Below are 72089 nucleotides of genomic sequence, written 5' to 3' on the forward strand. Positions count from 1 at the left end.
TTTAACGTTTTCTAGCACCGCTATATCTTTCTTTCTTTCTTGAAATAAAGAGACCAGATCTCTTGAATATTCATTGTGCATACCCTGAAAGCCTGACTTGCTAGGGTTCCCCCAGGACAGGTTTAGGTCTCACTGGGTTACAGACTAGAGAACTGCACAGGAATGAGGCAGACAGGAATCCTACAAAATCCATGGAGATCCTGCGGGGTTCCCCCCAGGGTTGCAGGGATCCCACGGGAATGGAGGCACCTCTCGAGGGGCTCTCACAGCTGTGTTACCTTGCTTGTCCAAGCAGTCCCTCTTTATTTCTGCCTTCCAGCCACATTTGCTTCTTCACAAAACCACGAGCAGTGTTTCCTGCATGCTGCCCACAGCTGACCCGGAAGCCTTCCCTCTGACCTCAGAGCTGACCTCAGAATTGAACCCAGTTCCCCAGGATCACAGTCTGCTACAAAGGCTACACCTCTACACAAAAAAAGTTAATACCAACCTCCTCACAACTTTTCCAGGACAGAAAGACAGGCTTGTGTGGGAGTTGAACCTAGGTAGGGTTACCAGATGTCTGAGTTTCCATAGACATATTCTCCTTTTAGCGGTCTATTGGGGTGACCCAAAGAAGCACACCTTGGAGTACAGGGGAGGAGAGAAAGGAAAATTGGCAGCACAGGGGTGAAAGGAACTTCAGGAAGGAAAGCTGTTGGCATAGGGGGAGGGAAGCTGGTGGCACGGGGAGAGGGGGAAGGGGGGAGGGAAGAGGTAAGAGGAAGGAAAGTTGGTGGCCAAGGGGGCTGGAAAGGGCGAAAGGAACTTCAGGAAGAAAAGGTGGTGGCACAGGGAGAGGGAAGAGGTAAAGGGAAGGAAAGTTGGTGGCACAGGGGAAGGAGAGAAAGATGCATGGTGAGGGGAGAGGATGAAATTGTACATAATGGAGGGGAGGAGAGGAGAAATGGTGTATGGATGGGAATAGAGAGATTTGACATGGGGCACAAGGAAGGGAGAGAGAGAGGTGTTGGACATGGGAGTAGATGAGAGGGAGAGAAAGATATACAGGAGGTGTAAAGGGAGCAGGAGGGAGAGGGAGATGGATCCAGGAGCTGAATGGAGTGATGGAGAGATGCCTGGAAATGGGAGTGAGGGAAGAGAGTGGGAGAGTGCAGCAGGGAAGAGAGAGGGAGATGTCAGGCTACAAGGGTGGGCAGGAGATGCTGGGCTGTAAGGGTGGAGGAAGATGCTGAGAAGGGTAAAATCCTGAGGGGGAGGAGAGGGTGGCAAGGAAAGGTGTGAGAGGATAGATATAACAGAGGGTTGAAATATGGTAATGGAAGTACATCGAAGATGAAAGGGAATGGAGGGCTGAAGAAGGAATGAGATGGGGAACGGGAGAAAAGATGGAAATTTGATAGGTAGCTGAAAAGTGGAAAAGAGGAGAAGGTAAGAGAGGATAGAGGGTACAGTCGGTGAAAGACAGGAATAAGAGGAAGGGAAATGAGAAGTGTGGTGTGAGAGACAAGAGTTAGAAAGCTGTAGGTAGATAGTAAAAAGAGGGAAATTGAAGACTATAGAGTAAAAATGAATGAAGAGAGGCAGAAAAATAAACTGAAGAACATTGAGATGGAAAAAAACAATGTTAGAGATGGATGTAGTAGAGGAGATGAAGAAGACATATAACAAGAGAAAAATAACAAATGAACACAAAACCCTGGTACGAGAGTTAAGAAAAGACAGAGGAAAGCAGAGACTGAGACCAACATGATTAGAAAAGTAGAAAAAAGGATTGTATTTAAAATTTTGAATAAAGTACAAAACTCATATCATATATCATAGGGAAGAGGGTGGGGGCAGGGCAAGAAAGGATGGGGCACCATGGAGGGCATGACGCACAGGGTGCAATTATAGCTTGCTAGGGCCCTGACTGCACACAGCAGGCAACCATAAGAACATATGAATTGCTGCTGCTGGGTCAGACCAGTGGTCCATTGTGCTCAGCAGTCCACTCAAGAGGTAGCCCTTAGGTCAAAGACCAGTACCCTAACTGAGACTAGCCTTACTTGCTCTGGTTCAGCAGAAACTTGTCTAATTTTGTCTTGAATCCCTGGAGGGTATTTTTCCCTACAACAGACTCCGGATTCCGGAAGATCGTTCCAATTTTCCACCACTCTCTGGGTGAAGAAGAACTTCCTTACGTTTGTACGGAATCTATCCCCTTTTAACTTTAGAGAGTGCCCTCTCGTTCTCTCTACCTTGGAGAGGGTGAACAACCTGTCTTTATCTACTAAGGCTATTTCCTTCATTATCTTGAATGTTTCAATCAAGTCCTCTCTCAGTCTCCTCTTTCCAAGGGAGAAGAGGCCCAGTTTCTCTAATCTCTCACTGTACGGCAACTCTTCCAACCCCTTTCGAATAGTACTGCTTAGGAGAGGAGCAAGGCTATGGGTGGAACTGGGGGCAGGGACAGGCCTGGGGTGAGGCCATGTGTCCTCTCTTTTTTGTCTTCACAAATATGGCAACCCTAAACCTAGGACCTCTCAGTACCCTAAGCAAGAATCATATCCCTAGACCAACAAGCCACTGCAGATCAATAAGCTACTGCTGATCAGTCTGAGCAAGGAATTGTATTTGAAAGTCTGATGCTTGCTCAGACATTGAGGGACGATCCTTGGGCTCAGCCTAACCAGTGTTAAGCAGTGAAAACTGGTGAAATCCAGCTTCTTTTGGTAAAAAGCCAGGTCCTCATTCTATCCATCTTTAAATAAAACCCATCAGATCAACTGGTTTTTATGACGCTTGGCTCCTACAGTTCAATGCAGGATCATATGATGCAAGATAATAACAGTTTATTTATAAATTAAAAACAAAGTGAATACATAAAATTGGATTTTTATAACATAAATCACTAAAGGTAACATCAACTTTCTGCAAAAACTCTATACAAAAGCAGTGACCCCAGACCACCCCCACCCCCTCATGCTCTGACCTCCCTGCTCAGATATACCACAAGAAGCATTTTGTGCAAAGGAAGGATTGTACTATTTGTTACATCTGTAAAGGGGAAATGCATAGGGTGGGCCTGGGATTTTGACAGTCACATAAGCCCTTAGAGAAGCCTAATACAAACAGGTTGGTGGCTGGCCCATATTCTTACAAGTGAGACAGACAAGATGGTCTTTCTTAGGCTACCTCAGCCTTTCGATGGCTCAACTCAGATCTTCTTAGTAAAACTAAAAGACTTAAAGCCATTTTGTGTGGATTGAAAAAATATGTTTAGGACCTAGAGGCCTGATTGAACTGAGAAGCGTGTTTAATTGCGCCAACTGTCCTTCAGATGTTAGCCTTTTGCCTCCCGTTTTGCTCTTCTCTATTATCCCTTTTACCCCTTGAAGACTAATACCTGTCCTTGATTTTTTTTTTTCTACAGTTTTGCTTCCTTGTCTTATCTTCTTTGGTTTTGTCCTTTTTGTATGTTTAAACCCCACCCTTTTATGTAGAATAATTTTTGTACATCACTTAGATATTATTATATGACTTTGAGGTATATCAAGAATAAAATGGCTTTGACCTTAATTGAAAAAAATAAAGGCTTGTATTTAGCCAACCAATGGTATTTCAAAGCTTCTTGGAGTGGCAAGAGGTAAAGAATTTGAGTGATGAGTGAAGGAAGGATATTTTGTAATCTAGTGCAGTCCTACGCTCTCCATCCCATAAACTGAACCCTAACTTTAAATTCTAAGGGGTCCTTTTACTAAGCTGCAGTAATCTTACTGCAGGTGAGAAACCACTAGTGTGGATTGCACTCAAGATCTACACATGCTTTCAGGATCTACACATGCTTCCCATATGCTAAAAAATAGATTTTATTTTTTAACGCTGGGGCATGTTGGGGGAGGGGTGAAGACTAGGCATGCAATGTACTACATCACCACACGCTAACTGACCAGCATGTGGTCAGCACATGAGCCTTTACACCAGAAAATAGGTTGCAGTAAGGGCTCACACAAAGTGGCCACGCACTAATAGAAAATAGGGCCATTTTACCACCATGCTTAAAGTGGCCTCAGTGTGTGGGAAAGCCTCGCACTGGGGGACAGCACTGGTCACGTTTTAGCACAGCTTAGTAAAAGGGCCCCTAAGTCTTGTCTCCAACCTTATACCTGATGAAGGAGGTTTTCTGAAGTCTCCCAGTCAGCGGAGAGTGTGCATGCAGTGGTTAGAGCTACGGTCTTAGCACCCTGAGGTTGTGGGTTCAAACCCCATGCTGCTCCCTGTGACCCTGGGCAAGTCACTTAATCCTCCACTTGCCCAGGTAGATAGATTGTGACCCCACTCAGACAGATAGGGAAAATACTTGAAGTACCTGCATATAAACTGCTTTGGATGTGGTTGTATAACTACACTATACAAGTCCCTTTCCTTGATGTCATAATGCCTCATTCTACCAATGCCTAAGAGACAACCTTATCAGTGATGTCACAATGGCTTCATTGCTCTACACTTTTTCTCCATTCCAATATTGTATTGAAGAAGAAAGTGGTCTAGTGGTTAGAGCTACAGCCTCAGCACCCTATGCTGCTCCCTGTGACCCTGGGCAAGTCACTTAATCCTCCATTGCCCCAGGTACATCAGATAGATTGTGAGCCCATCAGAACAGATAGTGAGAGGGTATGTGGCAATGCTGAGTGCTACTGCCCGGGGCATCAACCTCCCTTGCTACTCCACTGCCTGTATGTAAACCACTTTGAGTGTGGTTGTAAAACTACATAAAGGTGGTATACAAGTCTCAATCGGGAAGGCATCTGTGCGGATGCAACACGGTGACATCATGCGCAGGCATGCGATGTCATCGCGTCACACCAGCGCATCCTGACAAGCGAACAGGTTGAGGGGACGGGGCTGGGAATGAAACGGTGCAATGGGGCGGAATGGGGCGGGTGGAATGGGGTGGGGCCAGGTAGAACTGGGCAGGGCTGGGGGCGGGGCCATGGGTGAAGATTTTCTTTATGGAAAATCTGGTAACCATAGGGGAGGGGGCATATCTTTTCCACAGATGTCTTTGTGCTATTGTCCACTGAAATCCACTCCCCTTCCCCCCTCCCAAAAAAATAAAAGTGGATGTGGCCTCCTGAATAGTTTTGTCCATGGAAGTTTAAAAAAAAAAAAATAGGAAAAGTACTTTCTGTTTTTAAATTAGATGCTTGGTCTGTGGACTTTGCAATGAGGGAGGGAGTTTAACCCTTTAATTGGCAGATGGTGAAATGGCTGCTTTACCTAACTTGATGTTGAACAGGCAGTTGGAGATGCACATCTCCCATAAGAGCCATAGAAACACATATTGCTTCTGAGCTAGAGAATGACACAGGGACAAATTTGTCCCCCTCCCCACAGGAACTCAATTTCCCTGTCCCGTCCCCGTGAGTTTTGTCGCTGTCCCTGTCCCGTTCCTTTAAGCTCGGCCTTAATCGCACAAGCCTCGAACGCTTATGATTTTAAAGTGTTTGAGGCTTGTGCAGATGAGCACGGAGCTTGCAAGAACGGCACAGCGACAGGAAAAGCACTCACGGGGACGGGGAAAAATTTGTCCCCGAGTCATTCTCTATTCTGAGCAGCAATGCCAAATAAAGGGCTAAAAATTGCCTCTTTTATCCCCCACTTTTACAAAACCTTAGCACGGCTGCAGTAACAGCTCCAACACTCATGGCCGGCACTAAAATCCATGCTACGGTTTTGTAAAAGGGTTGGGGGCAATGATTCATGAGGCTAAACTCGTGTTCCAGATTATGCCTATGGCTCCCTCCTCCAATGCACAAGATTGGTATAAAAACTGGGCCTGTCCCCTGTAGAGAGGGAGAAAGACCCAGCAATGACAAGCAACCAGTTTTCTTTTCTTATGTTCCACTTTAGGCTTTTCTGGTTTTTGAAGTGAAATGGACTGGTACGCAACAGACTTTTCAGGGGGGAGGAATGCTTTTAAAATACCCTTTGCCTTCTGCAATTACAAAGAGCTTTGCAAAGGTGTGCAGCGACTGGCTGGAGATACATTCGTCACAACAGAGGACAAGTGCTACATTCCTCTCCTCTGAATGCCGAAGGGCAAGCGGTGCAAATGAAGGTATAGAATTTGTTGATGACTCTTTACTCTTCGCCAGCAGGGTGGTTCACAGAAGGCTGCTGTGCAGTGACATTTTAAAGCATTAGCAATCATACACAGCACATTCTGTGCCAAGGAGGTAAAATGTGTTTCTTTTGGAAAGCTCTTCATCCTGACCCATTACATCAGTGCAGAGCATGTGTCACCCCTGTTACAAGGATTCTGCCCCCCTCCCCCCCTTTATTGTTAGCCTCGCTGGCTGCTGGGCCTGGCAGTAGCCATCTGAAAGCTCCAGGTCCTCAGGGGCAGGCTGAGCTTGTTCTGGTTTTAACTTCAGCTGGTTAGGGACTTGTGACTCCATTGTTAGAGGATTTGGAAATGCAACTCTCTCCCTGCCCAGAGGCAATGCCTCAGTCTCATGCTGTGTAGAGCTGTCCATTAACTGCCTGCAGCTTGGCTATGAGGGCAGTTCGAATCTTGCAGCAGGCTACATGGGGGAGGGGAGGAGGTAATATTTTGGAGGGGCATTGGTGGTTAAGACTGATGCAAGGATATTAACCCTTTAATTGGCAGATGGTGAAACAGCTGCTCTACTTAACTTGATGTTGAGCAGGAGCAACAGTCCCCAAGTAACAGGCATCGGGATATACAATTTTCAATCATTCGACCATAAATATTCCCAAATAAAGCTTATAAAGCCTATAGAACCTCAATAACACCACTCAAAGCTCAGAAACTTCATTGCTTTAAGCTTTACGTGCTAAATCGTTGTCGGTTCACCCTCCTCCTAGAACTTTCCTATATATTTTAGTGTAAATCCATATCAAAAAAGAATTAATTTTAAATTAATCCACTTAGCTTTGTGGTTATACAATCAGGGCATTCAACTTCATGCTGTCAGGGAGTCTTGGTCAACATGTTTCGCTAACATTTAGGATCACTGACTTCTTCTCTCTTGCCCCTTGCTCAAGCTTAAAGCAACGAAGTTTCTGAGCCTTGAGTGGTGTTGCTTTATTTGGGGATATTTATGGTTGAATGATCTCCCAAAAGAGCCATAGAAAACACATGTTGCTTCTGAGCAACAATTCCAAATAAAGGGTTAAGAATTCTAAGTCACAGGTTGCCGATCGTTTTGGTTGCACAGACCTTTCTTAACCTCCATGAAGTTCAGGGACCCCAGTTCATTCCCACCACTTTTTTCTGGTCCTCTCTGCTACACCTGTTGCACTTCCTGTCTCCACCAGTCCCTCTTTCTCCTTCCACACCTCCCAACCACACCCCTACACCAGTCTTTCTCTCTCTTGTTCTTCCCACCAGTTTCTATTTCTCTCTTTCAGCCAACCCCAGCTCATCAGTCTCCCTCTAGCTGGTCTTCCCTATTAATTTTTTAATTTAATTTAATTCTTATATACCGCTAATAACCGTGAGGTTTCTAAGCGGTTTACAAAAATGATGCATTAAAGATACCATAAATAAAAACTAAATAAATAAGATAGGTACTTGGAAATTAGTATATCTTCCTCTTCTGCAGATGCTACATTGCTGTTCCCAGGCTATGCGGGGCTGGTGTTGATCACATCCTCGCTGCTGGTCACTCGCCCATGATGGTTTCTGCTTCTGCTCTGCTTAGCCACCTCCACAGTACTGGTGCTGCTATGGCTATGGCTGATTCTGCTCAATGCACTACATACAGCAGCCTATGTATTCTGCTCACATGGATTACAGAAGAATGGTAAAGGGATTGGGACTTACGTACCGCCTTTTTGTAGTTTTACAAACACACTCAGTGGTTTACATACAGGTGCTTCAAGCATTTTCCCAGCAGACTCACAATCTATCTAATGTACCTAGGGCAGTGGAGGATTAAGTAGCATGGGGTTTGAACCCACAACCTCAGGGTGCTGAGGCTGTAGCTCTAACCACTATGTCACACTTTCCTCCTCTCATGAACCCCAGGACTTGGCAGACCACAGGCTGTGTACCTTCAGCTTTGTTATTGCCCCCCCCCATTAGATTTAAGGGCTCCCCCTGAGATTTTGATTATTATTACTACAATTCTTGATATACTGCAACATATCCACTATGTGGCATCTATGAGGTTTATAACCAGATAATCCCCCCCCCCCCCATTTTACAAAACCACAAAAGCAGTTTTTAGTGCAGGCCGGTGCGCTGAATGCTCTGCGCTGCTCCTGCCACTCATAGAATTCCTGTGAGCGTCAGGAGCACCAGCCTGCGCTACATACCACTTTTGCGGTTTTGTAAAAGGAGGGGGTTTATGAGGTACTCTGTTCCCCCCCCCTATCTGTCCTGGCGGGCTCATAGTCTAGCTATGATAACTGGGACACTGAATGGTCACGTGAATGTCCAGATTCATAAGGAGCGGCTCTCGGAAAATGTATTATTAAACATAACATTTTTAAAATTAAACAATCATTACCTACATAATGAGGGAATTTTCCGAAAGTCATTTATATCTAGGTAAATGGGCTGTTTGTAAACTGGGAAACCAAACAGTAGAGGTGGCCAAAAACAGAGTCCGAGGTTGAAGATTTTATTAATGACTGACCCGACATGGCCGTGTTTCGGCACAATGCCCGCGTCAGGGGTTGTTGCCTGTATATTCACAATACTAAAATGTCAGTAGAAATGTTGGAAATGTTTCAGTACTTTGAACAGTGCTGTGCTCCAAAGATGGCTGCTCTAGCACAGAACTTGAATACTCAGCCATCTTTGGGCCGAAACATGGCTGTGTTGGGTCACTCATAAATAAAAACTTCACATTCGAACTCATGAGTTCGCCTGTTTCTGGTCACCTCTGCTCTTTGCTTTTCCTTGCAATTCTATGGAGATTTTCCTTGTTTTTTTTTGTTTTTTTTTCCTGTGGTTTGTAAATTGCCAACTCTCTCTGTGGGTGAAAATACACACTGATGGTTCTTGGGGTTTGTATGGCTATTGGGATTCATCAACTTGCATTAATTACAGCTGCTGCTTTGCACTTCCAAGAAGCTGCTGCACTAGTAGGGTTACCATATGGCTCCAGAAAAAGGAGGATGGATTGAGACATCTGAGTTTTACTTCCATTGCTTTCAATGGAAATATAGCCCAGATGTTTCAATCTGTCCTCCTTACTTCCATTGCTTTCACTAGAAGTAAAACCCAGATGTCTCAATCCATCCTCTTTTTCCTGCAGCCATATGGTAACCCTATGCGCTAGGTGACTGCCTAGTTTGCCTAATGGTTAAACTGGCCCTGCTGCTGGGGAAACTGAACTTCAGTCTTTGAAAACTGGTACATGCCATGCAGAAAAGGGCCCACCAGATTCTTCCGTGTGTTTTGTGACCTTTTTCTTATAGCATGCTAGGATCTGTAGTCCTTATATCCCAAAACAACATAATTACAAACCTAGCAAAGCAGTGGGTTGACCAAAAGTTTCAAAGTGATAATAGCCCTTTTAGTCTGTAGCATCAAACAAATAAAAAACCAAAACAAAGAGGCTGGTGGCTCTTAATACACTAGCCCAGTGGTTCCCAAACGTGGCACCCCAGCCAGTCAGGTTTTGAAGGTATCCACAATAAATATTCATAAGAGAGATTTGTATGCAGTGGAGGCAGTGCATGCAAATTTCTCTCGTGAATATTCATCACAAAGACTAGGGGGATACTCGATGAAGTTACTTTTTTAAACCAATAGGAAGAAATATTTTTTCACTCAGAAAATAGTTAAGCTCTGGAACGCGTTGCCAGAGGTTGTGGTGAAAGCGTTTAACGTAGCTGGTTTTAAGAAAGGTTTCGACAATTTCCTGGAGGAAAAGTTCATAATCTGTTGTTATTCAGACAGTCATGGGGTAAGCCCTGGAATGTTGCTACTATTTGAGCTTTTGATAGGTACTAATGACTTGGATTGACCACCATGAAGATGGGCTACTAGGCTATATGGACCCTTGGTCTGATGATCCAGTATGACTATTCTTTTGTTCTTATGTGGATATCCAAAATCTTGACTGATGGGGAGGTTTCTCCGGGACCAGGTTTAGGAACCACTGCGCTAATTGATTTATAGAGGCATGAGCTTTGAAGGACAAGATGCAACTAATGAAATGGACTCTTGACCCCAAAAGCTCATACTTCAGATAGAGGCTCTTTCACTAAGCTGCAATAGGTGCTAGCCCGTGCGTAAATGGGGTATCTCAGGACATGCTCAGGCACCCGGAAGTAATTGCCAAATGTGTGCGTGCCAACCACATGCTAATTTTTTTTTTTTTTTGGAGGGAGTGTTAAGGGGCAGAGAGTAGGTGTTTCTACACTAAACCAGTACTGCATCTACATTAGTACATTCTAACTGGTTACTGGTTAGCATAGGCAAACTATTTGAGCCTTTACTGCCTACATAATGGAGGGGGGGGATGAGCGTTCACACGTTCATTTTTTTAAAGGCCACACACTAATGGCAACATTAATGCATGTCCCCCAAAAAGCAACAGGGCAGGCGTTCTGCAAGATCCAAAGTAATAGCAACAGGGAGCAGATCACCCAGACAAGGATGTGCAAAAAAAAACCCTTTATTTTGTGGATGACACACAACACACAAAAGACCCGACACATGCTGTATTTCGCCCAGGCAGGGGGCTGTGTCAGGGGCTCAAGGGAAAGCAAGTGGTATATAAAAACAGCATCACCAAGCGGTGGCGTCGCGAGGGCGCCCCTCCCCCCTCCTCTCCACATGCTCCTCCCCCACCCCCTCCTGCCTTGCGTGCCGCTTCCCTTCCCTGTGCCTCTGTACTATTCCTGGTGCAAGCAGCAACCCCCAAAGCTGCTGTCGTGCTAGTGTCGGCTCTTCCTCCGACGTCACTTCCAAGGTGCGGGTCCAGGAAGTGACATCAGAGGAAGAGCCGACGCTGGCGCGACTGCAGGTTGGTGTTGATGCTCGTGCTAGGAAAGTTACACAGGTAAGGGGGGGGAGGGAAGTGGTGCACACGTGAGCAGTGGGGGATAGGGAAGGAGCAGGGGGGCGGAGGGGAAGACGGGAGCCTGGGCCCTTACCAAGATTGCGCCTGCCCCGCCTCCCCCTTACTATGCCACTGTCACCAACGAGATTCTAGCAGTATTTGGGCGAGGGTGTCACTTTATATATTGCTTTATGAAATGCTCGATTATTAATGTTTATGTATTTTTTTACTCATGGCTTTGTATATGTTATATTTATAGACTCCTAAAGCAGGACGTCTTATCAGTCATGCCTACTCAAACCATCCGTTTTGAGGTGATTTAAGGATTTGTGCTATTATTCTGGTTCCCTATATGTTGTATAACTAGCAGACAAAAAAACCTACTACCCTGTGAACTGTCACTGCATACAAAAAGTTAGGGCTCCTTTTATCAAGCCGCGTGCTAAACCGCCGGCTGCGCTAGCCGCTAACGCCTCCCTAGAGCAGGCGGTAGTTTTCAGGCCAGTGCGGGGGTTAACGCGTGATGAAAAGTCATTTGCATTAACCATGCTAGCGCGGCTTGATAAAAGGAGCCCTTAGTCAAACGAGCCTCAGACGCACTGACTGAATCTATAATTTCAAGTCAGGTACTTTTAGCCAATAAGGCAACGTCCTTAATCATCGGTTCCTCTTGCATGTCGGGTGGGAAGTTCAGTAAAAAACTGAGACAGAATCTGAGAAAAACCTGAACCACACCTGACTGTAGAGCAATAAATCTAATTAATAGTGTACAGTCGCACAGCAGTGTGCCACAAAGTTAAACAAAAAAATGCACATAACATAAAAAACAAAAACCACAAAAAAAGCCAAGTGTACTTAGCTGAGAGTAAAAATAGCAGTAGTAGTGGTTCCTCCAGGCCAGGCCAGTCCAGGTTTTTCTCGGACTTTGTCTGAGTTTTTTTTACTGAACTTCCCACCTGACATATAAGAGGAGCCAATGATTAAGCCAATGATTAAGCCAATGTTGCCTTATTGGCTAAAAGTACCTGACTTGAAATTGTATATTCCGTCAGCATGTCTGAGGCTCGTTTGACTAACTTTTTGTATGCAGCGACAGTTCACAGTATAGCGATTTTTTTGTCTGCTAGTTATATACCTAAAAAGTAAAAATTTGACAATACCTTTACAATTTGCTGTCCCTATGTGTTGTCTCATATATGTTCTATTCTGATATGTTTTTAATATATATCTTTTATAGAATAAATAATCCTCTGTTTTACATGATTGCTACTATTCATTTAGCTCTGTCATATTGATCTCATATGCATTACTCAGATTTTACATTATTTCACACATTAACTATGTTATGTCTTATTTACAGTTTATTTAAGTTGTGGTTTAATTCGATACCTTCCAAATTAGGGTACGTGACCAAGCTCCATTAACTCTATCTTAATTCACCCTGATTTGTTCTGCCACTAAGGTGTATTTTCGCATCATCTTTCCTCATTCACTTTCCCTTTGGAACAGCACACCATTATCACTATAAAATAATTCATGAAGAATTTTGCATATTCACACATATACAAATTACTTATCATCATATAACATTAATTATGGCTTATGTCTACTTTTTCACACATTCCTGTTGATTTTGTCCATCTACTTAATTTGTTCACCTTTATCATTATTTATTATTTAATATGCATATGTTTCAGCCCTTTGGCTATTTTCATCTTTTATCTATTAGGACCCCTGATGAAGGCATGTTAACCGAAACACGGACCGTGTCGGGTCCCCTGGTTTGTAGAAAGGGGGTGACACTAACCGCAACAAAAATAAGTTTAGTCTACCAGTCGTGATTTGGACATCTCCACTTCTTGTTTTGTGACTTTGAACTTGTGTAGTTGGTTCTCCTGTTGTATACCTTAGCATTTCACAGCAAGCAATACTTTTATATACCTCCTTTGAACCCCTGACGCAGCCCTTGTGTGGGCGAAACAGAGCCTTTGTTGGGGGTTTTTGTGTGTTGTATGCTTTCTACAGACTAATTTTTTTTTCACATCCTCCTCTGGCTGATCTGTTCCCTGTCGTCACAACATTAACACATTGCTATTAATACAAAAAACAAAATAGAAAACTGGCCATGTTACAATTGCAGTAAAAATAATCTTGGCATGCGGGAAAACCCCAAATAAAGCCACTTTTTACCACAGCTTAGTAAAAGGACCCCCTAAATTGGTTAGTCCATAGATGACACCAGTCTCTTGTCATATTTCCCTGTTGACTAGTCATAGATACAGTAATCTTTAAATGAACACAAAACATTTCATCATACCAGAAGTTTCCCACTGATCTGGTTAAAGCCTTGGTTGTGTCTTCTGAATTGCCTGCAACTGGATTGGGTTTCTTATACATGTCCAAACTAGGAGTCGTCTGTGTTATGACGAGGAGCCGAACGAGGTTTCTGGCAGGATGCGCCTGTCTCTTTCCAGCATTGAGTACTGAGTGCATACTGCATGCCACAGCATCTCATTTTGGGCTTTGCGGCTGTGAGCTGAAGGGGCCTAGCTGCTTCAGTGCTTGCCTCTTGCATGAGATACCAAACGCCGAAAACAGATTCCAGGCTTGTGTTCCGCATTCCTGGGCCACTTGAGTGCCTTTGCTGGACTGTCAGACTCTGGATAAGATGTATCAGACACTCCTGAGCTTTGCTCTCTTTGATTAACGTAGGTTCCAGCTTTTACAGCATAACTTTATTCAGATATAGAGACATGAAATCAATTTCACAGCTGCCAAATCACCCAATTCCAGTAAGGATATTTTAGTCCAATCCTAGATTCTGGCGGCCTTCAGTAATGCTGATTTCGAGGAGTAGAATCAGGGAGTACATGTATCACACTGTATTGGGGAGGTAAGGAGAAAACCAGGACTAGTCTAAAATGTTCTTCTGGAACTGTAGGCCTTGGTTAAGAATGAGAATCAGCATTCTCTGTCTCCTGTAATAATGTAGGTGTGATGTGGAAGCTGATCCAGCTCTGGTTTGCCTCTATTGCAGTCCCTGCTTCTCTAGGAAAGGCAGGGATTTAAGAGTCCATAAATTCAACAGGGTAAAACCAGAAGTGGAACAGCCTGTTAAACTTGACCTGGGTCAGGTTGCTACCATATAGAGAAGTAGCCTATAGTTATTTAAGGATAGTGCTGATATTCACTCTTGGAGGAGACGTCTCCTGCCCTTTTGTCTGTAAGAGGATCCTTTGTTTTCTGTACAGCAGTCAGGGGATGAAATGGAATGGAGAAAATTCCCCCCCAAACCAACCAGACAAAAAAAAAAATAATTCTAATCTTTGCCATGCAATTATTGATCCCCACAATGTTCAGTATCCTGAGCTAGGGGCTTATATTGCTTTGAAGAAATGGGTTGGGACTCGAGTTCAATTTTCTTAACACCAGAACCAATCCACTCACCAAGTTTCGGGCCCAGCCTATGACCTCTGTGGATCACCAGAAAGTCACTCGTGCAGGAATGATAGAGTCAACCAGTCCTTCACTGCAGAGTAAATTTTTTAATGATAGTTCCAGTTAGTTTCTCATGATGGAGAAAAGAAAGCACTCATTTCTGTGAAGAATTACTTTTAAGGGTGTTCACAAGAGAATCCTGGTCCCTGAGCTAATGAGGCTGAGATGCCAACAAGATGGGCCATTGAATTCTTTTTTTTTTTTTTTTCTGTGTACAAATTAGATATTTCTTTTTGAGCACCCCCACACTAATTATCTTGTTTTTCTTATTGAGCCGGCACATTTTTTTTATTCGTGGCTCATTTATCTTGTCTGCCGCTGTGATTTCTTTCCAAGAATGTTTTACAGTAGATGGCAGTTTAATCTTTCAGGCTGAGTAGAATTTCTTACTTGCAGATCTAGAGAGGGTCAAAGCCCCTGTAGCATAACTCACATGGACACTGTATGCTGACAGTGTGCGCTGGAAGGTCAAGCTGTAACTTGAAAGGGAGGGGGGGCTCATTTCTTTAGAAGGACTATAGTCTTTCCCTGTATATGTAGTCGGTGCTGATTATTGCTCAGCTGAATGACTATTTCCCAAATATAATCTACCACTGGAATCCAGAATTTTTAATTTAAATGTGATTTTGTTCACTGCCATAGCCCTTACAGAGTTCCCTCTGGCCAGGCGAGTGGGATGCTTTCTGTATTTCTACCTCATTTCTGATTTCACCCACATTTTCCTGTATTCATTATCCTATCTGCTACAGCTTCAATGAATTCTCATCGGCCTTCTGCCAGCCGAGGATTACAATAAATTATATGCAACAGAATTTGGAGTCTTAACTTTCAGGCCAATGTAATAATGTGCATTTCCATGTAAATATCATTTAAATGAAGGGATTAGCTGTTACTCCTTAATGTAAGGGAGGTGAGGTAAAGCTTAGACGGCTTAATTCGTGTTTTTTTTCTACATCTGAAATGTGACTCCTGGGTCAGAGGTGGTGCTAAATCAGGTTCTGATGTTAGTTGTGATGCTGTACCAGAGATTAACTTACAGAATGACACGGTGGCAGAATTTGCCACCGTCCCCCTCCCCATCGATAACCGCCATGTCATTCTTTACCCCCTCTTCTACGAAACTGCGATAGCAATTTTTAGCACGGTGAGCCACACTGAATGGCCCGCGCTGCTCCTGACACTCATAGAGTTCCTATGAGCATCGGGAGCAGCACAGGCCATTCAGCATGGCTCTCTGCATTACAAACTGCTTACGCAGTTTATTAGACGAGGGGGCTAGTGTCTATCTCAACCTCAGTCCGTCTACACCAGCATTCTTCAATGCAAGGCTTGAGGGTCAGTGGCTGTGCCCATCCATACTCTGATTCTTATGTGAGCCAAGTACAGGATAATGAAACCATTGTGACATCACTGATGAGGCTGGCTCTTAGGCATTGGTGGAATGAGGCATTATGACATCACAATATCTGGATGCCAGAGACTGTCATTCTTTAGTGTCTATCTCAACCTCAGTCCTTCTACACCAGCATTCTTCAATGCAAGGCTTGACTGGTAGTGGCTGCAGTGGTGTAGAAAGGGAGGAGCGGTCTGCTCCAGGCACCATATTGGTGAGGGCACAGGCATCCGTCTTCCTCTCACCCTCCCCCACCCGCTCCTTCCCCGCCCTATTCCCACTGCTTCCCTTCCCTCGTACCTCTGTAACGTTCCTGGCGCGAACAGCAATTCTGGACCTGTATCACGCCAGTGTTGGCTCTTCCTCTGATGTCACTTTCTGGACCAGCGCCTAGGAAGTGACTTTAGAGGAAGAGCTGACACTGGCGTGACAGCAGCTTGGCAATTGCTGCTCATGCCAGGAACGTTACAGAGGAATGGGGCAAGGGAAGCGGGTGCGCGGGCGGCAGGAGAGGGCAGGGAAGGAGCGTATGGAGGCGGGGGGGGGGAAGAAGAGAGCATGGAGGGTGCGCCACCACCCTGGGTGCCTCTCACCCTTGCTATGCCACTGAGTAGCTGTGCCCATTCATACTCTGATTCTTCCTTCTCTCCTTAAAGAATGAGGATGGTTTCCTGTGGTTATCCACGGGGACGGTAACAAATTCTGTCACCGTGTCAGTTGGGTGCAGGGATCCTGGTTTATTGGGCACGAAAGGTGAATATTGCACCCAGGAGCCCCAGATTCAGGGGCCGTGCTGACACGGCACTAATATTAGCCCTAGAAATGTGAATGAACTCTAATCCACATCTGACCCACAAGTTAAATTTCTGGTCTTGAAACCCCCCCACCAGGTTAAGCACTAGATAGGGGGACTCTGCCCCCAATACTAACCCCAACAACTCACAAACTGGAATAGTGAATGGTGGGAATAGTTAAGTGAATGGAGAGTAGGTTAGTGGGTATGTAAGAAGCAGTTAAGTAATTGGGGAGTGGGTTACTGGATGGACGGGTGGGTTCCCAGGACAGATTCTCTGTGCTTTGGGGGATCCCAGCCTGGACTAGGGAGCTTCCAATTTTTTTTTTTGAGGTGTGAATTATAATTACTACATTTACGCCGAGTTTTACTAAATCACAGAAGAGCTTCTTACCATGGGCTGGCGAGGTAAATGCTCTGACTCTCATAGGAATTGAATGAGCGTCGGAGCATTTTCCTCGCTGGCCTGCGGTAAGAAGCTCTTCCGCAGTTTAGTAAAAGGAGCCCTTAACCACTCAAGTTAAGCACAGTAGTAAGACTAGGGACATTATTACCAATTTAATATTACATTCTGATGTAAAAAAAAAAGTGCACTGAGCTAATAGCACACATTTTTATTAGCATGCATTTGCATACTATTGGCTTATTGCCTCCTGAGTTAAATTAAAAAAAAATCTTTTTTGATGAGTGCATGCTAAATTTCAGTGCATGTTGTTTTCTTTTACTATTTTATTACATTGGCCTTAATAAATCAGCTCAATTAATTCAGAAGGCCTTGGAGACCAAAGGCTTGGCAAAGAGCTAATTCTGGGTAGCCTCATCCTCGAATTTACAGCATCCAGGTAGCCTCATCCAAGAATTTACAGCATTAAATAAGGCCACTCGGGCTCATTTTCTTTTTCCTTTTTAAGATGCCTTGGAAGAAACTAGGGAGCTCTGAGTTTCATAGTCAATATTTCAGGGCTGCCGCCAGGACTTATTGACTTGTCAAATTACAATGGAACCAAGGGTTGCAGATTCCCACAGCTGAATGGCCTAAAGGTAAGAGCTAATATTTGCCAATTTATTTCTTTGCCAGAAGAGGCAGAGCAACACAGACCTTGTGGCTGCTGGTGTGTCTTGGGTGCAGGAAAAGGGGAGGGCAAGACACTTGGAGGTAACCTCATACCACATGGAGCAGGCAGTTGGTACCACAAGCACTGAAACACAGCACCACACATTTCCATAGAGGTACATTGGCCATCACATATCACAAGTCGTAAAGGTACACCAACGCAATACGACAATACGGCTGGGCCACTATTGGAAATGGACAGAAACAGAAATGCTCTCAAATTTCTGTGGCTATAATGTCTTCAAAGGGAACATCTATGTCTGGCAGATCAAGGTCTAGGCTGAACTCTTGGGCACCTCCTTCTTCATCATTTCCTGGAGATAGTTGTCGAAGAGATTTCTCTAAAGCCTGGTTCCTCTTGTACATTTGAAGATAATTCTGCTGTAGTTGCTTCTGATAGCGAATCACCTTCTCTTTCTCTTCCTTCCAAGTTTGCCGTTCATTCTGGAATACAGTAGTCATTTGCTCGTTGTTCTGCCTCTCTTCTTCCAACTCACATTTCAGCTCCTCCACCTCCTTCTGCAAAGCTTCGTTCCTGCTTTCCATACCACGTGAACTTTCCTTCTCATGGCTACTTTGGTCCCTGTGATGTGTTGTCGCAGCCCTGAATTCCAGGACCTCCTGCTCCAGATGCTTCACCTTCTCTCTCAGCAGCTCCGATTCATTCTTCTTGCGCTGCAGCTCATTTTCACATACCTCCAGATCTACATCCTTGGTGTGGAGCAAGTTCTCTATCTCCCGGGAGTGTTGCTCCTGTACCTCTAGTTTAACCTTGGCATCTTTCAGCTGAGCCTTCAAACTCAGTATCTCACTTGTCTTAAGGGACAGTTCCGACTGGGATTCCTTCAGCTGCTGTTTCAAGAGAGAGATCTCTCCAGACTTCTGGCACACCTGAAAAAGAGGAGATCACTTAGCAGTTCTTAATTTCAAAGCTTGTAGGCATTGAACCCTAGGACAAAGATCCTAATACCTCCTGGACTGGTTAGTCTCTGTGTCCCTAAGTTATCACCTCGAGGACTGGATGACTCAGGAGAAACATATGGTGTAGAAATTGGCACCTTTGGTCCTTAGAAACAATTTAAAAAAATCTTTGATGGAAAATTCCTGTGTGTGTAACATAATATGGAACTTTTCTAGTGTGAATTTTATATTTTGTTCGTCTGGTGAAAATATCCATTGATGAAGTTGCTTGTGTTATTACCCCTTCTGATATCTGGAAATATAATGGGATGCATTAATAAGGTTTTGTCAGATACAGCTGGTATGAGGTGAAGTTGACTTACCTCCCACTGTGTCTCCTCCAAAGCAGGTGCAAAATTAGTCTTCTCCTTTTCATAGGATTTTAGCCTAGACTCCAGCAGGTCTTGTTCTTTTAGCAATGTCTGCAGGTCCTCATGCAGCTGTTTCTTGTCCTGCTGCAGCTGGAAGACCTGAAGCTGCAAGATATGCTGGTTCCGCTGGGCTTTCTGAGAGTTCTGCCTCAACCTGGTGCTGCACTTCTGCTTCAGCATATCCATCTCCTCTATGCACCGTCGTTGCTTCTCCTCATAGACCTGGCAGGTAGCTACTTCCTTAGCCTCCATGTTGCTGTGTAACTCCTGTAGCTCCTCTTCCTTCTCCATCAGTCTCTGTTCCAGCTCCTGGACGGTGTTCTCATCGGTGGCAATGGGAGTGCGGATGCAGGAAATCTTTTCTGACACGTGATGGACTTTACTGGGCACGCTGATGATCTTATTGGAGTTCCCACCATCGGAAATGGACATGGCTTTCAGACTCAGCATGTTGCTGTCCTGTATCATTGCACACTGGGTGATATTGTGAGCAGAGCCCCCAAATCTATTGATGTGCCCCATGGGTGTAACCAGGGGGTCAAGCTGATAGCTGCTGGTTGTGCTACGTGTTGGAAGACTGGACATGGAGTTCCTACCAGAATCAGAGAGGGCTCCCCCCGAGTAACCTGAAGATTTGCTCTCTGGCTCCTTTGGTTTCTCCAAGGAGTGTGCATGTTGAGATGAACGGCTGCCATTTTCCGGGGAAGAATGAAGGTTGCTGCCAGAGCTTCGAGACTGCATAGGTTTGAGAGCTGTTGGCCTTAGGACATTTTTCTCAGCATCCTAGGGAGGAAACAGAGACTGGTCAGTAGTCAGAAAGAATTAAGCCTCACTCATTTTGTTACCTGCATGGTTGAGTAAAGGGTATCCAACCAACAATGGTCAAATAAGTCCTTCTTTCAAATCTGAGCCTATGCTTGGGTTTCAAATAAATAATGAAACGAGCATTTTTAATACACAATTTCAGCTCAGCTCTTCTCCACCTTCCCCTCCCTTTACTTCTTGCTTACATGGTTATAGCAGTCCTCCACATTAAGTAGAATAAACAGAAGGTCTGACTTTCAGTACTGCATGCATGTTCTGCTCCATGCTTCTTCCTACATCCAGCACAGGTCCCATTAAGACTTACTTTGCCGAGGCATGGAAAGGGAGATTCTGCTCTGTAATTCTAGGAACTGAAAATGCAAACCACACAATGCTGACAAAAAAAAGGGAGTAAAGATAATGCAGAACTCCAGTACAGTAACTCCCCTAATACAAAAGATATTTCTTGCAACATTTCTCCTAGGGTACTGCATTTGACTGAGGCAGATGGAGCAGCAGCGCATCCCAGCACCGATGCGATGGGTTTGTTGACCATCTGCTGTGTTTCCTCATTACATGATGCCAAAACAAAAGCTACATTTTTCAGCTGCATCACAAAATGCCTACCAGGGCTTCATGTGTGCCTTCATGCAGGAACAGTTCTGAGATTTCCCCCATGATTATGCTGCAGACTAAATGTTCTCACCAATGAGTGATACTATCGGGTAAGACCATGACCAGCTGCAACAGCCCCACTGTTCAGTCTGGGCTGCTTGCTGCATATTGTTCTACTTCCTTGCATTGGATGTAATTTAGCGATAACATAAATAGGTAGATGATGTACCATGCAACCACAAATCAACAAAACATACAAAAATCATTCGCGGTCATGAGAAACTTGAGGCAAGTTTGAAAATTCTTCGACAGAACACAATTCCAGTTCTTGGTCCAGTCCCTAGTCCTAGGTCTTTTAGAATCTAGACTACTGCAACATACTCTATCTCCCCTGCCCCGCAACCATGATAAAACAACTACCAACAGTTCAAAACACAGCGCTAAGACTTATCTACTCACTGAGGAAACACGACCACATCACGGCGGCATACCTCGACTCACACTGGCTCCCAATACAAGCATGAATACAATTCAAATTCTACTGCCTACTTTTTAAAACCATAAACGGAGACAGCCCAGCCTACCTAAACAACTACCTAATCCAAACTACCTCAACCAGCCACAGGAGAACCCTCAAACCGTTCACGCATCCCCCAATCAGAGACGTCAAACGAAAAAAACTGTATGATGGCCTTCTAGCCACACAAGCAGCAAATTTAGACTACCAACTCTCCAATTTACTGATAACAGACCCAGACTACAAATCATTCAGAAAAGAAATAAAAACCATGCTATTCAAGAAATTCTTGAAGACAAACTAACACTGCAAGACTCATCCCAATTCTCTGAAGCAACTCGCTCTTCTCTTCAATTCCTCTGGAAATGGCCAGATAACTTATTTTGTAATCCCCCTTGAACCACAAGGTATTGGCGAATTAGAAATCACTAATGTAATGTAATGTAATGTATCTAGATAGAAATATTTGAACTGATAATAGGAGGTCAAGCTAGGTAATGAGTGGGGGGCAAGACAAAGCAACATTTCTGCATGATAGCATATCCCTCTTCCCCCCACTTTTAAATTAGCAATATTTGTAAGACATAGGGCCTTCTATGCAGGAAAAAAACCCATCACTTCTCTAGCCAGTTTCAACTACTCAGTAAGGCTGCTATTATATTTCATAGCATCATTCAACAAATTATTCTATGTGGGAGTGAAGTCTGGATTTTCTACAGATTTGGACAGAATCTCAGTATAATCCTTGAAGCTGGTACTCGTTATCTACTTTTGCACACCAAATTTACATTGCAGCTTGATTTCAAATTCAGATGAGCTACATTCTATTTTTTATGTTGGTTTTCTTATGAAGGCTTTTATCTATGCTGGCTCTTTATGATGCAAACAGTTATTCCTCCTAAGACCAATAAGTATACTGGGAGAACATAACCGAAGATATTAATATATCAAAATTTATTAAATTTGAATACAGTATAATCTCGTTATAACGGACTCACTTATAACAGTACCTCGACTATAGCAGAAGATGTCCGTTGGTCCCAGCCGAGCGCCTTTATAAACATGCAGAAAATCATTGCATATAGCGCACTCGCATATAACAGACTTTCGGATATAACGGACAACTAATTTGTTCCCCAGAGCTGCTTTTAGCTGTAGTTTTATTTGGCTATAACGGACATGCAGGTTCCGCCTACAAGGCGCGTGGTGTGCCGGTGATATAGTATCAAAATGCAGCGCAGAAGAAAATGACAGAGTATTTTTCTTTCCAGTACAGGACGACATAATGCTTTAGAACATCTTTTAGTGTTCTGGTTTTGCAATCATTTCGTGCCATACCAATGTTTTGCTGAGTTTTGTTTTTTGATGTTGTTGATATGCTTGTGCAGTGACTGTTGTTCATTGATTGTATGTTGTTTCAAGTTGACCTAAATAAAGTTTTTAAAAAATACAACTCTGGATATAACGGACTCTGGATATAACAGACCGTTTTCCCAGGTCCCTTGAAGTCCATTATAACGAGATTATACTATATAAATATGTGATAGATCCTCAGTTGACACAACTCAAAAGTCAGGACAAGCCTACAATATTGAGCTGAGAGAAGTGTAACCCAACAGGGTTATTCAAATGTGTAGCATCCCTGGACCCATAGTGATTTTTGTGAAAAAATGTGCAAAAACACACAAACAAAATAATTATATGTCAATTGTGATCTCTGCAGTATTGTGTGAAATAAAAATTGCTACAATTTCAAAATCAATGAGGTTCAACTTTCAAGAATATGTCCACCTTCAATGTTGAAATAAGCACATAAAATATACCAGGCTTTTAAGAACTAATCCCCTCTTCCAAACTGTGCTAGCAGTTTTTAGCGTAGAGAGCCGCGCTGAATGGCCCGTGCTGCTCCCAACACTCATAGGAACTCTATGAGCGGCGGGAGCAGCGCGGGCCATTCAGCACGGCTCCCTGCGCTAGAAAACAGTTAATACAGTTAATACAGAATACAGCCATAAAATTAATTTACAATGCGAAAAAATATGATCACGTTTCCCCACTATTCAAAGATGCTCATTGGCTACCAATTAGCCATAGGATAACGTTTAAAATAATGCTTCTCATTTTTAAAACTTTATCATCTAACGAACCACAATTTATTTCCAGATCACTCATTCCACACAAAACCCAACGTACACTTTGTTCATTAGATCTAAATTTACTTTCCGTCCCATCTTTGAAAATTATAGGGACTAGGAGATCGGACATGTTTACAGTGATGGGACCACAATGGTGGAATGCCTTTCCTCAGTTCATTAGAATAGAAAAAGACCTCGCAACATTTAAAAATTTTTTAAAAACTTATTTATTTAATGATGCTTTTAACTCCTGAAAACAACTTACGTTAGGGTCACTTTTTTAATTGTGCTTTGGCCTCATAACCCCTTACCTTTTGTAACTTTTTAATTTTTTCCTCCCACTTCAAGTACGTATTATACTTAAATTATTGTTAGAATATTAGTATCTCTGTTTCTTTACTTGAAAATGTACATCGCTTAGTAATGCTAATAGGCGATTCATCAAATATTTAATAAACTTGAAACTTGAAAACTGCTAGTGCAGTTTAATAGAAGAGGCCTTAAATGGAACAGAGAAGTACTTATCTCCCAATAAAGTCACTGATAGTCCATTGTTCTTGCCATAATATTGCCATATTTTTAACCATTTATTTTGGTTCTACCTTTTATTTATGCATTTTGGTTGTTTATGCTTCTACTGCCTCATTTTATGCTTTATTTATATATTTGGTCTAATATGCTTTATATATACAATTTTATGGTTTTATATGTTATACTTTTTTTAAGGATACATTTATGTTTATGTTTCATGGTTTTAATATAATTTTTGTATATGTTGCAACTCTTCCCACAGTGTCCCCTGAGGAAGGCATCTTCTACACGCCAAAACTGGGATCCTTGTCGGGACCTATTGTTTCCAATAAAGACTTTTTTTGGGTTGAAAAGACATCCACCTTGTCTTGCATGACCAGATGTGGGGTTGTCAGGACAGGTTTGGGAATTCCCTTGTTAAGTGTACCATAGGCTGTGTTTTGAACACCAGATCAACAAGAGGCAAACAAAATATTTGGACCTCAAGAAACATTTTTGAAAGGCCCCTTTCTCCAGCTTCTCTGGGTTCCTTACTACATTGGAGTCTGGGCACTAGAAGTCTCCTAAGCGCCCACCTCCCAGAGTCACGGAACATATAAATGGGTAATAATCCCAGGTAAAGGGCCCAGAAATAGACACACATATGACTCCCTAATGTCCACAGCAGAGTTCCCATCCACACAGTCATGCATGGCCATATGATTTGTACTCACCACCTCCAACTGGTTGGAGAAATGCATCAGCTTTGGCGGATTGGTGCAGTTGGAAAACTCGGCACTTACGGTGCCCTGACTCCCCAGGTCTCCGCTAGACAACGAGGAGTAGTCGGGCCTCTGGGGCTCTCGAGACTTTTGGCTGACCTTGATATAAAAGAAGTCTTCATTCTTGCCCATTTTGGAACTGGACTTCCCGTGGCCAGACTCCTGTGAGAAGCCAAATTTTAGCAGCCCGTCCGAGTACCTGTTCAGCTTCTTCAAATGGGATGACTTTCGAAATTTGTATTGAGAAGTCCGGCAGTGTTTGCTGCTGAAATTATGCCCAGAGATAAGGCTGCTGACACTTCCCATAATGGCTCAGCACCAGAAGCATGTGCTGGTTTCACTAACAAGGAGCTCTTGGAAGGACCTTAGTACTCTTACAGTCATAATAAGTCCCCAGTCATCTTCAGTACCTTCAAGCCTAAGTAAAAGAGAGTAAACAACAGTGAGAACTTGGCTTTTGTTCATGATAAACTACAAAACATTTCTGAATACTAGAGTTAGATCTTAGATAGGGGAGCCTGGCAGTTACCAAGGGTGCCCTCAGAGGAAGGGTGCTGCCAGCCTCTCCCAGCAGCAGCATTAGCGGTTGTAATGTGTAAGGGCCACTGCAAGGACCCCCATTGAGAAGCACCAACAGGTGAAGCAGTGTGGAAGTCATGCGGGTCAACCTTTAACTGGTTGAATGCCCTGTGCCTGTCATATGGCATTCAACCAATCAGAACTCAGCTTACATGGCTCTTTTACTCATATGCTTGTTACAGCTAGAAAAGAAGAACCAGAGGGGCAAAATCTGTGTGCCTGAGTTTCTGTGCCTGTTTGCTCGGAGCTGCTACTTCTGGCCAACAGTTCCTGTCTTCTGCCATTTTCATTTACATTGGGCAGACCAAGATGGAAAAAGAAGGCAGTGCCGTGGCGCTGAATAGGAGGACTTATTTCAGGCTGACAGCACTGTGGCTAGAGCTGCTCCTGATAATAAGGGAGAAGAAAAGATGTTTTTAAATCTATAACTGATCTGTATAGTTATTAGGAAATGGAGAGAGAAAGGTGAGATAATGCCAGGAGGGTGGGGAGACAGGTCAGATTTAAATTGTGAATACTCATATTTAACTGGAGGAAGGGAAGTTCCAACTCAGCTACCAAAAGTCATTGAAGAGGGATTCCCACCCATGCCCTCTCTTCACAGACCCTCTCCTCCCAGTAGCTGCCTTCATCTTTTGGTTTGTTGAGTGGCTTTGGCCCAAGAGCAGCAAAGCCCGTGGGCCCTAAGGCGATTCGTCATCTGTTCTCACACATTTTAAGCCGCATTAACACCTAACACAACTTAGTAAAATTGCCTCTAAGCCTCTTAATCATTCATACCATAAAAACTGTTCTAGGCTCTATCAGAGTGTGGCAATTTGCTAAAAATAAAAAATAAACAAAAATCAAGTTAGGGTTGGGATAGAGGGAAGAAGGAATTCTACCTTTCACTTCAAATAAAAAGCATGGCAGAAAATCAGTATTGGACTCAGACAAACCTTGCACAGGCATGATGGCTAGCAGTTAAGTTACCAAGTCACCCAGTTCTAGGAAATTTTTGGCCAATCTTGTATTTTTGACAACCTCGTCTTAATCAGAGGCAGTGGTCACCTTTTAGGCTGAAAAGGCCCCCAAGTCTCTGGCCTTCAAGTTCTCTAATAATTGCTGATATTATAGTGAACAAAATATTGGTTAGATCAAGGCGTCAGTGTCCCACTCCATTCTGCCACCTATAATCCTGCATCTTTGAATTCAATTGGTAGAATCAGACACTGTTAACACCACTACCCTGCTGTGGGATGTAAATTCAAAAACAAAACTGGTCAAGTTTCCCTTCTAGTATCGGGGAATTTGGCAGCTCTGTGGCAGGTTTTCAGAAAGGTTTCTGTTTTGCATATTTCTGTTGATCCTGAAGCCTTTGGAGCAACAGCTGACAGGAAAGCACAGTAAGCTGACCACCAGCGATCAAAGAATTATGGAAGAGAGTATGAGGACAGAAAAGACACAGCTTCCAGCTCAATCAGACCACTGGCTTTATTCTATGAAATGAGAGGAAAGGAAATGGGAATGGGGACTTGTATACCGCTTTTTTGTGGCTTTGACATTCAAAGCGGTGGGCACTGGAGCAGGGTTACCAGATTTTCTGGAACTGAAATCCTGATTCATGGCCTTGCCCGCAGGCCGGCCCAGTTCCGCCCCTCCCCCTCCCCCTGTTCACGTGTAGGGAGGGCATCTGCATGTACGCTGGTGTGACGCGATGATGTCACACGCATGCACACATGTGTGTGATATCACCACATTGGGATTACGTGACTTGCCCAGGATCACAAGGAACAGCACTGGGATTTGATCTCACAACCTCTGGGTGAAGAGGCAGCAGCTCTACCAGTGAAAATACTTCACAACAAATACACATGAGCATGTTCATTGAAATGTGATAAAATTTTATACCTACTGCACCCTAAGTGGAAAAAGTTAAAGTGTGCCATGTGCAAAGCCTGGGTGATAAATGTCGGGGATGAGGCAAGCATCTGCTCTGCATTTTCCACTGGGGGCAGACATTTACTGCATGGTAAATGCATTGGCAGATGCACCAATGCACCCATGCTATCAGTCGATGAGGCTGAGGCTGTGCAGAGGAGCGAAGGAGAGACTGGGCAGCATAACTGTGCAGCTCTGGAGCCAGACTACCCTGCATTAAACTGCTTCAGCCCAACAGGTACCAACATTAAATATGTAATAAAAAAATAAAAAAAAGAGCAGAAGGGGAGAGCATTGCTGTACCGGGCATCTTCTTTCTGTTCATCAAATTCTGCCTTAAATCTACCTCTTTGGGATAGCATTTTGTTGATATGCCAACCCCACCTGACTAGGGAGAGGGAGGGAGAAGGGGTATTGGTTTTATGCCTGATCTGACAGATATCTGACTTTGTTTTGAATTTTCTGTAAAACTAAGGTTACCAGATTTTCCAGAACGGTTTACATGCATTTATTCAGGTACTCAAGCAGTTTTCCCTCTCTGTCCTGGCGGGCTCACAATCTATCTAAAGTACCTGGGGCAATGGAGGGATTAAGTGACTTGCTCAGGGTCACAAGGAGCAGCGTGGGTTTGAACCCACAACCACAAGGTCCTGAAGCTTTAGCTTTAACCACTGCACCACACTCTCCCCTTAATGCTGCTATTCTTTGGAATTCCGGAATCTTGTTTACTCTTTGAGATTCTGGAATGTTGCTACTCCTTGGGTTTTGGCCGGGTCCTAGGGACCTGGATTGGCCACCGTGAGAACGGGCTTGATAGACCATTGGTCTGACCCAGTAAGGCTATTCTTATGTTACAGTCAGGGAGCAGGTTCTGATCAGGGTGTTCCTAGCTACTGTACAGTCTTAACATCCTTTTTTTAAAAAACAAAACCCTTCTTTATCTTCCTCCTCGGAGATTGCTGGGGCCGACCGGGTGCCATTAAGTACACGCCACAGAACGCTTTAACAGAAACACATGGGGTTTTTTTTAAGCTGCTTTAATTAAAGGCCATCATTAATCGGCGTTGACAGCAATGGTGGCATCTCACATGATTACAGGGTTGGTGAGTGACGGTGCTGCTGGGTGCTGGCAGGTTGAGGCCTCGCACAGATAAAAAGACCAGCACTAGAAGATCAGACATAGTGGTAAAAACAGAAAAACAGTACTACTAATTGAAGTGTCTGTACAAAGCAGCTATTAAGTACTACATACAGAGAGACAGAAGATCATCAGTCTAAAAAGAATGCATTTAGCTCATAACCCCCTCATCCTAAGCACCCTGAGAAACTCCCTAAGCCCCTACTTGTCCTGTTTTCTGTTAATTTACTTTGTAGGCGCTACTGAGCAGGGACCGTCTCTTAGGGTTACGTCTGGATTTACCCGGATATGTCCTCTTTTTAGAGGGCATGTCTGGTTGGCTTTTCATAACCCGGCCCTTTCTCCGGGTTTTGAAAAGAAGATTGCGTCGGGAGGGGCATTTGCTCATGGGCGGATGCCCTCCCGATCGAGATGAATAGGCTGAGAGGGGGGGGGGGCTAGCGGCGAGGCTGGGACGTGGGTGTAATGGGGCCGGGATGGGTAGAACTGGGGGGTGACGGATTTTACATATGTAAAATCTGGTAACCCTACCGTCTCTTAAATATGCGTATGTCTATCAGCGCAATAGAAATGTTAAAGAGATGAAATCATAGATCAGGAAAATATAACAGAAGTACAGAAATAGAGCAGCCAGAAATGTCCATTTTATATTGTTTCTGGGAATGTTTGTTTTATTCATTGTCGTCTGGCCGTTTTATGGTCGTGGGAGTGAAACTATTGAGTGCAGAGTCTCTCTGACTGACTCTGCACATGTGCACTGCTTTGTGTATGTGAAATGAGCGTCTTCTGCGCATTAGTATGCACGGCAAACAATAAAACACAAAGTTTCATGATTTTTTTTTTCTTCTGCTTTTCATTTGATAACATGGGATATCCCCATATTTTTCCAAACAAATACGCAGCCCTACAAAGAATTTCTGCCTTGATATGCCTGTGTATATTATACCTTGTGACCTTCAAACGGAAGCTGTTTGGCATAGTTCAAATAGTACGACAAGTGAGGAAAGAATGCAGAGTTTCGAGATTATTAAAAGGCCGATATCCCGCCTAATCAGGCTTCAAGGCAGTTTACATAATTAAAACAAAGGGGAATACATAAAATGTAAAAATAAATGAACGGACCACAGTTAATCATGAAATACAAATCAAAACAGAGACTGAAACAGAAACAAGGGAAATAGGGGAAGTGCTACATTATTCGGATAGAAAAGAAGAGAGAGAGAGAGAGAAAAAAAATGGGGAAGGACATTAGGTTGTGAAAGTTTAAAAGCCGACGTTAATGCCATTCTGAAAACCATGTAAGACCAGGAGTGTCCAACCTTTTGGCTTCCCTGGGCCGCATTGGCCGAAAAAAATGTTTCTGGGGACGCACAAACGCGCAAACGCTGCAGCAAGACAGAGGAGGGAGCCGGCAAGACGGTAAACACCCGGGGGCAGCAGAAGAAAACACTGCATCGTCCTCGACCGGGGCCACACAAAATACTTCACGGGGCCGCAGGTTGGACACCCTTAAAAGGCCGATCATAGGTCAAAGGCATCTTTGAACAGGAATGGTTTTTAGTTCCGATTTGAAGGTGTTTAATGAAGTAATTTCTCTTATGTGGTTTGGAGCTGAGTTCCACAGCATAGGGGCGGTAACGGAGGAACTGTTATTTCGCATGGTGTTACTGTGTCTTGAGGAAGGGACCGAAAGCATGACTGATGGAATTAATTCCAAACATTCTTCCTGTAAATATGCATGCATGTGTTGGGAGGCGTTGTGTGTTTGTGTGCACATGTTTATGTCTCTTTGTGCATGTCTGTTTATATGGGTGTATGCTTGTTTGCGTGGGTGTATGTGTGCATGCGTGTGCGTCTTCTGTGCGCGTGTCTGATCAGGAGAGGACATGAGAGGGGAAGGCAGTTTGAAAGATGGAAGCTCTGCCCCTGGCAACGGATGTAACTTGACAATGCACATAGCAACCAACAACAATACTGTATGATTTGTGAAGCCCTTTCAACAATAGAATTAATGACAAATAACATGAAATAAAAAAGGGATAGAGGCTTTTTTTTTTCTCCACGAGGATCATTTGCATCCTTTGTGTATCTGTGGGGTCTGCATGTGTTCATGTGAGTGCTCGTGGATTTACCAGGACATGTCCTCTTTTTAGAGGACTGTCCAGGCATCCGGATGGCTTTTTAAAACCCGGCACTTTGGAAAAGCTTACAGCTCAGGACCGCGTCAGGAGGACATCTGCACATGCGTGGATGTAACTTAGTGACATCACATCTGTGCATGCGCAGATGCCCTCCCGACATGGATCCGAGCATGAGAAGAGCCCGGGGCTGGGGTGGAATGGGGCGTGACTTGGGCGGAACAGGATGGGGATGGGTGGAACTAGGCGGGCCTAGGGACAGGGCCATGAGTCCAGATTTTATGATCATAAAATTTGGTAACCCTTTAATATCTATGTGGGAGTGTGTGGTGCATGGGTTAGAGCTACAGCCTTAGCACCCTGAGGTTGTGGGTTCAAATCCCTCACTGTTCCTTGTGACCCTGGGCAAGTCACTTAATCCCCTCATTGCTCCAGGTTCACTATAGTTTGAGCTGACTGGGACAGATAGGAAAATATGATACACTGCCTGAATGTAAACCACTTAGGGGAGCACTAGCAGTGGGTAGACTAGGAGTAGTAGGGGTTAAGGGAAATTGCAGAGGAGTAGTTTTTGAGAGCAGGGCAGTATGGGAGTAGTTTTTTTTGAGATGGTGCACTCTGTGAAGTGGTGGGGCAATTAGGGGTAGTGTTTTGGAGGGGAGCAGTTTGCAGTGGGTAGTTTGAGGAAAGGGCAGCCTTAGGGGTTGTATGGCAGTTAAGGTAATATTTAGGGATGTGCACTTTGTGAAGTGGTGTGGCAGCCAGGATAGTTTGGGGTTGTGGTATGGTATGTTGTGTGGGGGCAGGTCCAGGTGAGTAGTTTCTGGACTGTGGAGTCAGTCTGGGGATGAAGCATTTGTGAGGGAGCAGTTTGGGGTTTTGAAAAGTGGGAAATGCCACCTTTTAAACTGTCTTGCCCTGTTGCTAACTGCTACATTTCATTTACATTTGTTATAGAAGCTGGAACTCCTTTTCCCACAGAAATGCACTGAAGCTTTTTTTTTTTTTTTTTGGGGGGGGGGGGGAGATAATTTCTCTGGAGCCTCTGGTCCAATTTGGCCCATTTTTCCCTCATGACAAGTTTTATCCCATTCCATTTTATTTTGGGAGTTATTTTGCCCCTGGACAAATCATTTACAATCAGTTAATAAAATAAAAAAAAATCTTTCCAACTACTGTTAGGTTGGAAAGAATAAAAAGCGCCAGTAGTAAATGGGAGAAGCTGAGATTTGCTAAAATTTAGCAGATAAACTTATTTGAATGTGTACATATGTCTCTTCATTTGACGCGCAAAACACAGGGGAAACAAATCCACAGGGAACAGAATAGTAGAAAAAAGTGGAATTGTCCAATAAGAAAAGGTGCACACAATAAAAGTGTCTTTTAACTCATCTGGTTAATCTGGTTATTCTTTATTCTTCCAAAAATACTCGACCCGACATGTACATGTTTCGGCCCTACGGCCTGCGTCAGGAGTCTACAAATCATGTATAAAATCATATGAACACATATAAAAACATATAAACAATATGATGATAAAATATATATATAATAATAAAAACATTATGAAGAAACAGCAAATTACATGTAAAAGTTTAAAAATATAAATGCAAAGCAACATATTCTTTAATGAACAGAACATAAAGGATAAAAATGAATAATAACCAATATCATATAAATCTATCATATAAATATCACATAAATTTAAAAACAAATATAATATAGATATCACAACAAAACAATATAGATATTCTATATATTATATTATCAATAGGGATCAATATATTATTACTGGGAAAATTATATATAATCAATAAACAAAAAGCAATCAGTATATTATCAATAAGAATCAATATATTATTATCAATAGAGCAAAAAGAATCTGTATATTACCAATAGGAATCAATATATTATTACTAGAAAAAATATATATAATCAATGAATAGAAAGCAATCAGTATATATAATCACTAAAAGCAAAATATAGTATAAAATTTGAGAAAATATTAGGGAAATGTTAAACCAATGAAACCAATGTATACTTAAAAATAAATCATTCACATTAAAAAGAACAAATGCCAATATTAAAAAGTGAATATTAAAATGACTAAAACAAACTAAATAAGATGAATAAGATGTAAGAACACTGCAATACCTTGGAGATCTTTGGGTATATATTTGGCTGCAACATTAGAGATGAGCCAGCCTGTTTAAAATACAATTTTTTCCAATGAGGCCTGACATTGAAAAGAATTTGACACCCTAGGCTAGATCAGTGCAGAGAAGAAGGAATTCCCTTTCTTTCCCCCAGTAAGGGGACAAATTCTATAAGGAACTGTATAGATTTATGTGGCAAGAATATGCATTAAGCATACGTTCATGAAATATATGTTAACACATACACAAGTAAAGGATCCATTTTGACTACACTCTTATTTTGTAAGCACGTGCCAGTGTTCGATGGCATGTACTTAGCAGATGAGTCTTCACATGGGTGGAGTTTGGGCAGGATGCTTATCACTTATACTGGGCTGCATAAATAGCAGTCGTATCTTTAAGTGGTTCAGCTTATGCAGTCAAGGGAAAAAAAAATCCTCTATTTGGTAGTTAGACCCTGCCCAGTGCATCCCAGAATACACTGGGTAGGCCAGGGCTCTGCCATTTTGATGACGCCCCAGAGGGAGAAGGAAAAGATTCTTTCTCCCTCCTGGCCTTTTTTAAAGGGATGTCGGGGTGTGGGGTGGGCTCCTAAGCTACCATAAGAACATAAGAATAGCCTTACTAGATCAGACCAATGGTCCATCTAGCCCAGTATCCTTCCTGTCTTCATGGAGGCCAATCCAAGTCACAAGTACCTGGGAAACTCAGAGAATGACCTGGAGACAGAATTTGTCCCCGTAGTTAACTGCGGGAAACCATCCATCCCCATGTCATTCTTTAAGGAGAGAGGGAAGAATCAGAGTATGAATGGGCACAACCACTAGTCCTCAAGCCTTGCATTGAAGAATGCTGATGTAGAAGGGCTGAGGTTGAGATTGACACTAAAGAATGACATAGGATGGTTTCCCACGATTATCTAAGGGAACAGTAACAAATTCCTTGGGTCCTGCCTTGGGCGGGGTTGTTGGGTCCTGCTTCAGGACAGGGTCTGATCCTGCCTCAGGGCGGGGTGTCTGGTCCTGCCTTGGAAGGGGGGTGTCTATTCATGCCTCAGAGGGGTGGTGGTGGCAGGGTTGGGGTTGGGCCTGCCTGCCTGCCTGGGAGAGGGTCCCACTGGACCACCAGGGCTAGGGCTTTGGGGAAAGCAAGTTCAGGGCAGGGTGGTTGGGTTGCTTGGACAGGTGGGGTGCTATTAGACACCAAACTGACAAAAAAAATCCCACTCTTCAAAGCATAGGGTATAAACAGGGGAGGAAAGGGATCTCAGAAACCTGCTTGGTGGCAGGGAATAAACCTCAGATAAGTCTGACAAGGTTCCACATTTCATTCATTGATCCTGAAAAACTTCCTCCTTCCTATTTTATTTCTTTTCAACTTATAGTAATTTAAATTCTTTTATTAATGATTTGTCTTAAAATCTTCTCCATTAAATCTTCATTAAAACCATATTCATATGAATGGTATTCAGTATATCTTCAAGATATTTATCTTAAATGTTGCAGGCAGCCACAGCCCAACGGGACCCATTTCGCCACCTTCTTGGTTCTGAGGGGATTTTTTTCTCCCCAGTAACTGTAAATAATGTGTTGCATGTGTCTGGCACATGGAAACAATTATATTATGTTCAAAACTCAAGTGAGAGAAGACTAAAACTGAACTTGTTTTGTCCAGTCCTCTGAGGACGACAAGAAATGTGTTTGGTCTTGACAGCTGCTGCCTGTTACTCTATTATTTTTTAAATTCCATTGAAAGCCTGGGATGCAGCGAGCCAATGGAGAAATTATGGAGCATGAGTCAGGAAAGGAACAAACCAACTACACGTCCCACTTCTTGCACAAAATAACCTTGTGCATTGTTTCTGCATGGCTGCTGGTTCCATTTTCAGGTATTGTTCAGCAGAGGAGAAGGAAAGGGAGGGAGGGGAGAAAGACCAAGAGGAAAATAAGCAAGGTAAGGAGAGAGAGAGAATCTAAAGAGGAGAAAAGCAAGTCAGGGAAAAGAGATGGAGAAAAAGAGGAAGCAAAGGAAGGAAAGAGAACACATTCTATGCCAAAGGACCACATACTGCATTAATAATAGAAAGCAGGTACTGACTTATCCAAAGCAGTGCACATTGCAGTGATAACAGTAAAAGGTATTTACCAAAGGATCACACATTAGGTGCTGCCTCTTTTACAAAGCTGCAGCAGCACCTCTCCCATGGCAAATGCACCAAAGTCCATTCAATTCCAATGGGCTTCGGTGCATTTGTCACAGAAGAATCGCTACCACTGCTTTGAAAAAGAGCCCTTAATAAAGCAGTGCACACTGCAGTGATAACACTTAGATGCTAATTTTCCATTAATAATAGAAAACACTTAGATGCTAATTTTCTATTAATAATAGAAAACAGGTACTGACTTATCCAAAGGAGTGCACATTGCACTAGAAATGACAAGCTGTTGCTGATCTACCAGTGGGGTGTACAACAGATTGATAATATTGGGAAGGTGCCAGTTTACCAAAGGAGCACATACTGCATCGATAGCAGTAGAAAGGTAGCAAAACTGTGCTTAGCGCCGAAATAGGGTACGTAGAATGTTCAGTGGGTACTAACGCTGGGGACAACATGTGTGCAAGTAACGTTTAAATGTATTCAGCACTATGCAAATGATGTCCTTACCTATTCCCACCCAATGCTCAGAAACAGTGCAGAAATCAAACCCTGCCCAGGAGTACGGCTCGGAGCTGGCATTAGGGTGTCTGAGGAGAGATTTCTCCTGAGATTCTTAGGATCGACCTGTGAAGGACCCAGCTCTAAGGGGGTGGGGGTGCCTCAGATCGCCAGAGCACACATCCATAATGAAGGCATAACGCATACTCGAATATTTACGTCCTGTTCGCTGTTCTATCTGTTGAAATCCACTTGTCAGAACAGGTTCTCTGCTCCTCATGAGGATGGCTGCTGGAGGCCTCACTTCTCTTCAAGAAGTCTCTCAGTGCCCTCTTCCTCAGCTTGCATGCGTGCGGAGACAGGCGGGCACAATGCAAGCAACACTGGTCCTCGTGCACCGGACCCAAGCAGCGGATGCACAATTCATGAGGATCCAGTGTACTCATCCTTTTTCTGCATCCCAGACATTTCCTTGATGTTTCTGGCATCTTCATGATGGTAAGTAGAAAAATTGTAATAGTAAGTAGAAAAGTTGTAATGGAGAGCTGTAGAAAGTCCAACCGATGGGAACGGGCGGAGACTAAAGACTGTGGATTAGGGGTAGCAGGGGGAAATGGGTAGTACTCAGGCATGCCCAGTGGGGCCCGGGCACTGCACGTGCTCAGAGAGAGAGAGAAAAAAAAATCTCTCTGAGCTATTGGAGAGCTTATCCGCAAATTGGGAGCTGTTGGGACATCACCCATATGTGGCTGACTCATCCTGCTTGTCCTAGGATAATTTGCATACAATTAGCATTGGGAAATTATTTTGCTGCACTGTTCCATACAGTGCTGGAGTTTTGAACATTAAGAAGGGACTGATTTGCCATAGCACATGCACTACACTGATAACATTGAAAGGTTGATATATAATACCTTCTCCCATAGAACATAAAGTCAGAGCACACATACTCATTTGTATATGCAGCTGACCCAGATTGATGTCCTTGGAAATGTGCTAGAATGTCTAGCTACCAGATCTGTTAGTGTGGGAATTTGAGAATCCACTTGGGAACTCAGAGGTCAGGAGCAGAACTATGGGGAAACTTCTGATATGGTCATTCAACCATACAGTAAAGAGAGAAAAGCGTGGGCAAGTCTCTGGAATACTGCTGGTTCACACGTACATGGGTTCTGGCAGGTGGCAAGAAGCAGGGAAGAATTCCATGCCAGCCCCAGGTTGAGAGAAAAGCAGGAGGGAAGCATTTCTTTTGAGATGGAAATTATGGAGTTCATAAGTGCTATTAAACATTGAACAATCTTTCCCGGTGATGCTCCTCAATGCATGCATATTGCATACCATCTGTATTTACCAAATCATTGCACACTGTAGTGATAAGATGCCAATTTACCAAAGGAATGTGCACTGCAGTAACACTGAAGCGCTTATTAATCAAGGAGCACACATTACATTAATAATAGCAAACAGGTGTTGATTTATCAAAGGAGTGCACACTGCATCGATACAGTGAGAAGGTGCTAATTTACCAAAAGAGCACACACTGCATTAATAATGCCAAACAGGTGCCGATCCACCAATGGAGTGCACAATGCATTGATAACAGCAAGACAGTGTTAATTCACCAAAGGAGCATAGAACCTTTAATTCAAACAAGAACTCAATAAGGGCAATTCTATAACTTGGAGCCCCATTTATTCACCACTTTTGAGCATAGATGTGCAGAATACCAGCACTTTCATGGGTAAATGTACAAAGGGAGAGTGTGAGGTAGTGGTTAAAGCTACAGCCTCAACACCCTGAGGTTGTGGGTACAAACCCATGCTGTTGCTTGGGACCCTGGACAAGTCACTGAATCCCCCCACCCCCATTGGCCCAGGTACATTAGATAGATAGTGAGTCTGCCGGGACAGACAGGGAAAAATGCCCAAGTACCTGAATAAATTCATGTAAACTGTTCTGAGCTCCCTTGTGCATGTGTAATTAGCATAACACATAAATACAGGTAAGGTTTCCAGGAAGCTTTTCAAAACCCGGAAATGGCCGGGGAAATCTGGACGTCTGGTAACCCTACTCCCAGGGGAGGAGCGTGAAAGGGCCAAGGTGGGAGCTGCCATTTTTGAGCTCAGCTTAAAGACTGCCCTGGCTAGTATAATTGCAGGCTCCTAAATTGTAGCTGAGACAATGTTGGGTTATGCTAGTATCTCATAATAGAATCTAGATGCTCGGAGATCATTATAGAACATTTGAGGTGCGTAAAAGGAGGCACCCACTTATAGAATGACCCCCAATATGCTTTAAACCAGGGGTGTCCAACCTGCGGCCCAAGGACCGCATGCGGCCCCGTGAAGTATTTTGTGTAGCCCCAGTCGAGGGCGATGCAGTGTTTTCCTCTGCTGCCCCCGGGTGTTTACCGTCTTGCCGGCTCCCTCCTCTATCTTGCTGCAGCATTTGCACATTTGGGTGGCTCCAGAAACATTTTTTATGGCCAATGTGGCCCAGGGAAGCCAAAAGGTTGGACACCCATAGTAACATAGTAACATAGTAGATGACGGCAGATAAAGACCCGAATGGTCCATCCAGTTTTAAGCAGAGGCAGACATGGCTTGCATGGCCGGTATTTGGGAAGTCAGGAGCACTGTTCCCTCTAAGCTGCACCACCTACACTCTTTTCAGTGGAGGGTGCTGTTTTAGTATCACATTTTCAACAGAGAGAAATAAGCAAGTTTTTCAGGACTCTAGGGAACCTGAATGTCCCTAGTGATTGAAAACACAATATTGAAGGACTGTCTCCCGCTGTCAGCAATGTGATTGGAGGACTCCTGCTCAGCTTAGAAGGAACGGCAGTCAGGAAACAAATTTTATATATTCATATATATATATTTATATATTATGTATTGTTCTCCCAGGGGAGCTCAGAACGGTTTACATGAATTTATTCAGGTACTCAAGCATTTTTCCCTGTCTGTCCTTATAGGCTCACAATCTATCTAATGTACCTGGGGCAATTGGAGGGGGGTAGGAATTAAGTGACTTGCCAGGGTCACAAGGAGCAGCGTGAGTTTGAACCTATACCCTCAGGGTGCTGAAGCTGTAGATTTAACCACTGTGATTTGCAACTCTGATACCATCCTAAATAACAAACAAAACGCAATGTGGCTTATGCCATCCCAACCCAGAATGGTTTGTTGCCGCCCAGCTCATCACTACCTCCACCCTGTTGCTGCCCAAACCATTGGAACACCTATTCTGTTACTGCTTAACTCAATATTCCCATTTCATCAGTATCCTGTCCTACCGTATTTCCCCGAAAATAAGATCTACCCCAAAAATAAGCCCTAGCATGATTTTCGGGGTTGGTCTGAAAATAAGCCCCGAAAATAAGCCCTGGCAGCAGTGTTCCCCGCACCCCCCCCACCCCCGCCGACCCTTCCATCTCTCTCGCCGACTGCGAGACCGAAACACTGTACCTTGTAACAAGCGGCAGCATCGCAACAATATAGAAAGGTTGTTTTGCGGCCTTCTCCTGCTCGGATGTTCCTCTACTGGATCATTGATTATGTCATCAGCAAAGCGGCACATGTGCCCGGACAGAAGGCCGTGAAAAAGCCTGTCTATATTGCTGCGACCCTGTCGTTTGTTACAAGGTACAGTATTTTGGTCTCGCAGTCGGTGGGAGAGATGGAAGGGTCGGGGGGATGCAGCGGCGGCGGGGGGAGGGAGGGATACAAGCTGCAAAGGTTCTGCTGCATAGGGGGATGGGAGGGAGGGATAGAAAGACACTGCAAAAGGGGATGGGTGAGAGGGGAGGAAAGATGCTGCATAAATGGGGGGAGAGAAAGGAAATAGGAAGAATTGGGGTGGAGGAGAGGAGATCATTGTACATGAAAAAAAGACCTACCCCGAAAATAAGACCTAGTGCCTTTTTTGGGCCCCAAATTAATATGACAGTGTCTTATTTTTGGGGAAACACAGTATCACTGCCACCAGTTCGTTGCTATTCAGACCCATCATTGTCCCCATTCTATTTCTGCCCCCCCCCCTTGTTACTTACCCTTCCTTCCTTTGTGACTCCCACCTCCCCACTGAGTCACTGATATCTCTCCTGACACAGCTGTCATTCCTATCCCAGTCGGAATGAGCTTAATTAATTATCCAGCTGGCCAGTCTCATCATGAGAAGTCTAATGAGAAAACATAATTAAGAGGGGGAAGTGGAAGAAAGAGGGAGATATTAAACATGTGATTCATCTGTGCTTTATGACATCTTCACCGTTGTCAAGAGACTGAAATCCGAGCAGTCCTGATCATGGGAATGTGCTTCTGGTGTCCTGACCTACAATGTCTGCCAAGAGAGGGTCACACCAGTGATCACACGTGCACCGAGAATAATTATATTCTCATCTGTGCACATCTGTTTGGAATTATTCCATTCTATGAGTGTGAGTGATCAATGTGGGAGAGCCTCAGCCTTTCCCCTATTGCAACCCTTGAACTTCCACCTCTGTTTTCTCCCTTTCCTGCCAGAAGTTTTTTTAAAAAAGGAATTCTGTATATGTGCCATTCCAAAATACTGTACGGATCGCCTAAAGTTAGGTACCTATCTCTGGATGCTATACAGGTTGCCAAAAAGTTAGGTGCCAAAAGGTTGAGTGTAGATCCCAGATCCATGCATGAAATAATTAGTTAATGAGCTGAAATCATTTGTATGCAGATCTGGCTGTACACTATTCTATAACGCTGGGTGCCTACAAGGGGGTGTGGCCATGGGAGGGGCATGAGTGGTTCGGAGTGTTCATAATTTACACCAGGGTTCAGCAGGCATGTTAAAATCACTCTTTAGAAATACGGTACTTCTTTTATATAGTTGTAAAAGGGAAAGTATTACTAATAGGTGATTTTTAACATGCCAGAAGTTGATTGTGGTATCCTTATTGCAGGGTATTCTAGATGTAGGGTGATCCTGGATCCTCTACAAGGAGAACTGTTCCAGCAATTGGTATTGGAACCCACTCGGGATGGGGCTATATTAATCTCAGTGCTAAAAATGGAGAAAGTGTTTCCTGATGTGGCAGTGGGTGATCATCTGGCATCCAGTGATCACCGCATGGTGTGGTTTACTATTAGGACAGGTGTAGAGAGAGCTCATTCAAAAGTAAAGGTTCTAGACTTTAAACAAAACTAACTTTGTTCAGATGGGGGATTACGTCAAGGAATTGCTGCCTGGATGGGAACATCTGGAAGAGGTAGGAAAGCAGTGGGCAAAACTGAAAGGAGCTATTGTAAGGGCAACAAACCATTTTGTAAGGAAAGTAAGTAAAAACAAGAGAAGGCTGCTTTGGTTCTCAAAAATAGTAGCTGAAAAGATAAGGAAAAAGAGGTCAGCTTTCATAAACTACAAAATATCTCAGAAAGAGGAAGACAGGCTAAAATATCTGGAATAGTTAAGAGAGGCTGGTCGAGTAGTCAGGAAAGCAAAGATGCAAATGGAAAAATAAAAGCTGAAGGGGAGGAATATGTAGAAGCTGATAAAGATAAGGCTTAATTGCTTAATAAATATTTCTGTTCTGTGTTCACAGCTGAAGCACCGGGAGCGGGACTGCAGACGACAAACACAAATAGAGAAGGAGGTGTGGTAGACTTTGATTTTCAGAGGATTGTGTTTGTGAGGTACTAGCTAAACTAAAGGTAGACAAAGCAATAGGACCGGATGGTGTACATCCAAGGGTACTAAAGGAACTTAGGGAAGTTCTGGTGGCTCTGCTGGCTGACCTTTTCAATAAGTCGGGAGTGGTACCAGAGGCCTGGAGAAGGATGAATGTGGTCCCTCTCCACAAAGTGGAAGTAAGGAAGAAGTAGGAAACTACAGGCTGGTAAGTCTGACTTCTGTGGTAAGCAAATTAACAGACACACTTTTCAAACAGAGAACAGTGAAATTTCTGGACCTGAGGCAACATGGATTCACTAGAGGCAGGTCTTATCAGACAAATCTGATCGATTTCTTTGACTGGGTGACAATAGAATTGGATAGAGGGAGCGTGCTAGAAATGGTATATTTAGATTTTAGCATCTAATAAATAAAAGTGACAGACTGGGTCAGGAACTGAAGGGCTGTCAGGTAAGATTTGCCTCTTTGCAGATGATACCAAAATCTATAATAGAGTAGACACCCTTGATTGTGTGAATAGCATGAAGAAGAACCTAGTGAAGCTTGAAGAATGGTCTGAAATTGGCAGCTAATATTTAATGCTAAGGAATGCATTTAGGTGGAAAAACCTGAGGCATGGCATAGGTGGGGAGGTTGGCACCCGGGGCAGTGGCACCTGGCATTGCTGCGATGTGCGCCCTTTGCTCTTCCCTGCTGTTTGAGTGCCCCCCTTGAGCATCCCTCCCAGCTCTTCCCCATCGTTTGAGAATCCCATGCCCCTCGCATACCTCTTGATATGTTCGCCAGTGCAAGCATCTTCTACCTGCTGCTCGTGCTGGCCTCAGCTCCCTTCTGACATCATGTCCTGGACCTGCGACCAGAAAGTGACTTTAGAAGGGAGCCGAGGATGGCGCGAGCAGCAGGTGGAAGATGCTGCTCCTGTCGGTGAACATTTCAAGGGTTATGCCGGGGTCATAGAGAGAAGGAGATGTGCTGGCACCCCCAAGAAGATGGCCCCCTTAAACAGTGCCACTGTGGAATGGTACTGTTTAAGGGATGAAGAACTTTGTGCATGAAAGAGGAGCGGGACTTGGGTGTGATATCATGTGATGATCCTAAGGTGGCCACACAGATTGAAAAGGCAATGGCAAAATTTAGAAGGATGCTAGGGTGCATAAGGAAAGGTATGGCCAGTAGGAAAAAGGACATATTGATGCCTCTGTATACTGGTGAGACCTTATTTAGAATAATGTGTACAGTTCTGGAGACTGCACCTTCCAAAACATCTAAACAGGATGGAATTGGTCCAGAGGAAGGTTTCTAAAATGGTTGGTGGTCTTCGTTGTAAGGCATATGGGGACAGACTTAAAGATCTCAATATACTTGGTCGGGATGGCATGCTGTGGAAAGATTGTAGGGACTTCCTTGAAGAAGCCATAGGACGAGACATGTCAGAGGTACCAGTCCCCACCCAATGCTGAGTGACACAAGATATATTATAAAAATTGTATTTACTTTACTTCAAAATATTTATGATTTGAGAATGACAAATTAATTTTGAAAATAATTGCTCAGTCAAATGAACTGCGTGCGCTACATCTTGTGGAGAATATTGAGAGCTCATGGGAAGCACTTCTGAAAATCTTGTAAAACGAATAAGAGACTGTTTGGTACTGTGATTTTGGTTTCCTTTTATAACGGTACCGTTTGAAAAGTAAACTGTGTTTCTATGACTTACCAATGAAAATTTAGGCACAAAGGCCCATATTCTATAACTAGTAAATCAACTAGTTTCTTAGAATACCACCCACAATATTTTAAGGTAAACTTAATAGATCATTCAGAAAAAAACTCTCATCAGTATAGACTTTTGAAGTGCGTTTTATACAAGACTTCAGGTGTCACTCAAGGCTCAGTTATCCTCTCATTGCCTAGAGCTTTACATAGCAACCTCCTCAAAAGTCATGCATAAATATTTTAAAGTTTATAATATTAATTTTAAATAGGTTTATAGTGCAATGTAACCTCCCATACCCCTTATCAAGCCACTTTCAAGAGAGTAAATAGAGAGTAACACTTATATTTTAACATACATATAACATAAAGGAACGCTCCCAATCCGCCCATGACCCACCTATTTCTTCGCCCCTTTTTTTAACTTGCTCTTAACCATATGCATGTAACTTATTTAGTGTCAAGTGTAGCTTGTTGAAATACTAATTATTGGTACTAATTATCTTATTCAATTAAATTGGATGTGCAAATTGGGTATGCATCCGAATTTGTGTGCACAATTTTCAGCACTTTACATAGAATTATGCTTCCTCCTGTGAGATCTGTTCAGCGGGTAAGTAACTCTTATCTTGGTCTGGAGGAAAGCTCTGTTCAAGACCACCTTCAAGTTCCAAGGCCCCCAAATCTGGAACAGCCTCCCGAGCAGCTTACGACAACTTCCTACTTACGTCCAATTCAAGAAGGCACTGAAAACACATCTATTCTCTTCACTGCTCTGACCTGTTCTAAGACAATAATTTGTACAACATCTACGCCTCTGTATCATGTCTAATATTGTGTAAGCCACAATGATTCCTAGCTGATACTTGCAGGATACAAGAATTAGTTTGGTATGGTATGGTAATCTGTACCCTTCTCCTCCACCGTCAACTCCAGACTCCGTCCCTTGTTTTTTGCCATGCCAGGCTGCCAGAGTCAAGATTACATTACATTACATTACATTAGTGACTTCTATTCCGCCCGTACCTTGCAGTTCTAGGCGGATTACAAAAGAAGCTAACTGGACATTTCCAGGAGAATTACAATTTAGGGAGCTGTTTACATGGTTGAGACTTTGAAGAGAAAAATTGCAAGAGAGGAAGAGTCTATGAGGGGGAATTTACAAGGGAGGGGAAGGAAAAGGGGAAGAGTTAAGATATCTGGATAAATTTTTTGAATAGCAGGGTTTTGATTTCTTTTCGAAATGATTTGAAGTCATGCTTTGTCTCTAGCGGTATTCAAATCCGAGCTAAAAGCCCACCTTTTTGAAGCTTTTAACTCCCAATCACTGTCAGATACCTATACCCAATGTATTATTCCTTCTGCTAGAAACTCACCAACCTGAAATGTCTTGTATGACTGTCCAAATTAGATTGTAAGCACTTTTTGAGGAGGGGCCGTCTATTGAATGTTAAATGTACAGTGCTGCATAAGTATTTCAGCGGTACAGAAATGATAAGTGGTAGTAATTTGGGGGTAAACTCAAAAATGTGCATGCAAGCTTATAGTATTAGGGGTTATGCTTCTATTTGCACACTAGATGATTTTTCAGAGGCTTGTTCAAACAGCAACCCACTCTCTTTGCTGCAGAGAGGTCCCTTTCGTACAAGTCTCCACAGAGAGCCTACAAATGTGCTTCCTTGTTTGTAGCTCACCCCACTCACTTATTCATATAATTAAAGTAGCCTCGTTTGATCAATTAATAATAATAATAATAATTCTATTCTTATATACCACCAAAGCCATGATAGTTCGAGGCGGTTTACAACAAGAGATGCTGGACAATCAGCGAAATGGTCACAATACAAAGTCACCGAATACAAGCTTACAGAATGGAAGAAGTGAAAAAAAACAAAACAAACTATAAAATTCTTAGGTTACAAATCGATTAAACAAATTCGTTTTTACTGAATTTCTAAAACTGAAGTAGGATGAGGAATGCGTAATAATGTTACCCAGCCAATCGTTCCATTTACCTGCCTGGAAGGCAAAAGTTCTGTCCAGGAATCTTTTGTAGCAGCAGGCCTTTATTGTCGGATAGGTGAACATATGAATTCTATGTGTGGGCCTAATAGAACTATCCAGATTAAATTGAGAAACCAAGTACATAGGGGTCAGACCAAATAATAATTTATAACAAAGCCAAAAAAATTTAAACAAAACTCGTGCTTCTAGGGCAGTGGTCTCAAACCCGCGGCCCGGGGACCACATGCGGCCCGCCAGGTACTATTTTGAGGCCCTCGGTATGTTTATCAGAATCACAAAACAGTTTCTTGATCATATGTCTTTTTAGCTATAAATTATAATATTATTATTAAGACAGCCAAAAGGAAAGATTTATAAACTATAAAGAGTTTTACCTCATGCAAAATTGTCATTTATTTAATAAGACATTAACTATTTTTTCTGAGGCCCTCCAAGTACCTACAAATCCAAAATGTGGCCCTGCAAAGGGTTTGAGTTTGAGACCACTGTTCTAGGGGCAGCCAGTGAAGTTTTTGATAATAGGGACTTATGTGTTCCCATTTTTTCAGCCCAAAAATCAGTCAAACTGCTGAATTTTGAATAACTCGGAGTCTTTGAAGGGTTTTATTTTGAAGGTTCCCAAATAGATGATGTTGCAATAATCAAGCATGCTTAAGATGGAAGATTGAACCAATAAGCGAAATGTTAGTCTTTGAGCTGACAGTTTGGGTGTGTAGGTGGTTCAGACATCACCATTCTGACCAGTGTGCATCAGCCCCACTGTGAAGGTTCTCTTACACCCCTCTTCTACAAAACCGCGCTAGCGTTTTTTAGCGCAGAGAGCCACGCTGAATGGCCTGCGCTGCTCCCAACGCTCGTGAGAACTCAATGAGCGTTGGGAGTAGTGCGGGCCATTCAGCGCGGCTCTCTGCGCTAAATACCGCTGGCGTGGTTTCGTAGAAGAGGGGGGTTAGGGTTCCGGATCTTAAATGCATCTAAATATAGAAACAAACGGTTCAAAACAATTAGGAGGCTAAACTCCACGAAATGTACCCCTCCCTAGACACAGTACAGGAGTTGTTCAATACCGACGAAGCACCTAAGAATTCAGTTACATAAAACGGGTCAGTATTCAGATGCTGTGATCAGTGTTTCCTTTTAATACTGGTTGAACTCTTTAAATATCCTCCCCCAGATTCTATAAATGACATGTAAATTTATGTGTGTAAAAATGCCCCTTATTCTGAGATGCACGCGCAGTGGCATCGCGAGGGTGAGAGGCGACTCCCCGCCCTCTTCTCCGCCCCCCACCCCATCCGCTCCTTCCCCGCCTCCTCCTGCCACATGTGCACCCTTCCCCCATACCCTCATTAACGTTTGCAGCGTGAGCAGCAACCCTCAACACGCTGTGCGTGCCAGCGTCGGCTCTTCCTCTGACATCACTTCCGAGGCGTGGGTCCAGGAAGTGATGTCAAAGGAAGAGCCGATGCTGGCACGAGAAGCAGGTTGGGGTTGCTGCTTGCGCGGCAAACATTAACAAGGTAGGGAGAAGGGACGCGGCGCATGTGCGGTATTGGGGGTGAGGAAGGAATGGGGGGGGGGAGAGGAGGAGGTGTACTGGCTCCCCCATGAAGACGATGCCCGGGGAGGACCACCCCTGCCCCCAACCCCTTACTTTGCCACTTTGCACGTGTAACTAAATTGGCTAATGTGTCAATTAGGCTCTGACTCTATAAATGACGCCTACCGTTAGGTGCTTAGGCACCTAACTTAATTTTATTTTTTTTAATTGGCTTAATCAGCTCTGATAATTGAAAGAACCATTAAAAAACAATTAAACATGACTTAAAAATGAATTAGTAGGCTCCTATCACTTCGAGGTAAGCATCTACACCGAAGCGCCAACTGGCAAATAGACAGTTAGAGGCAGATTTGGGTGAAGTTTGGGCATGAATTGACTTAGGCGATGACAGGTGTCTACCTAAGAAAACCATGGCAGTGCACCTAAGGATTCAATGCCTACTGGCACCTAAGAATGCTTAAGTGCTGCTAGGCGCGATTCTATAAATGGCATCTACCAGGTGATTGACATTGACAATCACACTGAATGGTGTCTAGGAGTTAGACGCCATTTATAGAATCAGGGCCCTAGTGCCAATAATTGAGTGCTAAGCAGTGGCATAGTGAGGATGGGAGGCGCCCGGAGTAGTGGTGCCTCCCTGTACCCTCTACGCCACTACTCCTTCTGCACCATCCCCCTGTGCCTTCCTCTCTGCCCTTCCACTCTTTCCACGCTCCCATACCACATTCGCTCCATCGCTTCCCACTCCCGTACCTCTAAATCTTTGCTCGCGCGAGCAGCTTCTTTGCCTGCTGCTCGTGCTGGCTTTCCCTCTGACATCACTTCCTGATCCTGTGACCCAAAAGCGATTTCAGAGGGAGCCAGGCCTGCGCGAGCAACAGGCTAGAGTAGTTTCTCGCGCTGGCAAAGATTATAAAGAGGTAAGGGTTCGGGGAAGGGAGGACGTGAGCGTGGCATGGGGGATGGAGAAGTGCTGGTGCCTCACCGAGGCAGCGCCCAGGGTGATTTGCTCCCCCTCTTTACTAAGCCACTGGCACTAATAATCCATTATTGACAAAAATTTGGATTTGTGCATTCACCTTGTTAAATGCTATTTTTTTAAAATCCACATGCAAATCTTATAGTGTACAACCAACCCATAAAGGGGTGTGGCCATGGGAAGGCCATTGGCAGGTCAGGAGCATTCACTAAAGGTGCACACAGTATTACTAAGTACCAGGGATTTGTGCCTAACTTATGCGACTACTTACACCCAAAAGCTGACATGGAAATAATCTCTAAGCACTATTCTGTACATGGCGTGCAACTAAGAGCACCATTTAAAGAGTAGCTCTCTGCACAGAATTTTTTCAGTGCCATGTCCTGAATCTAGTCCCTTATGTACTGTATATTCAGTGCTTCTATATGTAAAATTGGCAGGACCGAATATACAGTATGTAAACACTATGACACAGGGTCAAACTTGTCCCCATCCCTGCGGGATCTCAATATCCCCGACCCCGGGAGTTCTGTCCCTGTCCCATTCCTGTAAGCTCTGCCTTAACCACACAAGCTTCAAACACTTATGATGTTAAAGTGTTTGAGACTTGTGCAGATGAGGACAGAGCTTAGGCATTGGTGGAATGAGGCATTATGACATCACAATCTCAGCTCTAGAATGCTGCTACTTATGATGTTAAAGTGTTTGAGGCTTGTGCAGATGAGGACAGAGCTTGCAGGAATGGGGCAGGGACAGGGCCAGAGCTCACGGGAACGGGATGGGGACAGAGAGAACCCACGGGGACGGACAAACTTTGTCCCCGTGTCATTCAAGTGCTGCAGCTATATAGATAGCTTGCACTACAGCTTGTCCCTTTTTTGCTGTTCTAAGTTTATCCATTTTACAAAATACCAATAATAGCCAAGTATTGCCAGCTGTCCATAGATTTAGGCCGAGAATGCCTGCAATTTGCCCTGGCATTATCTAGATAGTTCTGGACCAATCTGTAAGAATTTGAAGTGGTGGTATCTATTGGATAAAGTGCTGCTGAAAATTCATGGATAGAGAGTTTATATCAGGGTTTCTCAACTCAATCCTTGGAGCCACACCCCCCAAGCCCGTCTGGTTTCCAAGATATCCACAATGAATAAGCATGAGATTTTTTTTGCCTACAATGGAGGCGGTGCATGCAAATATATCGCATGCATGTTCATTGTGGCTATTTTGAAAACCAGAATGGCTTGGGGTTCCCCAAGGACCGGGTTGAGAATCCCTGGCATTATACATGCTGGCCTTGATTCTATAAAAGGCACCAAAAACCAAGGTGCTGAGGAGCATCTTAAGCGCGATGCTGTTAAAAGTTAGGCACACTTTATAGAATCGCACCTAGAGGTGCCTAAAATGGACTTAAGTGTCCTAACTATAGGCATTTATGTCAGGGTTTTCTTGGCCTAAATGAGTGCACTTAAGTTAGACAACTACCAGCGCCTAAGTACAAAATAGGTGCCTAAAGGAATAACACGCTCGTTATCCACTAGAAAATGACACGGGGACAAATTTTTCCCCGTTCTCACTGGATCTCTTTTTCCCATCCCGTCCCCGCAAGTTTTTTCCTGTCCCTGCCCCATTCCTGCATGCTCTGTCCTCATCTGCACAAGCCTCAAACACTTTAACATCATAAGTAGCAGCATTCTAGAGCTGAGATTGTGATGTCATAATGCCTCATTCCACCAATGCCTAAGCTCCGTCCTCATCTGCACAAGCCTCAAACACTTTAAAATCATAAGTAGCAACATTCTAGAGCTCAGACTGTGATGTCATAATGCCTCATTCCACCAATACCTAAGCTCCGTCCTTATCTGCACAAGCCTCAAACACTTTGAAATCATAAGTAGCAACATTCTAGAGCTCAGACTGTGATGTCATAATGCCTCATTCCACCAATACCTAAGCTCCGTCCTCATCTGCACAAGCCTCAAACACTTTAAAATCCTAAGTAGCAACATTCTAGAGCTCAGACTGTGATGTCATAATGCCTCATTCCACCAATACCTAAGCTCCGTCCTCATCTGCACAAGCCTCAAACACTTTAAAATCATAAGTGTTCGGGGCTTGTTTGGTAAAGGCAGAGCTTACAGGAATGGGCAGGGACAGAGACAAAACTCGTAGGGACGGTGAAATTGAGTTCCTGTGGGGACAGAGACAAATTTGTCCCAGTGTCATTCTCTATTAAACACCCCCTAACCATGCCTATTTTCTGAAAGGGACCTTGGATTAGGCACCTACCAGCCAATTAAGTGCAATTCACTTTAATTACCAGGTGCTAATTGTTCATTATTGGCACTGATTAAGCCTTTTGATTAATTGTTAGGCACCTAGATTGGCTAGGCACGCCAATCTAGGTGCCCAACTTTAGGTGGGAACCGAACAAAAGAAGCAAAACTGTCGATGATCTTGATCTGAAAGTTTATGTGTAGATCAATATTTATACCCAAATATTGCACAGCAAATGTTTTGTGGTGCGGAAGCGACACGGTCCATGTTTCGGTTATAAAAACCTTCTTCTGGGGTCCTATCTGAAGCTAAAAAGCATCCAAAACACTGTGAATGGAGAGATGAAGCGCTACCAGCGCAAAGGAAGCCTTGCAGGTCTGTGGCAGCATCAGATAGGACTAAGGTTACCAGATGTCTGGATTTCCCCAGACATTTCCTCCTTTTGAGGACATGTCCAGAAGTCCAGACGGCTTTTCAAAGCCCGGCACTTTATCTGGGTTTTGAAAAGCCTCTTCTAAATTGCGTCGGACAGGAGGAAATCCGTGCATGCGCAGATTTTCTTCTGCCTGACGAGAACAGGCAGTGGGGGGCAGGGTGTGGGTGGGGCTAGGGCGGGATTGGGGTAGGACTGGGGCGGAATGGGGCAGGGATGGGTAGAACTGGGCGGGCCTGGGGGAGGGCGGTCTAAGGGTCCGGATTTTACTATAGTAAAATCTGGCAACCCTAGATAGGACCCCAGGTTTTTATAACCATAACACGGGCCGTTTCAGGTCCACACCGTGAAACTTTTACTGTGCAATATTTGGGTTTAAATATTGATCTGCACCACTTTTTAATTGTTACGACTATTAAATAAACTTTCAGATCAAGATTATCGAATCCATAGCTTTGCTTCTTTTGTTTGGTTCCTCCATCTTCCTGTGGATTATACTGGTGATTTTCTTTGGCTTGCCTTGGACGCCAACTTTAGTCACCATTTATAGAACTGGGACCATTGTGGCTACAGCAGTAGACAATGCCAGGAGGTTGCTGAGGACTGCCATATTTTAACTCCATTCGTGACATCTTGCTTGTTGGGGTGGTAATATAACTCTTTCCAGTCCTGTAGGTCAGGGCTTCTTAACCCTCTCATGGATGCACACCTTGCCAGTCAGGTTTTCAGGAATATCACAATGAATATGCATAGCACAAATGATGGGACTTCACTATATGCAAAGTTATCTCATGCATATTCATTGTGAAAAGACAGAAAGGCATGATATGTCCGGGTAGACGGGTCTTCATCTGACCTCATATATTTGTAACTAAGAGTACTGCCCCTTGTGGACAAGTCACTTAATCCTCCATTGTCTTAAGTGCAAAGGGCTAGATTCACTAAGTAAACCGATCGTGTACTGCTTGGTTTGCGCTCACTTTCCGACTCCGGTTCGATTCACTAACCTTCCTCCAGACCCCATCCGCACCCCATCCGATCTGCGCATGCAAATGAGTAAAAAGGCATGTAAATTTCTTAACGCTTCGATTCATGAAACCATTTCGTCCAAACCGACTGGCCTTTCCTGTCCAAAATGTTACGACTGCTGAGGACCAGTCGTTTACATCCTCGTCAGCTATTTCTGCCTAGCAACTGACGCGTGCATGTTAAGAGCGCCATTAAAAATATATATCTTCCCCTACAAAAATCCAAAATATATCTAAACTTTTAAATATATGTAAACTTTCATTTACATAAGCGTTAGAAATATTTTTTAAATATTTTTGGAATGCGCGTAGCGAGCAAAATCGCGGATTAACCCTGTGCTCTCCTTGCACATTGTACATTTCAAATATCAATGTCAAATAACAAAAAAAATCCTAAATCAAATATAACTTTTAAGGGCTAGTTATCCCAACTAGATTAAACCGCGATTAAACCATGCCTCCATTTCTACGCAGTGAAGTCCGATAGAGCTAGCGCATGCGTTATCAGCTTCAAAACCAACAAGGATACAGTGCACACGCGCGTCGATCGATGTTTCAGCGCTAATAGCGGCGTGTTTATGATTGGATCATTTGCATGGACAAGCTTTACTGAATCGATCGGCTACAATGACTCGGAAACGGATAGGACACGAATAGGATAGATTTCGGGACTTTAGTGAATCCTGCCCAAACTTAGATAACTGCCCTCTGGGGGACAGGGTAATTTGTACTGTACCAGTGAACATAACTCACTTTGAGCTATTATGAAAGAAAGGTATAATCCAAATTAAACTGTCTCTATTGAAGCATAAGGGATATGAGAAATGGAGGCATGTGTCTGTGTTCTATGCATTAAAACCTCAAACGATGCCTCCAGATCTTCCATATTCACCAGCAACTGGGTGAAACAGACTCACAAAGGAAATTCAAGAATATTCTGATGCCGGTAAGAAATATTAAGATGTAGGTTGCAAAACGGCCCGAAGATGTCGCCATTGCTCCACTGTGCACAGAAACAACAACCAAATGATATTTCCTATTTGTCCACAACCTTTGATATACCGCTTTTTCCCAGAGGTTCTGCTTAAATCACTTATAAATTTTAACAAAATCACTTGTGCTGGTTCCCAAAATGTCTTAATTGGGGACATGCTCTTTCTTCTTGGCTAAAACATTCTCCCCCGAGGACCGGACAAGGGACCCTTTTCAGCCCCTCTCGGCCAATCACATCGCTGTCACGACTTAGCTACTCGCATTATAAAGCCGAGTCAAAATCACGTCTGGTTTTGGCAGTGATGTGACACCCCTGAGAACCTTTAGCATTGCCGTACACAACCTGCGGGGTCGTTTCCACAGAGACAAATCCATTATCTCTGCAGGGCAGCCACGCCTTGACAGCCTGCGCTGGCATTTTTTTCCGCCACTATTTCTCTGACAAGTCCCAATTTTCAAAAATTAAAGGGCAGCTTGACATTTCAGTTTGGAAAAACATCAATACGAGCCAAATACATTCAAATGCAGCCACGAAAACTATTCTCTCAACCTTCGGGATTGTTTGTTTTGAGGGTTTTTTTTTTCTTCGATGACAGTGTGTCATAATTGGCAGTGCTGTGTGTGTGTGTATGTGTGCTGGGGGGAGGGGAGTGTCTTAGTACTAGGAGAGCAAGGGTGGGGGGAGGGGGCTATGGTGGCGAGTTCATTCTTTGATTAATCTATAAAGAGAGTTTGCAGTCGTTAAAAAGTGAAGGAAGCCATAAGTAAGTTCGAATTTATATAGTCAAAAAAAAAGGCTTCAGTACTGGTCGGCGCAGAATTAACACAGTGATTCTGAATAAAGGAGAACGATATCACTTTTCTGCCTCCTTAGCCCTCTTCACTCCCTCCTGAAGCTTCTCCTCCCCAGACATTTTTATATCAGTCTCTGTCCTGCCTTGGCACATGTATGTGGAATACCAGATGGCTGCCTCTTTGAATGAATGACAGGTTTGTAGTGTCTGTGTTGGGGAAGTGCCAAACAGGTACGAACGGATTTCTGATGACAAACTGTACAGCAACATCTTTTGGGATTGGAAAGGTAGATGCTGAGGATGACATAAACGTTCTCTTTCTATCTTTATAATTATGGGATGCCCTGGGAAAGGGGCGCCTTTGTTCGCAAGAGTCAAGCACCCTGGCCACTTTCCACCTCAGCGCAAATATTTTGGTTACAGCTGTTTCCATATATTCAGTGTAGAGAGGTTCGCGTGTGTGAGTGTTATTGTTGTATCATAACACTTCATACTATAGGAATGAACCAACATCTCAGATCTCTTTTTTCTCTGTCTCCTCCAAACCCTCCACCACTCATATGTGGGTGCTGTGGGTGCTTGAGCACCCTCCAATATTGAACCTAGTCATTGACAGGGAATTTTCAGTGGGTTTAGCACCCCCAATACATTTTGGAAAAGTTGGCTCCTCTATTCTTCTTCCTTTATCCCTTTCTTTTTTTTTTTAATCTCTCCCTTCATCTTTCCTTATCTTAGTTCACAGATGTGCGGTTTGTTCAGTCCATATCCTTCCCTCCTGTAATAATAATCTTTTAGCCCGCCTCAGAAAGTTACACAGCACATTACGGACAAATAGTGGAACATCTGGTCCAGCTGCTCCATTGTTAAGCTGACATTTCTCCGTCCTTTCTCCTCTGCCCAAACCAACCACGATCGCGGGGAACTGGCATGCTTTTTGCACCAGAGAATTTATGCAGCTGCCTCTCTAATCCAGGTATCATGTTAAGCTCCCAAAAAGCACAGAAAAGGGCAAAGATTGGGCAGGGGGGGGGGGTGTCTCACAGCATGCAAGTCTTTCTTACCGGTTCTCATCTGCAGCACTAGGAAAGAGCAGAGCCTAATCCTTTATGGAGTGAGAGGGGAGCAGGGGGAAAAAAAGCCATCAGGGAGCAGGTTGATCTCTGGTCGTCTCCGACATTCCTTGTTTCATGAAGCTCTCGCCGACTCTGAGCTCCTACGGCTAACTTGGCTCCTAGCCCGGACCCTGCTAGCCATCCCTAAGAGAACATCTTCTCCTGCCAAGGGAAAGGGTGGGACTAGGGAAGGGGGGGGGGCTGAGTGCCCTCGCTCATTGGCTGCTTTCTCTGAGACCCTTTTTACACCGCTTCCCACCTGCCCTGAAAGAGGGAACAACTCTGGCCAATCGGAATTATATGAGTCCCTCCCCCTTTCCCCAGACACCACCACTATCCAGTGTACCCAGGACAGAAAATGCCTGGGCAAGAGTGCCACTCGATATGGGTACAGAGAGGAGACAGAACCCAGGAAGGAGGCGCTGCTTGCTCCCACAGGATGCCAGCTGGCTCCAGATTTGCCAGACAGTGTTGATCCGCTCCTGGGTTTACTCGGTTGCATGCAGGGACTTGTAGTCGTGTTTATCTTGGGGAATGCATTTGGGAAACCAGAATGATAAGTCCCTACATGCAGTGGGGGTAAAGACAGGGCTGGATCAACTTTATGGGACAATTCTCCCCATAGAAAGAGTCCTGGGGGCAAGATTGCTGTTGTGTTTCCTTCCCCTCCCCCAGCATCACCGGATGCTATCCCTCCACACCCCCCACCCAACACACACTAAATCCAGCAATATAGGGTACTTGGGTGAAAGGAGGGGGCATCAATAGCAGAGTTATTTTTATTATCACAGGTTTATATAGGTCAGGGTTCCCAGACTCTGGGGTCCATGCAGAAAGCTACCACATGGTTAATGAGAAATGTACACAAATAAATGTTAATGGGTGCAGGGTGTTAAAACAGGTTTGGCACAGGAGACAGCTCACACAGTAGACACTGGTACACAGCATATTATATAACACATGGTAAGTAGGTTGTGTTATGTCATGTGCAGTCTTATATCCCGCTGAATCCTCATTAATTAGAGTTCTAGGCGGCTTATAAGCAGCATATTGTTACATAGAATTTTGTATAGAATTAAACATATAACAGAATTATGCATGCTATAAAGAATTATACTGTATACGCTATATAAAATTATTGTTGTCAAATAGTGCATATGACCTGCGGTAATATATCAAAGATAGCAGCTGACCATTAACTGGGCCTCTTCTCCCTTGAAAAGAGGAGACTGAGAGGGGACATGATCGAAACTTTCAAAATAATAAAGGGAATAGGGCTCCTTTCACGAAGCCGCGATAGCAGCTTTAGTGCGCGTGACTTTTAATCACGCACCAGCTGAAAAACTACCGCCTGCTCAAGAGGAGGCGGTAGCGGCTAGCGTGTCCAGCAGTTTAGCGCACGCTATTATGCGCGTTAAACCGCTACCGCGGCTTCGTAAAAGGAGCCCTTAGTAGATAAAGACAGGTTGTTCACCCTCTCCAAGGTGGAGAGAACGAGAGGGCACTCTAAAGTTAGAACGGGATAGATTCTGTAGTTTCAAGTTTCAAGTTTATTTAGAATTTCTTATACCGCCTAATCAAACCTTCTAGGCGGTGTACAAAAATGTTAAAACCATCTACTGACTAAAATACAGTTTAAAAAAACACACACTAGGGCAAATACTAACTTTTAAGGACTAATAAACTAACAAAAAATGAACGAACAGAGACAAGCGGGAAAGGAGGGCTGGAACTACAATATGTAAAGAAAAAGAGAACATGTAAGGGAGAAGAACAATTGGAAGGGGAACATAACTAACAGCGTAAGGAAGTTCTTCTTCACCCAGAGAGTGGTGGAAAACTGGAATGCTCTTCCGGAGGCTGTTATAGGGGAAAATACCCTCCAGGGATTCAAGACAAAGTTAGACAAGTTCCTGCTGAACCAGAACGTAGGCAGGAAAGGCTAGTCTCAGGGCGCTGGTCTTTGACCTAAGGGCCGCGGTGGGAGCGGACTGCTGGGCACGATGGACCACTGGTCTGACCCAGCAGCGGCAGTTCTTATGTTCTTAACATTGTCTTTATTTCAGGTGACTTAGAAGGGATTTCTTTTTTTTAAAAAACATGTTTGTGAACAGTGTATATATCGTGGTTGTGTGGATTATGATGGGAAGCTTTTGCTGTTTGGTAGCTGAATAATTTGCTGTGAGATGTCATGCATTTTTCAGAGCTGGAAATGGTAGGATCAGGCTGTTAGAGTTATGTTGATCAGCAGATCTATCCAATAGTTCAGTAAATCTGAGGAAGCTATTAGGGATTTCACCGCAAAGTGTTTTAAATGCACACAACATAGTTTGAATTAAGTAAAAGGGGGAAAGAACTGTGCCTGGCACTTGCACAGAAGGGCAATCACTAGCAACAGCTCCTTCCTCCTGTCAAAAATGAAAAAAAAAAAAAAATGCTCATAGCGGTTGCTCTCCCTGCCGGCTCCCCTTGCCGCCATCAGCTCAGCTGGCAAGGAGAGCCCCCGATTCCTCCCTTCCATCTGTCCTCAAGCATAGCCCCCTTCCCTTCCACTGGACTGAGCCCCCTCTAAGCCTCCTATCCCCCTCCCACCATCAAATTAAGTCAGCAGGATGATGCCCCCCCCCCATACTAAAGATCGATAGGATGGATGCCCACTCCCTCTTGCCAAAAGAGTCTCCCACCCTGGTGGTCTAGTGCGACCCCCCGACACCACTCCTCCACCCCCATACTTTGTTAAGAATCTGGCAGGAGGGATGTTCAGTCCCTCCGGCCGGCAGGCCCGCCTTTTCACACTAGACTACCAGGGTGGGTGGGAGAACCTTTCGGCAGAAGAGAGTGCCAATCTTCAGTACGGGGTGTAAGAGTGGGGTGCTTGTGAGGCTTGCCAACAGAAGGAAGTGGGCATCTCTCCTGCTGATCTTCCACATGGGATTGGGGGGAGCATTGATGGAGGGCCACTAGACCACCAGGCTTGTTTTTGGGCTCTGCAGAAGGGGAGGGAATCGGGGCTATTTGTTTTCAGTGGCAGGTCTGAGCTGCTTTATTTTCCCATCAGTGCCCGAGCCAATCGACGCTCAGGCACTGACAGGAAAGTAAGGCTATGGGAGCTCAGACCCTGCCAGTACATATCAGTCCAGATTCCTTGTAAATGGAGGGGGGGGGGGAGGCATTAATTTTTGAGAATCGCACGGAGAGGTCAATTTAATATTAATAATCTCATACTGCATTTGCTAGAAAGCAAACAAAAGACCATGGAGCTGTTTTGAGAATCGGGAGGTAAAATATATGCATTTAATGATGATTTAGTGCCATCATTAAATGCACGGTACCTTTAGTGAATTTGGTCCTCAGTATTTTATAAACCTGCTATCATATCTCTCCTGAGCTGTTTCTTCTCCAGGGTGAAGCGCTCCGGCTGCTTTAGCCTTTCCTCAGAGTAACTCATCCTGCTTGTTTATGGAGAACAAGAAAGAGCTACTCTGCTTCCTAATCAACTCCCACCTTTCCTGTCTTGTAGGAGAGGGGTTGAGCCTGGAGCAGTTCCAGAGGAGAACAGAACTACTCTGCCCCCTCACCTAGCCCCTCCTCTTCTGGTTTCCCCCTCCTTTTCTTGTTTGCAGGGGAAAAGAGAGATGTTGGACAGCACAGCACAAAATAATTCAGTTTTTGCTTACATATTCCCATTTCTAATTTGGATAAGCTAGTGTGGTAACCTGTTATTCCACTTTAAAGTTAATAAAATCAAAGATGGAAAATAAGATGATAACATTTTATTGGATTGACTACATTTTTGACTACCTTTGGAGACCAAAACTTCCTTCCTAAGGTCAGGACAGTATGAGGAAAAAATGGTAATATCACTTACAGAATTTATTTAATTTTCCATACTGTTCTCCCAGGGGAGCTCAGAATGGTTTACATGAATTTATTCAGGTACTCAAACATTTTTCCTTGTCTGTCCCTACAGGCTCACAATCTATGTAATATACTTGGAGCAATGGGAGGGGGTGGGGGGAGGGGATTAAGTGACTTGCTCAAGGTCACAAGGAGTAGTGTAGGTTTGAACCTACAATCACAGGGTACCAAGGCTATGGATTTAACCATTGCACCACACTCTAGCAAGTAAGGACCCTAGGCATCGGAAATGTAAGCCTAGGGTCTTTGTAGAATCGTAGGCAGTGGGACCTAGTGACGCCAATGTTTTAGCGCCACCTCTAAACATGCCCACTTCCGGGCTTCAGCGTCACTAGGTGCAGCTAGACGCCATGGTCCTGGAGGGTGCTTATTTTTTTAAAAATCTGTTTTAAATTGGTATTTAATAGTGCAATTATCCTGGCACTTAAAACCAATACAACATCTAAGTTAGGCTCTGGCGGGTGCAATCTAGGTGCCTGCTGGCACCTTTTGGAAGCTTTTCTTGAGAATCCAGCCCAAGTGCCACTAGACGTTTTTCACACCAAACTGTCCAAATTGCTATTTTCAAAATCTGTTTTCTAGCCGGATTTCTAGTCTGTTCGTCTGCAGTTCATCTAAATCTCAAGGGGCCTTGTTAGAGGTGTGTTTTGGATGGGACTAGGGCAGGCTTATGACTTAGGTGTTTTTCTTCCATAATCAGTCTAAACTCAAACTCTTTGCAGGGCCACATTTTGGATTTGAAGGTACTTGGAGGGCCTCAGAAAAAAGAGTTCATGTTTTATTAAAGAAATGACAACTTTGCATGAGGTAAAACTCTTTATAGTTTATAAATCTTTCCTTTTGGCTAAGTCTTAATAATAATATTGTCATTTATAGCTAAAGAGACATATGATCAAGAAACTGTTTTATTTTACTTTTGTGATTATGATAAACATACCGAGGGCCTCAAAATAGTACCTGGCAGGCTGCATTTGGCCCCTGGGCTGCGAGTTTGAAACCACTGGTCTAAATGACACAGAATAAGTGAAAATCCAATAATAAAAACATACAGCACTCTTACATGGACAGTGCAAAGTAAGTCAGTAATAAATCAAAAACAATGCACAAGCCAAAAATATCAGACTCAAGGGAGAAAAAGGCCTCAGAAACAAACCCTCCCATCACACAATGGTGGCTTAAGGTGGTCAGGCAAAAACTTCATTGGCATTAAAAAACACTCCCTTGGAATAACTATAGGCTCTGTGCAATGCAGTGTTTAAGGTAGAAAATAGATTAACTTATCTTCATGATCAGTATAGCTAACGGTGGCCAGCGTTTCACAATTCTGCTGCCTCAGGGTGTAATCAGCCCGATCAAAACTATAAAATGAAACCGATCATGTACCAATCGTGTACCGATGATGAAGATAAGTTAATCTGTTTTCTACCTTAAACATTGCACAGAAACTATAGTTATTCCAAGGGAGGTTTCTTACGCCAATGAGGTTTTTGCCTGACAACCTTAAGCCACCATTGTGTGGTGGGAGGGTTTGCTTCTGAGGCCTTTTCTTCCCTTGAGTCTGATACTTTTGGCTTGTGCATTGTTTTTGATTTATTACTGACTTTACTTTGTACTGTCCATGTGAGAATGTTGTATGTTATTTCTAAAGAAAAAATTGGACAGTTATATAGTTCTCATGGGGAAAATGTATAAACAATGAAGGAACAGAAAAAATATATATCTTAAATGATGGACATCAGTATGAGCCGGAATGGCGCAATCCGAAGGATAATTAGGCTCAGGCAGGAACTCATTAGTGACAAGCACTAGACATAAGTCCAAATAAGAACTGCCTCATACATCATATTGTCCTAATGTATATAAGTTCCAGCAAACATTTTCTCCTATAGAACTTAGCCAATAAATATGTTATTTCTGCCATAATCAAACATTTTAGAAAATGTCCAGGGCATAATTTGGATGTTTTGGGGCTAGACCTGTTTTAAAAATGAATAAGTGTCAAAATGTTGCCCTAACTGACTAGATGACCACTAGGGGGATGGAAGCATGACCTCCACACTCCCCCAGGGGGTCATTGACCCATCCCACTAACCTCAAAATGAATCCTGCATTTTTTTCTAGATGTGTCTTAGTACAATATACTGCCCCCCCCTCAAAGATGTGAATGAAACAGTGCATACCTTCCTGTATGACAGCTGCAGATGCTATGGCCTGTTCTGAGAGCAGCAAGCAGGTCTCTGGAGTAGCCTGGTGGGCAGTGTAGTGGACTCCAGAGAAGGGGACCCAGACCCATATCCCACTCTAACTACTACACTTGTGGTGGAGAGTGTGAGCCCACCAAATCTCACCCAAAACCTACTGTACCATCATGTACAACCTATTCATGAGCTCGTTAGACAGTATCAGATTCGACAACAAGGAATGCATATTTTCGTACACAGATGACATTCTTCTACTTATCTCAATTAGCCGTGTCTCTAACAACAGAACGCTGATAATATCAAATAGCATAGACAAAATACAAACAAAATACCAACAAACTTAAACTAAATACGAACAAAACCAAATGCTGTACATACGGTTCCTAACGCTGTAACTCTAATCTCAAGATCCATGCTGGATATCAACAAGATGTCCAAGGTACTAGGAGTCATTCTCAACTCCACCATATTGTACGAATCTCAAGTATCCAATCTAAGGATGAAAACCTTCTACAATATGAGAAGACTAAGACTAATCAGGCCCTTTTTTCAAGAGTGCCGCTTTGCCGTGCTAACGCAAATGCTAATACTATCCCAGCTGGATTATTGCAACTCCCTCTATGCGGGTCTAAACTCAACTCTCCTTCACAAACTACATATGATTCAAAACACGGCAGTCAGACTGCCATTCAAACTACAAAAATTTGGCTCCATCTCACCCTACTATAAGGATTTACATTGGCTGCCTGCCAAAACTCGTTTCACCTTCAAACTATCAGGCATAATGTTTCAAATCTTATATGCAAAAACTGCTGAATCGCTCATAAACTTATTTGTCAACTTCTGGTCTACGTCAACCAAGAAACTGAAATTACTTCAACTGTTAGACCCGTCTCCCAAAGGGGTTAAATATAAATGCATATTCGACTCGCTCTTCACATCTCTTGTCACCAAGACCTGGAACAACCTCCCGACTGACATCAAGACAGAAATATTTTACAATCGAGCCCCCCTCCCCCCAATTAAAAACTCTTTTCTTTGAAAGCATAAACACCGTAGGCAACAAAATCAAAATATCTAATATCACTAAATCCCACCCTCTACTCAAGTGCTATACCAGTACAATCAAAGAACCTCAATTCTCTCATCTCTATTTACCCTATTCATAATTCTGTCCTTCTCAAACTACTATAATGTAGTATATTCATTCTGTAATTTGAAATATTGTAAGTCACCTTGAACCTGTTTAGGCATAGTGCGACTCAGAAATACCAGATTAGATTAGATATGTGACATCTGCAGGCATAAGGGCTATTGGGGTGGTATCTAGTAGGTTTGGGGTAAGTTTTGGAGAGCTCACCATACACCATAAGGGGATTATGGTGAGATATGTACCTTAAGGTGCTCTACTGCTATGCTGAGATGGCTGTATGACCAGTCTACTAAACATGCCGGCCCCCTCCTGCATCCTAATGATCAAAAAAGATAGACATACTAAGGGTAAACACATCTAGAAAAGTTATATAAAAAAAAAAGATAAACATTTTGCAGTTTCGAAAATAACCCTTTTCTCTACCCAGTTTTTGGACATACTTCACAGAATGTCCAAACTTAGATTTAGACATCATATCGAAAATGCCCCTGCACGTATTATCAACTTAACTTCAAAAGTCGTATATTTCTTGATTGTTTCAACACTTTCACTTAGTATTCCAACTATAATAGTCATTGATGAAGTGCTCTAGTCCTGAAAAGTGCTCCCCACAGAGGTGTCAGCTTGGTTTGGTTGGTGGCGTCTGATCTTATGTCTTTGTGAATTGATTCTTGTCTTTTAATATCTCACCTGCCTCTCCAACGTAGCATTCTTCTTCACATTTTCTGCACTGAATTACATTTCAAGGAGAGCACAAGTAGGATCTCCTTTCATTGAATGTTTTTCCCAAGTGGGTCCTTGATATGTACTGGCACAATTTGCAGCTCGAAGCTCAAAAAGAACAGAATGGCACAGGTTTCTGCAATATAGCAAGCTGTAAATTGTGCCAGCATGCATCACGTGACTCCACAGTTAATAATAGAGGAAAACATTCAGCACTGAGAGACTCTTCTCATGCTCTTCTTCAAATGTAGTATATATAATTCAGTGCAGAAAATGCGAAGACAGGTGCTGTGCTGGAGAGACAAGGCCAGATGTTAAAGACAAGAATCAATTCACACAGACATAAGAACAGATGCCACAAAGCAAACTAAGGTGACATCTAATGTGGGGGGGCACTTTTCAGGACTAGAGCGCTGCATCAATGACCTTATGGTCAGAATACGAAAAGACAATTTTGAAACAATCCAGGAACCTAAGATGTTTGAAATTAAAATAAGATACTTTGCAATGAATTAGAAAAGATTTAACAAAGAACTGGGTGTCCTATCGCATTTTAAACCATAAAATTCTACAATTTTGCCACTTTCTGATTACCCCACATCTGTTCTCCATCTCTCATCCCACTCCTACCGTTTCCCTTAAGGCTGTCGTTGGAATTATTCTATGTGCCACGTATATGTTTTGATATTATCATCTTTTGATCATAATGTTCTGACCTTAGGAAGGAGGTTTTGGTCTCTAAAGCTAGTCCTACGAGGGGGTGCTGAAAAGTTCTCAGCCCAACCAACTTCCTAAAATCTGAGCATTATTTTGCCATTGTACTTAAAAAGAGTGTTATTTTATTTTGCAAAGTGCCAATTTAAAGAATCATAATGGTATGTTTTGACATTGTTTCAGATCATTGATTGAACCATGCCAATGAAAAGTGCAGAATTTTCAAGTGTGGAACTACTACTATTTTTCACTGAAGTGAAGTATTTTTTGTGGCCCCGGTCAAGGGCGATGCAGTGTTTTCCTCTGCTGCCCCCGGGTGTTTATTGTCTTGCCGGCTCCCTCCTCTGTCTTGCTGCAGTGTTTGCACATTTGGGCGGCCCCAGAAACATTTTTTTCGGCCAATGCGGCCCAGTGAAGCCAAAAGGTTGGACACCCCTGGCATACGCAGTGCTGTACAAATTGACATTTAATAGACGGTACCTGCTCAGAAAAGCTTACAATCTAACTTGGACAGACAGACATGATATATAGGGTTAAGGATGCAGAACCCAAGGTGAGAGGAGTTAGGAGTTGAAAGCCGTCTCACAAAGGTGGGCTTTTAATGGCCTTGAACACTGCCAGAGACGGAACCCACTGTAGGGCAGCTTGTTCCAAGTATACGGCGCAACAAGACAGAAGGGACGAAGTCTGGAGTTGGTGAAGGAAGAGAAGGGCACTGACAGGAGGGACTTACCGGTTGAGTGGAGCTTGCTGGGGCGTGGAGGTGGGGTGAAACTTAGGGAGAGAGAAGTGAAGAGAGATAGTGAGGGGCAGCAGAGTGAGTGCTTTTGTAAGTCAGTAAGAGGAGTTTGAATTGTATTCGGAAGTGGATGGGAAGTCAATGAAGTGACTTTAAGAGAGGGGTAACCGTGAGTATAGCGGCTCTCAAGGAATTTGAGTCATTCTGGATGGATTGGAGGGGAATGAGATGTCTAAGCAGAATTCCAAGCCGTCATGAAGTTCCTATTCCTGCAGAAGAAAACTCCAAAGGAAATCCATGAATGTATGATACAAAACTTGATTGGCAAATGCCCAGCATACTCCACAGTGAAGAAGTGGTGTGCAGACTTTCAGCGTGGAGATTTCAAGGCAGAAGATGCAGCAAGATTTGGGAGGCCTCAAACGGTGTCAACTCCTGAAATAGTTGACCATGTCCATGACCTGATTTTGGCAGATCAGCAAATACCAGCTAAAACAATTAGTGAGACACTACAGATATCCATAGAACATGTTGGGTGTATAATCCACGAGCAGCTGGGTATGCAGAAGCTGTCAGCCAAGTCGGTACCCAAATGTTTGAATGCTGGCGAGAAACAACGTTGAGTGGACACTTCCAAGTTGATTTTGCAGCATTTTCAGCGAGCTGGTGCCCACCTTTTGGAAAACCAGTTACTGTTGATGAAACATGGTTATACCACTATGATCCTGAGACAAAACAACAGCCCATTCAGCGGAGGCACTCAGGTTCTCCAAGGCCAAGGAAATTCAAGCCCCAAAAGACAGCAGGAAAGGTTATGGCCACAGTGTTTTGAGATCAGGAAGGTGTTGTAATGACCGACTAGCTTCCAAGGGGCCAAACAGTTAATGCAGAATACTGCTGTAACTTGCTGTGCCGATTAAAGGAGGCACGGAAAGAAAAAAGGAGAGGGAAGCTATGGAAAGGAGTTCTCTTTTTGCAAGACAATGCACCGGTTCATAGACAAAATCGCGCGAGACAACGGCGCGCCGACAACTGAGCACAGACAACTGAGTGCAAGGTTGACGGCGCGCCGAAGAAAAGCACTATTTTAAAGGGTTCCGACAGGGGGTGTTGGTGGGGAACCCCCCTACTTTACTTAACAGACATCGCACTGGCGTTGGGGGGGGTTTGGGGGGATTGTAACCCCCCCCCCCATTATACTTGAAACCGAACTTTTTGCCTGTTTTTTAGGGAAAAAGTTCCGTTTTAAGTATAATGTGGGGGGTTACAATCCCTCAAACCCCCCACAACGGCAGCGCGATTTCTGTTAAGTAAAGTGGGGGGGGGTTCCCCCCTACACCCCCCATCGGAGCCCTTTAAAATAGTGCTTTTCTTCGGCGCACCGTCAACCTTGCGCTCAGTTATCTGTGCTCAGTTGTCAGTGCGCCGTTGTCTCGCGCAATTTAGTCCCGTCACCCAATGCACCTGCTCATAAGGCTGGCAAAATGATGTTTTGATGCAGTTGAGGTTTCAGTGCATAGACCATCCACTTTTCTCACCAGATCTTGCTCCATCGGACTATTTTCTGTTTCTAAACCTTAAAAAAAAAGTTTGAAAGGCGACAATTTTTGAGTGATGCGGAGGTGACTGTAGCAGCGGAGCAATATTTCAGTGAGCAGACATCAGAGTATTTTACGGAAGGGTAACAGAGACTCCAGATACGATGTGCCACGTGTGGGTGAATATGCAGAATAGCTTGTAAGTCTCATGACTCCACATCATTCCCTTCGTGGCTGGGCTGAGAACTTTTCAGCACTCCCCATAAATGTATTGTTAATTCCAATAGAGAAAGTATCTTATTTTCCATTTTTATGCATTAACTATTTCTAATTTGTCATCACTTGCTCAGTATTTGGCAATGTTCTGTGCTCTGCGGCGTGACTGAGGTAAGAGATTCTGCTAGCGTGTGCAGGGATCTGTTGTAGTACTGGTTGTTCTCCACCCCAAATTCGAAGGGATTTAACTGGACAGGAGAGGCTTTTGCTTCTATCCACCTAAGCTCCGTTATTCAGGAGCACTAACCACCCTTGCACTGTCCAGTTAATGCTGGGGAGGTCTGTGGATGGTGCTTGGGCAGAGCTAGGAAAGAGTCAGCACTTAGCTGGTTAGCAGCAATATTCCCACTGATAACTGGTTAAGTAAGCAGCTAAATTTAGGACAGCAAAAGGACTGTCCTAAATTTAGTTACAGAGGTAACCAGGAACCAGTCTGAATATTAGTCAGTGCCTGATAAACCTCTGAAAGAGCACTAGAGGGGTTTTGCATGTTTCCCCCACCATCCCAATTCCCCTTCCCCTAAAGCAGGGGTGTCAAAGTCCCTCCTCGAGGGCCACCATCCAGTTGGGTTTTCAGGATTTCCCCAATGAATATGCATGAGATCTATTAGCATACAATGAAAGCAGTGCATGCAAATAGATCTCATGCATATTCATTGGGGAAGACTTTGACACCCCACAGCAACTAAAGCAACTGATAGACCTGGGCAAGTTCCTGACCCCCGTACGCCCATAGGCCCCCCCCCCAGCCCTATATTGAAGCTCCATGGTGGTTTATGGGGGTATACAGACAGGAACAATGTTTCCTCAATTCTGCCCATCGCAGGATCAGCTTTAAAATGGCTGCCGCACCCCTCTAAGCTGAGTGGGAGTCATCCAAGTGCATTGTTGCCAGTGGAGGGCAGTACTTCAATATTGTGTTTGTAATTGCTAGGGATAGGCTGGTTCCTTGGAATCCTGCAGACCTTGCCTGTCCCTCATTATTGAAAATGTGATAGTGAAATAGCACAAACCTAGGGTTACCAGATTTTACATTCATAAAATCTGGACCTCTAGACCCACCCCCAGGCCCCCCAATCCCGCCCTATTATGCCCCAGTCCTGCCTCTAATCCCATCCTAGCCCCACCCCTGCTGCTTGCTCTGTCGAGCAGGAGGGCATCTGCGCATGCGTGGATGCAACATGATGACCTCACGTGCACTCGTATGTGCGCGTGACATCATCGCGTGGTATCCGCGCATGCGCGGATGCCCTCTTGCCCGACACAATTTCAGGAGAAGCGTTTCAAAACCCGGACAAAGTGCCAGGTTTTGAAAGGCTGTCCGGACCTCCAAACAAGTCCTCAAAAGGAGGACATGACTGGGGAAATCTGGATATCTGGTAACCCTACCCAAACCCCTCCTACCCCACCCCCACTGGCAGGTGGAGGACTCCTGCTCAGCTTAGAGCAGTGGTCTCAAACCTGCGGCCCGGGGGCCACATGCAGCCCGCCAGGTACTATTTTGAGGCCCTCGGTATGTTTATCATAATCACAAAAGTAAACTAAAACAGTTTCTTGATCATATGTCTCTTTAGCTATAAATGACAATATTATTATTAAGACTTAGCCAAAAGGAAACATTTATAAACTATAAAGAGTTTTACCTCATGCAAAATTGTCATTTCTTTACTAAGACATTAACTACTTTTTCTGAGGCCCTTCAAGTACCTACAAATCCAAAATGTGGCCCTCCAAAGGGTTTGAGTTTGAGACCACTGGCTTAGAGGGAACAGAGATTGTAGCAGCCATTTTGAGGCCAGATTTGTGATGGGCAGTTATGAGTGGGCATTGCTTCTGCTGGTATGCTCCCTTAGATCATCACGGAACTTCATGATAAGGGGAGGCCTAATTGAACAGGTATGGGGAATCAGCCCAGGTAGGGTTACCATATGACACCAGAAAAAAGAGAATGGATTGAGACATCCAAGTTTTACTTTAATTGAAAGCTATGGAAATAAGGAAGACAGACTGAGACATCTGGGTTTAATTCCATTGAAATCACTGGAAGTAAAACCTGGATGTCTCAATCTGTCCTCCTTTTTCTGGAGCCATATGGTAACCCTAAGCCCAAGCCTAACTTGAAGTTTCATGGCAGTCTAGGTGAGAGAGGGGATCAGGGTGGGGTGGCGGGAGAAGAGGATCAGAGGAGCTCCTTCTTTCATATTATATGGGACCCAGCGGATATTCAACTGAGGCCTGCATAACTGTCTTTTGTAGGCCTAAGCTCTAGTGGCCGGTACACTTTTTATTTTCTCCAGATATTCAGTGCTTTTGCCTGGGCATAGTCTGGAATTGAACATCTGGGGCTAATTGTTTACTGTTATTGGCTGAATATTGACTGGTCTGTTTTCAGGGCAAGATTAAGGCATGGGCAAGCTAGATAACTGTCTAGAGCCCAAACATTTAGGTGAGGCCATCTCAGCTGTGCTACTCATGAAGTAGATTTTTACCTTGCAAATCAACTGCTAGCAGGAAGAAATATGAGGGGAGAGGAGAACACATCACTGCCCTCAGTGATGTATTCTCCCAGGCACTATTACATTGCCATCAAGTGCAGGAAGAGTTGGCGCTTCTTACCTTTTCTGGAGTTTATGGGGGTTTTACAATGTATTTATAATAAAGACTGAATAGTTAATCCTATCCTGTTTGAGTTCTCCATAGGAAGTATATTGTGGTTCTAGGGCCTGGTATAATACTGTATTTGCCCTGCTACTTTTTCATAGGTAGGCTTGTTAATTGTCCGAGTTCTGGGAGTTAGTACTGTTTTGATAAGACATGTTTGCTGTTTAAGTCCTGTGTTCCTTCACAAAGTATCTGTCAATGCGGGGAATCGCCCACAACATATTCATCAAACACTGACATGATTTCTGAAATGTCTATGCGATATATTTGATAATATTTAAGATACAATGTCCAACTATATGTTTTTATAGGACCACACTGCTACTGGTTCATTTTCTCCAGATAGTCAGCCGCATAGAGACTGAAATTTTGCAGAACTATGTTTCCCCTCCTTCAAAACTATCATTCCTATTGTATTTTAAGTAAAATTGTGCGGTAGCTATGTTAGTCTATTTGTAAAGGTAATATAGCGATATAAAACAAAACATAAATGATAAAGATAGCACCTTATTTCATTTATGTTTTATTTCTATATATTAATTTAGGTGCCATCGACTCATGTTTGAGTCCTAGCGACTTCATGAATTACAGATTTAAAGAGAAATTGGTTTTGTGCTAGTCTGGTAAGGTCCTTCAGCATCATCCGCATGGTTGTTTTCAACATATCCAGCCATCTAATTGCAGGTTGCCCTCTTCGCCTGATTCCTTTGATCTTCGCAAACATGATGTCCTCCTCCAATGATCTTTCTCTTCTGGCAGTGTGACCGAAATAAGACAGTCATAACTTCATCATGTGGACTTCGAGAATAGATTTGTTAGTTCTTCTGGTGGTCCACAGCACACATAAAATCCTTCTCCAGTACTTCAGGTCAACAATAGTGCTTCAGTTTCTTCAGTTCAACAATAGTTCTTGATTAAAGAGAAAAGTCAAAAGGTCAGGATCATCCAGGAAATGTAGCTGACATCATTTACACTTTAGAAGCCCAGCTGAAGAGATCATGAGTGAGGATCTGCTAGGGGGAAGAAAAGCTCCATTTTGGAATATCTTACCTGCTAGTCCTCAAACTTGTGAAAAGGTAAACATGGGCTTCAGTAGAAAATAAAATTCCTTGTCCTTTTCTTTTACTTTTTTAGTTCAGTACTCTGATTTTTTTTATTGTTCTGTTTAGCAGTAGCCTGTTAGGAACTCTCTTGGCAAACATGACTATATTAACAGATGGCTAAACCTTGGCCTCAATGTAGACGTAGAAAGTCCTTATAAATTTTATGAAATATGCTTTATTGAAGAATAAGTAGATGTTACTCACATTTAGCAGATTTTCTCAGGGATTTGTTATCTCTGGGCACAGACTTTGTGGTATCAGTAGCTAAAGTAGGAGATTGGAAAAGCATCACTCTCTAGGCACCAGCCCATAAGTTAAGTTACAGGTTTCAACTTGAACACTCTTTTCCCTCTTCGATGCTGCTGCCCGGTCCTGACAGAATGTGGCTTCATAGGCCAGTTGCCACCAGGGTAAAGGGCCAGCGTCAGAGGAGGGAAGTGCAGCACTTCCCTCCTCCCTCCTGATGTTGCTGCTTGATGCTGATGCTGGCTCTTCCTCCTTGCGGCAGTTGGCCTATGAAGCCGCATCCTGTCAGGACCGGACAGTAATATCAGAGGAGGAAAAAGGGTACTGTCTTGGGGGAGGGATATAGGGCAGAAAAACGGAAGTGTGTCCGGGTCTGAGGAACGGGGCGAGTGCTAAAACAGAAGTGGGTTGCCATATCATCTTTGAGCCGGTCCTAGCAGAAGGACAGAAAATACCAGAGACTCCAGTGCACCAGAAAACCCAGGCACTGAGAATCTTACAGACTCCCAAAAAAGCGCAGAATTGCAGGGACTGAAATCTGCAGAAACCCCAGTGGAACAGAGACCGCAGGCACTGCTCAGTCTGCTGTTTTGTGAAAAGGTGTCATGCCGCTCTTTGACTGTGCTGTCTGTCTCAGTTGGCTTTTCTAATGGTGCTGCTGGTAGTAGTAAGTAGTGGCTGGCGCAGAGCCTGCCCCCTGCCCCGCCATTCACTCAGAGCACTGAAGACACTACCACTGCAGGCCCAGAATTGCTCCTGAAGGGAATGAGCAGAGTTTAAAATCCAGGCTCGGAGGAGGGGGATCTTTCTGTGATTTTTTTTTCATGCCGTGCCACAATACGAGGATAATTGCTGCTGCCCACACACACCATTTGGGACTCGCTGTGAGAGATTTGCTATAACGGGAAGTTTTGCACAATAACCCCATCAGCAGAGTGGGTACAGCTCTCGACTGCTGACAGAATAATACGCTCCTTGCTCTACTTAAAGAATAACAGCTGAAGACCACCTCTGAGGGGGTGTTCCTGTCTTTTGCCCCTCACTGCCATTAGAGAGCAAAGAAGGAAAGGAGGGAGGGAGAACTGAGAACTGAAGGAAGGGGTAAGCGTGAAGGGAGAGGATGCAGGGAAAAAGGAGCGAGAGAGAGAAAGGGGAGGAGGGCAAGATAGAAAGAGAAGGGAGAGAGAAATGAAGGAAAGCTAAGAACTGGGTGGTAGAGATGTGATGCTGAGCTGTCCGTGGAATCTCTCTCTTACACAATGGAGGAGTTTAGTTTCAATCCCACACCTTTTTTTATCAGTATTAAATTCCATGAAATAATTACAAATTTGTAAAATGAAAAATCTAATGCGAGCTGAGGCTTTTAGAGAGAACCAGCTCTTTCCACCCACTCAAGGCTGGCATTTACAAAAAAAGACAGGGCGACTGAGTAATCTTTTCATTTCATTAATTATTTTTACAAATTTGGACTGCTTTGAAGCATTTATGTTAAGAAAAAAAAATGCTCATATGTTGGACTGAAATTTGACTCCTCCCTTTCACTGTACCTATTCTCTCTCACTGCACCTAATGCTCCAACAGCTCCCCTCCCTTACAATGCACAGCAATCTCAGATTAAGTCTCTCTTTCCCACTGCCTACATTCTCTCTCACAGTACTTTTTCCTTCCATTGCACCTTTAACCCCAAGCCGAACCTCTCCTTTCTACTGAACTGATAACCTCTCTCAACCATTGCATCCATTCCTTCTCAGAAGGAAGGGGGAATGGGACTTATACACAAGATCAATTTTTTTGTGGTTACACATTCAAAGTGGTTTGCATATATACAGGCACTTATTTTGAACCTGGGCCAAAGGAGGATTAGGTCTTTTGCCCAGGGTCACAAGGAGCCTTTCTGGGATTTGATCCCACAACCTCAGGGTGCTGAATCAGCACACTTCTCTCATCCACCATACCTATAACTCCTATCCACTGCACCCATTCCCTCTCAGAGCACCTCTCCCGTTCACTACTCTCACAACCTCAAACAGTGACGTAGCGAGGGAGATTGGCGCCTGGGGCAGCGGCGCTGGCATTGCTGTGCCATGTGCCCCCCCTTGCCCGCTGCTTGAGCACCCCCCAACCCTATGTACCAGTTGAAATGTTCACTGATACAAACAGCATCTTTTTCCTGCTGCTTGCGCCTGGCCTTGGCTCCCTTCTGACTTCATATCCTGGTCCCACGTCCAGGAAGTGACATCAGAAGGGAGCTTATGCCAGCACAAGCGGCAAGTGGTTGTGGGTTTATCAATCAATCACAGGAGAACGACATTAAGAACTAGATATAGGAAATGGGTATTTTTTTCCCCCCAATTTGCATCTACGGGAAAACATTTGGTAGTGGGTTCCTACACCCTTACATTATGAATTAACTATTCACCATTGCAAATCTATGCATAAAGACCCTGATTCTATAAATGACGCCTACCGTTAGTCACCTAGAGCGGAGCGCCTATCCAATCTAGGCACCTAACAGATTTTTTAAAAATTGGCACTGTTAATTGAAAAGACCTTTAAAAACCAATTAAAAAATTAATTAGACGGAAGGTGCCTAACTTGGTAGGCATCTGTAGTGAGGTACCTACTGGTGCCTATATGCCAAGCAGGCATGGTTAGGGGCCGAGTTAGGACTAGGATTCAGTTAGACGCCGGTATTTTAGGCCACGAAAACCCTGGCTTAATATATCAGCACCTAAGATATACATGCCACTAGATGCAATTCTATAAATGGTGCCTAACTGATCGGCATATGGTAGGCGCTGCTTTTCTAGTCACCTTTCAATTTAGGCGCCTTTTATGGAATCGGGCCCAAAGTGAATTACAGTACTCCCCTGAAATTCGTGGGGGTTCCATTCCAGGAACCCCCATGAATTTTTGAAAAACCGCACATACGGTTTTTCAGCTGATCAAAGGCAGGGGAGGGCAGCTGGGGTGCCGGCGGGTGCTTAAATTGTACTTACGAAGCAGGGCACATTTTCCGACCACCTCTTCCTGGTCCGAAAGTCATGGTTACACCCATCAGGAGCTGCTTTGATACGCCAGATAGCATGTCAAAGCAGCTCCTGATCGGTGGAACCGTGACTTTAGTACCAG

General features: G+C 43.8%; 1 protein-coding gene across 1 annotated transcript; it reads right to left on the reverse strand.

The window, feature by feature from the left end:
• Positions 1-17872: 17872 nt before the first annotated feature.
• On the reverse strand, positions 17873-24828 carry LZTS1 (leucine zipper tumor suppressor 1). Its single transcript, XM_033950601.1, has 3 exons — positions 24475-24828; positions 19112-19942; positions 17873-18719 (listed from the first exon to the last, which is right to left on the reverse strand). The coding sequence occupies exons 1-3, from the start codon at positions 24826-24828 to the stop codon at positions 18045-18047; spliced, it is 1860 nt and encodes a 619-aa protein (XP_033806492.1). The 3' UTR covers positions 17873-18044.
• Positions 24829-72089: the final 47261 nt, after the last annotated feature.

The sequence above is a fragment of the Geotrypetes seraphini genome, chromosome 6, assembly GCF_902459505.1.
Source record: "Geotrypetes seraphini chromosome 6, aGeoSer1.1, whole genome shotgun sequence".
NCBI classification, from domain to species: Eukaryota; Metazoa; Chordata; class Amphibia; order Gymnophiona; family Dermophiidae; genus Geotrypetes; species Geotrypetes seraphini.

Bases quoted from the DNA above. Each gene is read 5' to 3' on its own strand.
- LZTS1 (XM_033950601.1), bottom strand. From the start codon at position 24,828: ATGGGAAGTGTCAGCAGCCTTATCTCTGGGCATAATTTCAGCAGCAAA. The intron at 19,943-24,474 runs GTGAGTACAAAT...TTTCCTCCCTAG, and splicing joins TCTCCAACCAGTTGGAGGTG to GATGCTGAGAAAAATGTCCT. The intron at 18,720-19,111 runs GTAAGTCAACTT...CCTCTTTTTCAG, and splicing joins TGGAGGAGACACAGTGGGAG to GTGTGCCAGAAGTCTGGAGA.